The sequence below is a fragment of the Ylistrum balloti genome, unplaced genomic scaffold (assembly GCF_031769215.1).
Source record: "Ylistrum balloti isolate Yb309-2 unplaced genomic scaffold, AGI_CSIRO_Ybal_v1 Utg370800, whole genome shotgun sequence".
In the NCBI taxonomy this organism is placed as follows: domain Eukaryota; kingdom Metazoa; phylum Mollusca; class Bivalvia; order Pectinida; family Pectinidae; genus Ylistrum; species Ylistrum balloti.
In genome coordinates this window covers 1-59,991 of record NW_026782466.1, presented here as the reverse complement: position 1 = coordinate 59,991, position 59,991 = coordinate 1, and the positions used below count along the sequence as shown (strand labels likewise).

The following is a 59,991-nucleotide window of genomic DNA, read 5'->3' as shown; positions in this document are numbered from 1 at the left end:
AGTAGAAAATGTTAAAAATCAGTTTAGCTGTTTATTGTACAATCTGATGAAAATACTTAATGAACGGATAATATTGGAGTGGTTCATTAAGATCTGTATTTTAATCAGGTTGTTTATTGTAAATGATGTATTAGAATTAACAAGTTGTAATTACCAAATAACACTAATTAGATATGTTACACACTAATCACTTTTCTTGGTAGCAGAGATCTTCCATTTTGGTAATTAATTATCATAAACACGCACAAGTATACATATAAGCCAACTTAGGTGCGTATAAGGTATAACAGTATTTAACACCTCTTTGGCCCATTGTACCTTAAACATAACAACGATGAAGAAAATTTATAAAGAGAATGGTAAGCAGGTTTAACATACGGGTCACATGTACATAAATAGATAACTTTCTGTTAATGTTAGAGTAAAATGACAAATTGTAATCACATTTTCTTTTTAGTCCACCAGACATCTGATCGCCCTACATCCGTTGTCCGTCCGTCCGTAAACATTTTTTATTATCGCTGTTAACGGAGAAGATGAATCTTTCTCAAATTTCATATGTAGGTTTCCCTTGGTCCCTAATTGTGCCCGTATGATTTTGAGACTGATCAAAAAACAAAATGGCTGACAGGCGGCCATATTGGATTTTTCAATGAAGTTTGTTATAACTATTTCTTGAGAAATACTGCATAGATCTTTCTCAAATTGCATGCATATGTTCCTCTTGGAGCCCAATTGTGTCCGTTGGATTTTGGGACTGATCAGAAGAAATAAAATGGCTTGAGACGACCATTTTTTGGATTTGGCAGGTAAAGAACATCATCGCTATTTCATCGGCTGCAAAGGAATGTTCAAATTTCTTATCATTGAGAGCAAAAATAGAGAAGAGAAAAAATGGAAAAGATCCAACTTTCAATAAGCATGTAAAGATCAAACAATGGTGGACGCCATTTATATAGTAAAGACTGAACTATCGCAGCAAAATAAAGGTTTTCAGATACCATTGAATATTGCTTATAGCAGCCGGAGGCTATGTTTTACACTGATATTAGATTGTAATATAAATATCTTCGTCAAACAAACCAGGACAACATTTTGTTCAACTCAGGGATGCATTATAATGATATAGAATTGCATTCCCCTGTTCAAGCTGACTTCAAATATACGTCTCTGATTCTCAATGTGATATAATCTGTCATGTAAGTAATAAGCTATTGTTCAATTTCTTATTGTGATTGTCTGCCTTAAATTAACTTGGCTTCAACGAATATAGTGCTGTCTAACTACTAACTCGGTTCAAAGACCGTAATATTCACTATAGCCTGTGACGATTTATGAAAACCACATGTTTTCGGAGGTGTGTCCTTATCAACCAATCAAAAAGCGTTTCACAAAATGTCATGGAATACAACTTCGTAAAGTGACCTTGAACTCCACAGAAACCTGGGAACGTGGGTTGGGGAAAGATATTGACCACACAGGCTTATTATCTCTGCAAACTGCCCCAGATTCACAATGTTTGCAAGTCGTCAGCTCGTCCGATATTTTTCGACCTCCAAGGTAAGGCTGATAAAATTATCTGCTTTACGTGATACTCTTATCTCATAGATAGTCTACGCAGAAGTGACGTAGAAAATTTCCATTCATGCAGAGATCGAGAGTAACTTTCCCGGTCCACGCAGCATACCGGCAAGGTCTATGAACAAAGTTTTACGATGTAATTGTTCATGTAATTCTTTCCCTCTAGTCGTGCATAGAACACATTATTTAATTAGTTTCAAGTGTTCACGAACCATATATGATATAATATGAAATTAAAGAAAAAGCTAGAGAAACCGTTAGATTCACCGGTAGACTTGCTAACCGGTTAAAATCAGCTGTATGGGCGAGGGAGGTAAATTCTACAATATTTTCTTTTGGGTTCTTAGTAAACCCGTATCAGAGTGTGTTTTGAAGTCGACATAAGTCTAAAATGTCTTTTTGTAGAGATGTTTTGATCTCCAATATGTGGGGGAATCCCAAAAATTTGGGTTCAATAGGCAAACTGACCTGTAAGGTTTGTAGTCCCACTTCTAGAATAAAAAATATTTAGTGGAATGGAGTTATTAGGATGGGTTAGGTTTCTTATTTTCTATACAGTTGCTCTGGATTGATTCATGTACAGGCAAATGAATAAAATACACACAACCTAAATTCCATAACAGAAAAATACATTTTCCCATTATTTTATTAACATTCAGTGTCAAGCATTCCTATTTATCTTTAAAGAATGACATATTTCTACAATGTCGTCACCTGTCTCCGACAAATGACCAGTGTGGAGAGTACTAGCATCAATACCATCATCTAGGTTCACTAAGGACGAAAATAGTGTGATGAGTTGGTAAACAGACAATAGAGAAAATGTTCACAAGATGGTAACAACGTACTGAAGTTGATTCAGCTTTATGTTTTAAGGATGTTGTCATCACCAACCCGAAGAAAATGTTTTGAAATACATTTCCTCGTTTACTTGTAATTAAACCATGTTTTTTTTTTTTTTTTTTTTGAAAGTAGGCAAAATGAAGTGATATTAAACATTGCCCACTTGAAAATAAGTGACGTTATCAGATGTTGGATTACATAGAAAATATAGGGGAAAAAATCAGTGTTTCAAGAAAACGTGACATTAACCGTAAAGTGACATTAACAGACATGACATTAAGTGGGTTCCAATGTATATCATTTACACATGATAAACAAAGAAATACGCTAGTATGCTTAAATCAATAGAATGTTATGTGACACTTCGCATGTTAAATGTTTAATTGGATATGCATGGTACAGCATGATCATAACTTTTCAGAATGAGGTATCTGCCATGTTAAAGAGTGATTATTCTGTAATTACTCATCATAATCAGGTATATGATAATATTTGTACATACATTATCATCAGATCTATTTTTAAACATTCAGTTGATAAACAAAAGGAGAGCTGGACTTTTCTGTTACAAGTAGGTTATCAGTGATGGCAATGTTTGCTTACATTAATGTAAAGTCACTACTTGAGAATGATTATTTGTAAAAAGATACACCAGAATACATATATTATCACAACAATGGTTGTCAGCAAGAAGTATTTGGTATTACTGATGTATGACTGTCACGTTTTACAGAAAGTAGGACATATTCAATAGTAAAAAACCTGTAATGTAATATCTCGGACTACAATGTTTTTTATACCACTTTGTTGTCTGTAGTTGAATTTAAAAGCTGAAATAGGACGTTTTATAGAAATTGCACTTGTGGACTACACGGTTTTAGGACATCATTGAAAGCATTTGATTCAGTTAAGAGAGACAAAGATTTCAGTGTTTGTTACTTCACTTAACTTCATAGAATTCAACTAATTTTTGCAAGAAATATAACAAGACACAGACTCCAAACTCGTGAGTATTGATTTGATAGACTACTTTTTTTTTTTAAGGATTTGGAAACAAATATCTTAGGTGATAGTTTCTTCATCTTAGTAAAAAATTATATTTGAGTGAAAATTGCAAAAAAAAAAAAAAAAAAAAAACAGAAATGCACTGAAGTGACCCCTTTTTTTTCACCAGACAAAATATCCTCCAATTCATATCAAGGCATAGTCATGAAAAATAGAACATAGGCAATTTAAGTCATGCTTCAAAATTACATTTTTTGCATTATTATGCAGTTTTAAGTTTGTTAAATCTATATGAAAATAGCATTTACACAATTTTTTTGCATTATCCAAGTACCACTTTTTAAAAACTTGAAAATCTAGATTTATTTTTGAAAAATGTTATCTTGAAAACATCATAGAATGCTTGTAATTCAGTAAAAAATTAAGAATGAGAAAAAATGGATTGGATGTCTGTATCAGAAAAAGAAATGCAGCAACTTGTTGATTTTTTACTTTTAAATCACTTGTACTATTTAAATATTATCCCATCAAATATTATTTCATGATCAAAAGTTAGATTTTAGAAATCTTGGCCACCAGACCTTAACATCCTTAAGATAGACCTACATTGGAGCTTGAAGCTACTATAAGACACCAGTGAACTGCTATCATTGTTTGCCTTCAAACATTCAATGTATGCTATTGTTTATGTAAAAGAATCCTTTAAGAGCAGGTTATCATTACAATATCTGGTTACTGTTACCAATGATAAACCATTTCAATATCTGGTCACTGTTACCAATGATAAACCTTTTCAATATCTGGTTACTGTTACCAATGATAAACCTTTTCAATATCTGGTTACTGTTACCATTGATAAAGCATTTCAATATCTGGTCACTGTTACCAATGATAAACCTTTTCAATATCTGGTCACTGTTACCAATGATAAACCATTTCAATATCTGGTCACTGTTACCAATGATAAACCTTTTCAATATCTGTTCACTGTTACCAATGATAAACCTTTTCAATATCTGGTCACTGTTACCAATGATAAACCATTTCAATATCTGGTCACTGGTCACTGTTACCAATGATAAACCATTTCAATATCTGGTCACTGTTACCAATGATAAACCTTTTCAATATCTGGTCACTGTTACCAATGAGAAACCTTTTCAATATCTGGTCACTGTTACCAATGATAAACCTTTTCAATATCTGGTCACTGTTACCATTGATAAAGCATTTCAATATCTGTTCACTGTTACCAATGATAAACCATTTCAATATCTGTTCACTGTTACCAATGATAAACCATTTCAATATCTGTTCACTGTTACCAATGATAAACCTTTTCAATATCTGGTCACTGTTACCTATTTTAAACCATTTCATTATCTTGTTGCTGTTACCAATGAGAAACTTTTTCAATATCTGGTCACTGTTACCAATGATAAACCTTTTCAATATCTGGTCACTGTTACATTACTTCTGTATCTTCAATAGGTCTAAACAGCTGCTGTTGGTGGTTGATGGTGATAGCTTAATTAGTAACTATATAAATAAGTAGTTAGCCACATATTTCCATCTCTGTGACCAAGCCTATCACTAGGCGTTTCTATAGTCAACAATGATCATTAATATTCTGTGAAGGTGACCTGCACACCCCCTTGTGGTGTGAGACTGTCTGTACTAAGTCTGGATTTTTAATAGTTGTAGAAGACTGTTCCCCGTCCTAATGTTGACTTAACCTAATGATTTCTGGAAGTCATCGGTCACCACATATCCTATGGGGGTTCCTTGAATAAAGGGCCTGGGAGTCATAAGTTACCACATCCTGTGGGGGGCTCCTGAAAGAAAGGGGCTGGTAGTTCATAAGTTCCCACATGTCCTGCGGTGGGTGGATCGGGGGTGGGGGGCTCCTGAAAGAAAGGGGATGGCAGTTTGTAAGTTACTACATATCCTCTGGGGGGGGGGCTCCTAAAAGAAAGGGCCTGGGAGTCGTCAACTACCAACTGTCCTTGTGGGGAGGGGAGGGGGAGGCTCCTGAAAGAAAGAAAGGGGCCAAAGGATTGGCACTTGGTTAACACAGTGATCAATTTGGTGGATCTGTTAGGAATTTTGAAGGTATCTGATTTCCTTATGCTGTTTCCATCATTATTGCATAATATTGAAAATGATTATTGTATGATTGATATAGATGTGGAAGATTTAAATTTATGAGTAAATACTTACTTGTTAATAAATATGTAGTAGCACAAAAAATGAAGATAATGCAAAAAGAAAGCGATATTGTACTAATGTAGGGTCCTGTTTTCTTGTATATGTCTTGACACGGCAAAATTAATTTCACGAAAAATGACATTAGGTCCTGCAATCTGTATTTGTCTTTACCATAGATGTCCATATGAGACAACATATTTTTACTTTGCATTGGTGTGTATTAAAATTTCATGTAGACCACTTTCACCAATAGTTATGCATGCAGATGTGAAGTTTACCTAATTTTAATCTTACCTTACCTTGATCTAGTTGTATAATGATAAGTCCATCAAATCTGATGCTGATTTGCAAATAAAGGTAAAATGTGGTTTTTTTTATGCCTGTGTACTTTTTGGAGCATAGATATTGGTTTTCAATTCATTTTGTTGGTTTAAATGCTGGGTTTATCTTCCTATGTAAAGCTAGGGTCATTTCGACGCATGGGCTTACTGCAGGTTAAATACAAGTTATGAAAATTGTAGTTGGTTTTGGTCCCATGCCTGTGTGCTTACTGCAGTTAAATACAAGTTATAAAAATTGTAGTTGGTTTTGGTCCCATGCCTGTGTGCTTACTGCAGTTAAATATGGGTTATGAAAATTGTAGTTGGTTTTGGTCCCATGCCTGTGTGCTTACTGCAGTTAAATATGGGTTATGAAAATTGTAGTTGGTTTTGGTCCCATGCCTGTGTGCTTACTGCAGTTAAATACAAGTTATGGAAATTGTAGTTGGTTTGGTCCCATGCCTGTATGCTTACTGCAGTTAAATACGGGTTATGAAATTTGTAGTTGGTTTGGTCCTATGCTCATGGGCTTACTGCAGGTTAAATACGGGTTATGAAAATTGTAGTTGGTTTGGCCTAATAAGATTATCTGTATAGTATGATAGTAAATACTTGTGTGATAAAATTGGCCTTGACCTCTAAACTGAGGCACACATGAATTCATTGCATGAAACTGTTGACATTCTGAGGTGTTCCCAGTATCAGTATCATTGAGTGGGGTGTCGCCAGTGTCTAGCTTTGCTTACACCTGTTCAGTGATTTGTGTATGTGTGTTTACCAGTTTTCTGAAGTCCAGCAAGGTAGGTACATGTACATGCATATATGCTAGATAGAAAATCACCAATTTTCTCTATAGCCTGTTGACAGCTAGAAATTACCCTTCAAAGTTTAATTGGTAATAGTTGTAAATCTCTTTGTTGAGATAAATAGTGTTTACTTACAAGCCAAAATTAAATACTTAAGGTTTTGAATGGTGATATTTATGTTTAAATGTTTGAAATTTTAAAATCGATAATAAGTGGTATTCATTAGATTTGGAGATAGCTCTGTAAACATGTTGGACTTTCAAATATTTGTTGATATGCAGGAATTTAACAGTCAAAAATAGCAATCTGTTACCAGATGTACTTTAGAACATCTGTTGACAAAAACCTTGGTCAAAAATGTGAATTATTCAAAAGATTTGTTTATATCAGAGGAATTTTATGTATCAGTACAATATTATACATGAAAGTCTGTCCATTTACGATACATATTTGTATACTCTTAAATGTAGAGAACTTTAACAAAAAAAAGTTATGCATTAAGTATAGATTTATTTGTAAAAGTTCTGTGCTTGAATATAATCAAGGAATCTATGATATAAACCTAGAGATTTCTAAAAAAAATCAAAGGCAAAAATAAATTCATCAGTTAGTTCGCTTTAGGTGAAAATTATATATGTATGTCAAGAATGGGTCTGTTTCAATGCATTTTATCTTTCTGTGTCTGTGATAGTAGCAAAGGTATGTTGTATTCTCTGTAGGTCATAGGTCAGAATGTATGTCGAAGAGGTCAGGTTTTCACGTTCTCAATCAGATCAAGATACCAGGTCGTGCTTATATATAGATACTATGTATGACCTGATTTATTCTGAAATAAGCTCTTGTCTGGTAATAAGCCCACCTATATACAATGCATACTGCATATTGCAGTTCAATGAAAATGTTTACCAGTGCTAATTGATAGTCCTGTAATAAGCCCACCGCCTCATTTAAGAATAAAAGTGATGTGCTTGTCCTCTAGTGGGTACTTAAAACATAAACGTAATATAACCTGCATGATATATTGAATTGTATTGTTGTGGAGTAATTGTTTTTATGGCAGGAATTTTTTCTTTGAAGTTGTATGTAGAATGTTCCAGTCTTTGACAGAGGAACTGAGCCCAATATATGATTTGGGAGTAAATATTTAAAACTCTTCCCCTTGAATAGATGTAGGGACAAATAATCTTCTGTAATTTTGGTTTAAGAGTGTTATTGATAAAGACAACTTGATTCGTAAATGTCTCATAGACAACACCAAAGGCGTACGTGAGATTCCTTTATAGTCTAAAAATCCTGGTTTCTAACCTGGTCCTCTATCTGTAAGGATTGATAATATATTAGGAAAATAAAAATAATCTGCCATTATTTATACGTTAAATGTATAGTACATAGGCACTGCAGATTGACAAAAGCTTTTTACCTTGACATCCAACCTACAGTACATAAAGTAGTCGCATTGATAACCGATTTCCTGGTACATGCCACGTATCGGTGTTTAATGGAAGATTGTCTGAGGCTTACATCAACAGTCTCCAGTTTTTTCAAACCATAATTTACCTTTTATGTGGCGTTCTTAAACCGACATATGTGGATTTTGTTAGTCTGATAGAATTTACACGATCATGCTTGAAATTGTGCCAGAATGCTCCATGCATTTACATAATCAACAGGAACTCGAATTTAATCTATAGAAAATAAAAATAGAACATGATTCATGAATATTCAGTGAAGTCTTCAGGTGTTCTTATTAAATTACTTTGTTGAAATTTACATTATAATCTTCATCTTGAAAATACAAATTGTGTGCAAACTTTGACCTTGGATGACCTTGACCATTAATAGAATGATCAAAAAGACGTTTCTTGAACTTTTATCAGTTTTCAATCTGGATGGAGTTAGAAATGAAGCAGAGAACTTATAACAGTTTAAGATGCATTCAAAATACAACCACACACAAATAACTTCTAGACCGCTAGTTTTGTACACAAATTTAGATATTTCATTGAAATTCAGATACAGGTACACAGTATACTAGGTAATGACTGAAACTGTATCACACAGATGCTACATCCCTCTGGAACTTATGTTATTAATTAATTAAGACACATCTTGACAAACATTGCGAAGACACTGGACAATAAATGTAAAAGACACATCTTCCAAAGAACTGCTGTAGACACATGTATACAATAAGAAACCGTAACACATGGTTAAAGACATATTAGGACCGCTGAAAGACATTTAATTAAGATCTGCTTCTTTTAGGTTTATTGGTAAACATAGTTTTCATGGCACCATCAATTCAGTTAACAAACGCTAGCTATCAAAATGAATACTAATTGAAATACTGGTAACATAAGTTACCAATATCTTTTTGTCAGAATAACTGATAAAAAATTGTTTATGTTGTAGAATTGGTACAGTAACATGAAGATTGCTGTGATTGGTCAAAGTTTGTTTGGGGCGGACGTCTATCGCCTTCTACAAAAAGATGGACACAACATAGTGGGCGTGTTTACAGTACCAGATGTTAATGGCAAGCCCGACCCTCTAGGTAAGACTTCACAGTTACACTAATACTGTAAAACATGCATGGGACTATAGTAAATACATAGCGATGAGAAAGTACAGAATCTATGTGTAAATAATGACATATTGACACTTTATCAGTGATAGCATCTTATGAAATGTACCATGTATGATGTTGGATTGAAAACAAACAATATTAACATTAATGTACCGTAAGGTTTGTAGTTTTCCATTTGAGGGTTCTAACTAATATGGCATCTTTAAAACTAATGTTCTTAAATGCTAGCTAATGAAAAAAAATGAATAAAAAGTGTGTCACTCTGAAACTTTTTTCAAATTTGAAATATAACAAAAAAACGATTTTTGGGATTTGGAGTCCTGGTCTCATGCTCTTCCCGTGGGACTCGTTTAAATGTTTAGAATCCACTATATCTCTATACCTATTAGTATTTTGACTCACCGGAATTTTGAAACAGGTGTTGTGGGCTTCTGTGAAAAAATCCTACAAAAATTACTGCAATAAGGTTGACAATAGATCAGACAAGGTATCTTGTTGGTTAGTTGAGGTGAAAGACTCTCAATCTTGCTCTGAGATACCAAATCGTTTTATAGTTTGGATTGTTAGTTCTGATAACAGGTCATCACCTACTCACATTTTTTTCATGAATAGATAATTTCATTTTTTCTCAATGGAAGAGATGAATTTAATTAAGTAATTTAATTAAGTAATATACATCTAAGATCAGGGAGGATTTTAAAAATCTTTAGTATCCTGTCTTCATACATGATATAATTTTATACTTCAGAACATTTTTGGGAACAAAGTGTATCAAGTAAGGATAGTAAATTCAAATGTTTGAAGTTTTAGTTCTTTTGTTTTAACAGCGGCAGCTGCGGCCAGTGATGGCATCCCTGTATTTAAGTACAAACGGTGGCAGGTGAAAAAACAAGTGATTCCAGAAATTCTAGAAGAGTACAAATCTGTGGGGGCCGAACTCAATGTTCTGCCATTCTGCTCACAATTTATCCCAATGGATGTTATCAACTTCCCTCGGAAACAGAGCATCATTTACCATCCTTCATTGCTTCCTCGTCACAGAGGGGCGTCCGCCATTAACTGGTAGGCAGACCAAGCTATTATGTTTGTATCTTCAATTGAGTCCCTACTTTGTTTATCTTGCTGAACTTTTAATTATTATCTAGTCCTTAAATAGCAGTCTACCTGTATTATTTGCAGTTCTGATATATAGCAGTTTGCAGGTGTTTATGAATCATACAAGCAAATTTAATCATCTTAAATAGCTTATCTGATCTTCATTTTCTAAGTTTTACAATGGCAATACCATTGATCTTTCCAATATTTTTTTTGCTAGATATATATTTATGCTACATTCCAAGGAAAAATAAGATTAAAGCTTTATGAAGAATTTTTATGAATGAGATTCAAGCACCTGTTTGCTATAGACGTTGTACTTTTATTCTTGACAACAGGACTCTGATGCAGGGTGATGCTTCTGCAGGTTTCTCTGTGTTTTGGGCCGATGATGGACTAGACACAGGCCCAATACTGCTTCAGAGGAAAACCTTTGTGGACCCCAACGACACTGTTGATACCATCTACAACCGGTTCCTCTTCCCTGAGGGAGTCAGAGCCATGGTAAGGTTATCATGGCCTTTAAATCTCTTACTTTTCAATGGCATTAGGGGCAGGGACCATTTTTGTCCGCGGACTTTTGCAAAACTCAATGAAGCAATTTATGTTGTATTTATCTTTGTTTTGAATTCTGTACAGAAACATATACATTTTTGGCATTGTCATAGATCTATATTGGAAAGACAATAAATTAACACCATTATGAGGAACCATTATCATCCACTATTATGATCCACCATTGTGTTCCAGCAGTGTTCCCAACCATTGGGATCTGCCATTGTGTTACATTAGTGTTACCCACTGAGATCCACCATTGTGTCACCCACCATTGTGATCCACCATTGTGTCACCCACCATTATGATCCACCATTGTGTCACCCACCAATGTGATCCACCATTGTGATCCACAATGTGATCCACCATTGTGATCCACCATCGTGATCCACCATTGTGATCCACAATCTGATCCACCATTGTGTCACCCACCATTGTGATCCACCACGGAGATCCACAATTGTGTCACCCACCATTGTGATTCACCATTGTGATCCACCATTGTGATCCACCATTGTGATCCACCATTGTGTCACCCACCATTGTGATCCACCATTGTGTCACCCACCATTGTGATCCACCACTGTGATCTGCAATGTGATCCACCATTGTGATCCACCATTGTGATTCACCATTGTGATCCACCATTGTGTGATCCACCATTGTGATCCACCATTGTGATCCACCACTGGAATCAATATTGCAACCCAGCAACCCATCACTGGGACAGCACAATTTAAACAGATTGAACTCAATACACCTTTTTCTCCAGAAATTTGATTAAGTGTTAATTTACATTGACAGATTTCAAGAATGGTAGAATAACAGATCTTTAACTTTCATGCAATATAGACTTCAAAAGTTAGAGAGATGACAAGATGATAGACTAAACAATTCATGTATACCTACAGCCAAACTCTCAGGCAAAACCTCAACTACTTTATATCATATTTTGCATCACATATTGCTTAAATTAAGACTAATAAGTTTTATGTAGGTACAAAATAATGGAGGCAGGGATAATGTTGATTGAGTCACATTATACTCAAGTTTAAGTTTTGAAGTGTCAATGAAGTTATCATTGAAAGCACATGTATATCAAGAGGGGGTGTCAATTTATGTTTTACATTTTCACTATTAAAACTCTCTTTGTAGATAAAGACTTTGTAATATTAAATCTGTATTAAGGTATGTTCAGAATAAAATAGTTGTATAAAGTAGCAATGATATAAACAGATTTGTTTGTGTTTTAGGGTGACGCTGTGAGAATGATTACTCAAGGCACTGCCCCCAGTATTGTACAGAGTGAGGAGGGAGCCACATATGATGCCATGCTGAACAAGAAGGCTTTAGTGGAGGTACAGAATCTCAAACCAGCATGTGATTACTCCATATAACAATCGAATACTAAACTGAGTACACCATTTTAAAGGAAATTATGTGCATTTCAAAGATTTATCATAAAGTACTGTACTGTTTTCTCCATAATTGTGATTTAATTAATTAAATATAGATTTGTGATTAAATTGTCCATGAAGTGAGTTAAGTTTCTTTTGATATTTTTAAGATAAACATGGACCAATCGGCGTTGGCTATCCACAACTTTATCCGAGGGTGTGACAAGGTACCAGGTGCCTGGACAACTATTGATGGACAGGTGTGTAGTATTTATAATGTTACAACCCCTATATCACCTCATAGATTTTTCATTTTTGAGATAATTGATAGAACTCCTTTCCTGTTAGTGAAAGACAGAAAAATCTTCACCTAGGGGTTGAGCTTTTTAACTGTCTGCCCTGAAGCATCTCATTTCATTAAAACGATCTGGCTTTATTCTCACAATCTCTAAATTAGCTAGTGTCATTAATAAAGGAAACCTATTTAAAAGGCAAGCTCAATAGTCAGACTGTTCCATCTCATATGGTTACATATGCACATTACTGACAATGCAATTTTCTCAAACTTTGCATTAAATATGATAGAAATAAAGTAAATGAAGATTGAGGAGAGAATGAAATGGCTATAGGAGATATTTCATCATAGAATGGAAGTTTGTATAACACAACCGGTAGGAGATTAGAGTGTGATGTTTTGATGGCTACACAGTCACCTTCTCCTTGGATGAACTTCTATTCTATTGACATTACCAACCCCAAAAAAATTTAAACATAAATTCTAACATTAGTTTATACAGAACTTCAATCCTGATGATGATTGCAGTGACTTTCCAGACTCTAGAGATAATTTCATGAAAACATCCTTAAAAGTTGTTCTTAGATGATGACTGATCAAAATGCATGATTCAGTTCTACCTCTGTTAGAGATACAATTGTAGGCATTCCATCATACTGACCAAACTATTTCTTTTCTGTAGAAAGTGACCTTGTTTGGTTCACGCCTTTGGGACAGGATGGAGCCACTTGGGACCAAAGTGGATGTGAAAGGTGCCGCACAGAAAGGAGTTGTCCACAAGTACGGGTTGGCTCTGTATGGAAATGATGGGAAAATGGTAAGTCACTGATGCTACATGTTAGTAAGTGGTCCAAAAATATTACCTGGTTCTCTATAATAATGATAGGGAAATGGATTGGCTCTCTGTCTGTGATTAGGAAATGTCAGGTGACTTTGTGTAGTTAGTTAAGATCAGTTTACCCAGCCTTGTCTGTTTGTTATTTTGCTTAGACTGCGGTATTGATAATGTTTGTGTACTGGGGTTATCTATATATAAGTGTGTTGATTATGTTGTGTGTATCTCTTTTCTTGTAAATAAACATGAAATTTGGAATTTCCGCTCAATACTGAGCTTTATAGAAATAGAACACAACAAAACTCAACAAATTGAAGTGATTCGCCTTGTATACATGGCTCACTGGCCTACAAATATCCCTAAAATGGAAATATGTAAATACTTAGATATTCAAATAATTTCAGGTTACGATAAGAAGATTGAAATCTTTAATGCCAAAACCTTGGTCAAAAATGTAGTTTAAACCAATCAGAATCAAAGCACATTTAATTTCCTGTTGACCTAATTTCCAGTTTGAGGAGCAGTGCATACTCAAACATGAAAGAAATGTATTAACACAGGTCAATAATTCATTGTTTATTTAGAGCTGTTATTGCTAACCACTGTAAACTTTAGCTAATAACCGATTTTTGTTTTTAAATCTGACCTCTTTTTGTGATCTTTTTTTGATGTAGGTGAATGTGACCCAGTTACAATATGAAAATGGGAAGATGATACAGGCCTGCAAGTTTGGCAAGGAGGACTTGTCACAGTCAAAACTGGAGCTCTCAGAAGAGGAAGAGAAAATGATAGCATCACTGAAGGTTTGTGCTTTAAAAGTGTGAAACCACCGGGCATTCAGGTTTTAAGTTCATTAAAATCATTTAAATACAATGAAACACTTTTAGTGTGGAGCGGTACAAAGTTTCAGGGACAGAAATATAACAACTATGCTCAGAAACATGTTTTTGGATTTGTTGAGTCATTGAAGTTTCTTAAAAACTTGAAGTTTTAATGTTGAGTATATGAAAGCCTTAATACTTTATCATGTGTATCTATTGTTTTGACACATCTAAAAACTCTCCTCATCATCTGTTAAGTGCTATGAAAGAGGGACATAACACAGATTAAGAAAACTTGATTGCTGAAAAGGGAAAGTCCACAAAAATGCTATAAAAGACTGGGAATACTATAAATTGAGAAAATTGGTTTTGTAATATGCTAAAAGCATCAATAAATGTTTGAGTTTGAATTTTATTTTGATGTAGAGAGTATCAGAGTCAGTAGCTTCATAATGTTTACTATATCTTCACTATTTATTCTCTATGCTTTTCTATAGTAAATAAAGTCTGAAATTCCAGATGGTTTGGCCCAGAAAATTGTTACCGGTCAACATTGATGTTAAATCACAGCTCACTTTCCGGATGTTACTCAATGATTTCTCCCTTTAAGCTTCCTTAAATGACCCTGGCTGCTAATTGGATATACTGCAACAATAAACAAATAAACAATAGTTCAAAGTTCAAAATATTTCACTATTACAAATTAATTCTCTTTATTACTTGTATCTGTATACTACACAATGGTATATATGATGTGTTGTAATCATGCTTATTGGTTTATATTTTCAGTCTGTATGGAACGGTATTTTAAATGTTGACATTGAGGATGGTACTGACTTCTTCAAGTCTGGAGCTGGCTCCATGGATGTTGTCAGGTAAGTTTTTTGAAGAAAGCACAGAAAAAAGTCTGTAAATTTTAATGATCCCATAGTCATAGTACCATATGTTGCTACAGCTAACAAGTAATTTAACAGAAAGTTCAATCATACGTACAACCTTGTCACCATTCCCAGTCTGTCAGTGAGCAGTTATAACATTCTTGCCACAGATGTACGCTGGTATTGACATCAACATTACTGTCCGTTTCTGTAGTATATTCATAGTATTTCTGGCTTTAATTTCAGAAGTTACTTTTGATGAATGAGTTTTACAGGTGTGTGAGTTAGTTACATGGTTACAGGTGTGTTAGTTAGTTACATGGTTACAGGTGTGTGAGTTAGTTACCTGGTTACAGGTGTGTGAGTTAGTTACATGGTTACAGGTGTGTGAGTTAGTTACATGGTTACAGGTGTGTGAGTTAGTTACATGGTTACAGGTGTGTTAGTTAGTTACATGGTTACAGGTGTGTGAGTTAGTTACATGGTTACAAGTGTGTGAGTTAGTTACATGGTTACAGGTGTGTGAGTTAGTTACATGGTTACAGGTGTGTGAGTTAGTTACATGGTTACAGGTGTGTGAGTTAGTTACATGGTTACAGGTGTGTGAGTTAGTTAGGTGGTTACAGGTTTGTGAGTTGGTTATGTGGTTACAGGTGTGTGAGTTAGTTAGGTGGCCTGTTAATCATTGGTATCTCCGGTAAAGAAAGAGTTGTCTGTCTTTATAGGTTGGTAGAGGAAGTAAAGGAGAAATGTAACGGTACCACCCTCCAAAATGAGGACGTGTACATGAATACCACATTTGAAGATTTCTCCAGCTGCGTGATCCGACGTAGTCGAGGAATTGAGGATAAGGAACCATTTGTATTTGATGCGGTTTGTATCCTTCATTCAAAAGATCTAATCATCAAACATGTATTCAAATAAATCAGTTTAATATTGTACTTAGATTGGCACTACAGAATATCAAAATAGCTGCTTTTGAACAGTTACTTGAAACAATTTTTCTTGCTCTTTCATATAACTCATCAATATTTTTGTAGTTATTTAACAGAACTATTATGCTCTTATAATTATGTACAGGTAAAATATTCATAAGAAATGATGGCTTTTTAACAGAGATTGTTGATGAATTCTAAGAAATGAAGTGGTGGGTAATTTTTTTATCTGATTTTACAGGTGAAGATGAGGGCAAACAACATGGATATTTCCTTTGCGCACCAACTTTTCATTGACAATGAATTTATAGACTCTTCTGATGGAAACACTTTCAAGACCATAAATCCTAGTGATGAATCTGTAAGTACTAGAAAGTCATTTTAAAGCACAAATTTTACTTTTGAAAAAAAAAATTTTGTGTCGAGAATACAGATTCTTGATCGCTGAAACTAGTCTTTAAATTGCTACAGGTAACAAGTTATGTCTAATAATGAGATTTGGTAAAATTGATTTCAAAGTTTCTATTTTAGATTTGAATATTCAAAGACATTTTTTTAACGTAAAACAAGCCGTAAAGTGAAGCTTTAACCTGGGTTGGTTTTGTTTCTGTACAGGTGATATGTGAGATAGCCAAAGGAACTCCGACTGATGTTAACCGAGCAGTGGAGGCAGCTAAGGTAAGTGCTGGCTTTAGTCGATATTCTTGACAATGGTTAAGTTCAAGTTAGTGGTCAGATCAGGTAGCAGAGGCAGCTAAGAGTCCTATTGGTCAGACATTCTGGACAGTGGTCAAGTCCTGGTTAAATATGAAATACCCATCATCTTACAAGGTCAACCTGTCCTATTTAGGGCAGTGATTGGTTCAGATAGCGGAGAAGAGTAAGACTTATCTCTCGTAAACTTCTGCAGTTGTGTTAGCTGTAAAATAAAAAGTAACTGTTACTTTGTAAACTTTTTCAGCTTTATAAATACATGTATAGCTTTGTTTATGGGATATTGGTCTGAATTTGGAAATTAATTGATTTAGGCAGCATTTTATGAAGGAGAGTGGGGGAAAATGAACGCCCGAGACAGAGGAGCTCTTATGTTCAAGTAAGTACAGCTCACAGTAAACAGGAAAAAAATATCTAATCAGAATGGCAATGACTTTACAATGAAGAAAAATAAATAAACATTCATAAGAGCCTTATGTACATAGTCATCACATATCAAGCTGGAAAGTAATTTGGAGAGAAAAAAAATTGTGCTTGTACAATGTTACATTTTGCTACTGCCAAGAATGTAAGTTACTGAGTTGTCTCCCTTGTAGACTTGCTGACTTGATGGAACAACACCAGGAGGAGCTAGCAACAATTGAGAGTATTGACTCTGGGGCTGTGTACACTCTAGCACTGAAAACCCATGTGGGCATGTCTATTGCTACCTTCAGATACTTCGCTGGCTGGTGTGATAAAATTCAGGTCAGTGCTCATTTTACAATCAGATTTTGAAGTCAGACTGGCTGGTATGATAAAATTCAGCTCAGTGCTCATTTTACAATCAGATTTTAAAGTCAGACTGGCTGGTATGATAAAATAAATTCAGCTTTGTGCTCATTTCACTGTAAGATTTGGAAGTCAGACTGGCTTTCTTTGTTATTTATTTCCAAAACGATTTTGTCAAGTATCTTGATCAAGTCTGATATCAAATTTTGTGTTTCAGCATTTGATTCTATCATAGCTATCTGTCATCAAAGTTGATACCTATAAAAAGTCTTATTGCATAGAGAACTAATTGAAATATGGTATAAAGATGGTATAAATGATATTGCTTTAATGTTACAATAGGGTTTGACAATTCCTATCAACAATGCACGACCAAGCAGGAACCTGACCTACACAAAACGAGAACCAATCGGGTGAGTACTGTGCAATGACTGACATGGTAAAACAACACATTTTATTGCACAAGACAGAAATCTTCACATTTGAATTCAAATTAAATTGCTTTGTATATATTTGACTTTGTTCTCTCATAATTACAGTAAATTTCAAAATTAATGAACTCCTGGATATCCACTTTTAGAGGGTTGCAACAGAATGTTTGAATAAAAAGCCTTCTCTCTTCCTAATTTTGTGTTTTGTTTCCTACAGTGTCTGTGGTATAGTAGTGCCCTGGAACTACCCACTTATGATGTTGGCCTGGAAGATGGCTGCCTGTCTGGCCGCTGGTAACACAGTGGTACTCAAGCCAGCACAGGTAAGCTTTACAGATGTTAAGGTGTCAGGAAAAATTTTCACTATTTGTCACATTGTCACAAGTAACATTTATACTCTAGTCACGTGGGTTATCACTACTTGTCACAAGTAACATTCATACTCTTGTTCTCACTACTTGTCACAAGTAACATTTATACTCAAGTTAAGGTAGGTTCTCACTACTGGTCACAAGTAACATTCATACTCTAGTTAAGGTAGGTTCTCATTACTGGTCACAAGTAACATTCATACTCTAGTTAAAGTAGGTTCTCACTACTGGTCACAAGTAACATTCATACTCTTGTTAAGGTAGGTTCTCATTACTGGTCACAAGTAACATTCATACTCTAGTTAAGGTAGGTTCTCATTACTGGTCACAAGTAACATTCATACTCTTGTTAAGGTAGGTTCTCACTACTGGTCACAAGTAACATTCATACTCTTGTTAAGGTAGGTTCTCATTACTGGTCACAAGTAACATTCATACTCTTGTTATGTGGGTTCTTACTACTGGTTACAAGTAACATACTCTTGTTAAGGTGGGTTCTCACTACTGGTCACAAGTAACATTCAAATTCTAGTTAAAATAGCTTCTCTCTTAATCAATTATAAATGATATTTATACTCCTGCTTATTGAGTAGGTTAGGTTCTCACAGCTTGTAAGAAATAACACACTCCAGCTTAGCTGTACAGAAGAACACACTACCATTACTCTCAGCCTCTAATTTAGATATCACTTTGCACAAGAAGACTGGATCATTTCAGATGACTTTGTACTGATATTTTTATGTTTAGGTGACACCATTGACTGCACTCAAGTTCGCTGAGCTCGTTGTGGAGGCTGGCTTCCCTCCAGGTGTCATCAACATTCTTCCTGGTCCAGGTAAATACCTGTATTACTTACCTTGCCCAGGTAAAAACATGCATCATAGGTGTAAAATGTTATGTTGTATACAGAATATGTATATAATGTGTCATTAAGTATCATGAGGTATACCAATACAGATATAGTCAGTATAGATCCTCCCAGTTAATGGGGACAGGCCTGACCCAGTTGTGTCTGAGTCTGTTTGGGTAGGGAGGTACAGTAAACAGCTGTGGTCCTTGTCGCTGAGCTTTTATCTGACCAGTGAAAGACATAATGAACTGGATCACAGCACAGACTTGATCATTCCTATGTCATTGTCCTGTAATTGTCATCTAAACTTCTTTCGTATTTTCATTTTTATATAATTTTATGGAAGTTTCTATGCTAAAAACTGATGCCTGGTTTGTTATAAGTTTAATGTGTATATACTGACTGATTTACATTGCACCACATGATACGTTGTGATTGGTCAACCCCATAAAACATGAAATAAACTTGGATAAAGTGGTTTAATTATCAAGGTGAAAGAATGGTATGTATACTAATGAAGTTTCCACAAAACCTGTTACCCTTGACATAATATCCTGGGTTTAACCTATGAAAGAAAATAACCTCCAATGTCTTTCCATCCTCAATATTCAAGGAGTTATGATCACTTTTGCTCTCTGTATCCCTCGAACATCATGACAAAATTGAAGGCTCAGGCAAAGTAATTTGATTGGTTCCAGACAAAAAAAACTGACCAATCACAGGCTGATATGCTCATTTTGAAGGATGCAAAGGAGCAACCCATACTTCATTACAATATACTGTTATGTGACATCAAGATTCACTCGATGTTTGTCTAGTCCACAAGGTGTCCTACATGGAACCTTCAATTTTGCCATGGCATGGTCCAGGGGTGCATAGAGGGACAGTGATCATAACCCCTGGAGTACCGATGATGTGTTGTTACTTGTACATGGTTATTTAGAAATTGATTCCTTCATTCAGTCAATAACCAATACATTGAAAATGTTTTATGATTATGGAGTAAGATAAATTTCAGAAATTGATTCAACAATATCAACCTATCTATCCACTTACAGGTTCATCTATTGGTCAAGCCATGTCAGAACACCCAGACATCAGGAAACTTGGCTTCACTGGGTCAACTCCCATCGGCAAGACCATTATGACAAGGTAAGAGGTCAGGAGGCCATGTTCTTGAATTGGGCATAATTAGGATTCCATTATTGTTAGTTCAGTCTCTGATAACAAGAATTAGTAATCCCCAAAGTAGTGTAGCACATGTTTAGTGGGTTTAACACTTACTTTTTTCATTTTAAAGGAGGGGAAACATTTCTAGGTTGTATGAAGATTGCCTAAAATGAAAGTAGAAACATTCAGGAAAAAAAGTGACTTGGAAATATTTAGTTTATTTTACTGTTAGTGTAATAGATATTTTGTAACATTTACTGATCTCCTAAAAATTTACTCTGTATTTTAGCTGTGGTAAATCTAACCTGAAAAAAGTGTCACTGGAATTGGGCGGCAAGTCACCACTCATCATCTTTAATGATTGTGACCTTGACAAGGCTGTCAGAATGGTAAGTCAAGGTCATATTGTAGACCATGTCTGAGGTGTGAAAATTGCTTATCATTTTAAAAATGCTGTGAACTTGATAAAATTTTCATTAATAATTACATTTAATGTGTTATGTCAGTTTTTATGACCATTCAGCAAACAAGAATATCAGGTCAAAGTTACATAACAAATGGAAAGTTATTCTGATTGGCTGTCATCTATGTGTAGAGGACATTGATTGGCTGTTTTTATGGGATATATTGATTGGCTGTATGAGAGGGAGGTATTTATTGGCTGTATGAGTGGGAGATATTGATTGGCTGTATGAGAGGGAGGTATGGATTGGCAGTATGAGTGGTAGGTATGAATATTTGTAGGAGTGAGAGGCATTGATATTATCAACTTATTTGTTTCAGGGATGTGGAGCTGTGTTCTTCAACAAGGGAGAGAACTGCATAGCTGCTGGTCGGCTTTTTGTGGAAGAGTCCATCCATGATGAGTTTGTAGCAAGAGTGGTATGTAGCAACACTAGTTACACTCCAACATCTGCTGTAAACATAGTCACATTTTCAGTTAACTTTTTATAAGGGTGCCCTGAAAATATTTTCAAAATTCCAGAAAGTATCTTGAATTTCACAATACCTGCATGAATCCTGATTTTCATTGATGAATAGGATTAAAGCTAAGCTGGTGATAACTCATCTCTGATTTTTTTTAACTGCATCTTGTTATTTCAGAAGTCTCCCCAAAATTGAGTGAAAATCTTTACTATGAGCCAGTATATATATACATATATATAACATTTCTAGATTTCCTATTATCAAAGCTTTCAGTGATAAAGGCACTCTATATCATATTCACAAGCCCAGAAATCTGATATTTTAATATCCAGCTTGAAGAAATTAAGAAAATGAAGATCGGTAATCCCCTTGATCGGTCAGTTGACCACGGACCCCAAAACCACCGTGCTCACTTAGAGAAGCTGCTGGAGTACTGTGAAATAGGTGTGAAGCAAGGTGCCACACTTGTGGCTGGAGGCAAACAGTGTGACATGCCAGGTAACTGAATTTTTAGTATAATTCACAGGAAAATGACATGACAACCTCTTGCTATGTTAACTGGTATTTTCAGATTGACGGAATGTATAGGGTGATGCTGTATTTAATTCAGGACATTTAAAGATATCACCAGCTTTGTTTATAAAAACCTAAACCTGGAAAAGATTTGTAATGTAAAGACAATGGAAATCTGTAACAGGGGAAGAATCTCCACAGCTTTGAAGCATGTTCTGGAAATTTGTCTGGATAACCTCCCTTTAATTGTCAAAGAAAAGATTTGTGAAGAGAGGCATGAACATATTTGCTAAAATTTCAAATGTTTCAAAAATTGATATAAAAGGGAACTTTATTGATGAACATCTCATCATTTCACTAATTTCATGTTGAATTTTTAATGCTAGAATGTAAATTTTTAATTTAATGATATAGTTTTCGCATTATAATCCTGGTTACCATGGATTTTGACCAGCTGTAGTTGATGAGTCTGTCTACTGATTCTTCTCCTGTAGGGCTGTTTATGGAGCCAACAGTTTTCACTAATGTGGAGGACCATACATTTATTGCTGAGGAAGAATCCTTTGGACCAGTCATGATCATCTCTAAGTTCCAAGATGGGTAAGTTAGAGAGGGTATAAGGTTTCGATGGCTATGAGAACATACGGGTAAATTTAGCAGTGGCAGCCTATTGTATGTATCAATAAAACCATATAAATTATTGTGTTGAAACATTAACCTGAAAAAATAAAATTTTAGTTTTGAACATACATTGTCATACAATTTTTTTTATTACAACATATTTTGTGTAGTTTGATACACAAGTTAATGTTTCATATGTTGATTTATGTAAGTTGTTGGTCCCAATGTTAGAACTGTTGATCTCTTTAATAGAGACATCGATGGTGTGATTCGTCGTGCCAATGACACAGAGTTTGGTCTCGCTTCTGGTGTGTTCACCAAGGACATCAACAAAGCCATGCATGTAGCAGATAACATACAGGCTGGTACTGTGTTTGTCAACACCTACAATAAAACTGATGTCGCCGCACCATTTGGAGGATTCAAACAATCTGGATTTGGAAAAGATCTTGGTAAGTTTAGCAAGTCAATTTCTTACTTTTCTTCATTTCTAAAATCTTATTATTTACATCCATATTATGTTCCAATATTGGACTGTGTGTATTTTATTGTGTCCCAGAAAGATTAGAAGTATTGGGACTTTCTGTGTTTAATTATGCACACCATGGAATTTCTAGGAAATTTGATCTGTAGTTGATAAAGTATCTAAAGGAATTTCATGACTTACTAAATTATGTTACAATTCTGAAAGAAATTCATGGACTTAATCATGTTTTATTTTGTCTCTGAAACCAAAAAAAATTGTATGTCAGTTTCTGACCAATAGCATGCGTTCAGCCCAAGCTGGGTGTCGTCAATCTCCTCCTACTCAACGTGTTACCTGTTGAGAACAGTTAATTATCAAATTAGCCAAGTCTTTCATGCTTGTTAAGTCAGGCACCTGTGTGAATTTGTTTACATAAGGTAATTAAATATGTCAGGGTCACGATGATTGTGGTTTCCTAATTATCAGTGGATCAAACCACAACTTTTTCATCGCGGTAACCAGTAATCAATTAATTTTTCTGTAGAAAACCTTTTTTTTTGTTTTTTTGTTTATCTGACCCCAAAAAAGTACCTGCGCATTATACCCGCAAATTTATGGTATTTAATCGTAATGTTCATGGAATCCAGATAATAACACTTCTGGCCAAGTTTTGAGACCTTGTGACCCTCAAACAATAAGATTAACCTGATGAACTGTAAGGTCCAGCTAGGTCGAAGGAATTCCAGTTCTTATCTTCTTTTTTTAATTGGCCAATGCATTCTAATTGTTAACATTGGTTTTAAAGCCTTATTAATTGGAACTTGTCACAATGCAACCAATGTCGGAGTGAACGCCATGCCTCCAAGTTTTCCGACGTGCCATCGTAACTTCTTGAAAATAAGTCTTAAAATGCATACCAGGATCAATTTAAAAAAGATTATTTTGCAAAAGACATTTAAGAAAATAATCAACCATGAACTGTAATTAACGAAAATTTGTGTTTGTTTTTATTCTTTTTACTATGACTGAAGGGATACCAAACCACTGCTTGTCAATGTCATCATTACGAATGTCGCCATCATTAAATTTATGAGATCAAATTTCCGATACAAAGCTTAAATTATTAAAATAACTAATTTGAACTTCAGGTTTCACGAAATGAAGTCTGAATTAAGCATAATTTATCATAGAAAATTATCACACATGCCCCACATCACTGGGACACTTGTCTTTGCTGTTATAGTAATCATTTTTCACGGATGATTTGTTCAGGGTTAAAAAATGGATCATATTGAATGAGGATTGGTAACCCAATTGGTCATAACATCAGAATGTCGATGTTTCAATATATTTCAAATTATTAATTGTTTAAATTACCACGAGCACTGGTAAGGTAAAATGTTCTGAATCCTGGGTTTCCCTTTGCCGTGTTTATTAAAAAATTACCACTTATTTAACAGCCAATGAAAGATGGCATTCCAAAGGTGAACAGGTCACACGTTATTGGCTATTTGGGTCGGCAAGGATCGAGTTGCCATCTTTAGAACAAATTTATCAAAGGTGCAGATATACTGTATATATACCAACTTTGTGATGATACAACAATACGAAGCCTACACTGTAATGGATGATAAATTATACTGCAAAACATCAGCTGATGACACGGTAGTGTCACATACGAATCTGACCACGTGTAAACTGAATATGCCATGAATTGCCATGATAGTTCACGATAATTTAGATTGCAGTTTAAATATTTCAAAGAATAAACAAAGAAAAGTCAAGGAAAATAACTGTTCTTATCAGAAAAACAAATTACAAATTTATTGTCTTCAAACAATTTTTATCAGAACCAAGTCAGTTTGGCACATCTGAAAATTAATTTCCGAGTTCAGATGTCCGGAGGAATGTGTCTACTGTTAATGTCTTGTTCTGTATATCATCACTTTTTCCCCTGACAAATAGAACATGATATTAAGGGGGGGTTCACAGAATTACAATTGATGCAAACATGAAGTACATAATTTTACACGTCAGATGACCTCTATGACACCGTTAAAGCTATATCTCAAAATCACCATAAAAAATTAAATTTTGAAGGTCAAGGGTAGTTATTCAAATCTTGCAAAATTTCCCCCAAGATGTTTGGAAAGGTCTTATTGTAGTACTCATCATTTTAAACAAATTGGGCTTGAGATGAATGTGAAGACAGCCTCTGAGTTTGAGAGTGACTGTGAGGACAGACTCTGAGTTTGAGAGTGACTGTAAGAACAGACTCTGAGTTTGAGAATGACTGTGAGATCAGACTCTGAGTTTGTGAATGACTGTGAGGACAGACTCTGTGTTGGAGAATGACTGTGAGGACAGACTCTGAGTTTGAGAATGACTGAGAAAAGACTCTGAGTTTGTGAATGACTGAGAAAAGACTCTGAGCTTGTGAATGACTGAGAAAAGACTCTGAGCTTGTGAATGACTGAGAAAAGACTCTGAGTTTGAGAATGACAGTGAGGACAGACTCTGAGTTTGAGAAGGACTGTGAGGACAGACTCTGAGTTTGAGAATGACAGTGATGACAGCCTCTGTGTTTGAAAATGACTGTGAGGACAGACTCTGAGCTTGAGAATGACTGAGGACAGACTCTGAGCTTGAGAATGACTGAGGACAGACTCTGAGTTTGAGAAAGACTGAGAAAAGACTCTGAGTTTGAGAATGACTATGAGGACAGACTCTGAGTTTGAGAATGACTATGAGGACAGACTCTGAGTTTGAGAATGACTGTGAGCACAGACTCTGAGTTTGAGAATGACTATGAGGACAGACTCTGAGTTTGAGAATGACTGTGAGCACAGACTCTGAGTTTGTGAATGACTGAGAAAAGACTCTGAGCTTGTGAATGACTGAGAAAAGACTCTGAGTTTGAGAATGACAGTGAGGACAGACTCTGAGTTTGAGAATGACTTTGAGCACAGACTCTGAGTTTGAGAATGACAGTGAGGACAGACTCTGAGTTTGAGAACGACTGTGAGGACAGACTCTGAGTTTGAGAATGGCTGAGGACAGACTCTGAGTTTGAGAATGACCGAGGACAGACTCTGAGTTTGAGAATGACCGAGGACAGACTCTGAGTTTCAGAATGACTATGAGGACAGACTCTGAGTTTGAGAATGACTGAGGACAGACTCTGAGTTTGAGAATGACTGTGAGGACAGACTCTGAGTTTGAGAATGACTGAGGACCGACTCTGAGTTTGAGAATGAATGAGGACTGTACAGTGAGGCAAAGGAGACATTCAATAACCCACAACGAAATAATAAAGGAAATTCAAGATTCATAGGCACAAAACTTAGAAATGTTCATTCATACAGTTAAAAGTATGAATATTTATAGAACAAGATGGAATTCATGCTTCAATTTAATTAACAAGTTTGAAATGGGTTAGGATTATATACAGAGAGTAGTTTGTTACATGTGTTGTTGTCTTTACATATATACCTCTCAGCTTTGTTCAAATACAGAACATGACTCCAGCTGGGTCCTTGGCATTGCCACCTCTAATGTATAGAAAGGAGTGGGCTTCCTTACAGTGTTGAGATACTAATTGTGTTATATCATACATGTCCTGCAGCAACTAGCTTGCTTTCATAACAGCAAGGTTTTTTTTGGCAATGCCAAATAAAATCTTGTCAAATTTGTCACTTGGGCAGCATGGCTACATGCTTTTAACTTTACTGTATCATCAAAAATGAATGACACTCCAAAAGGCTTTCTGTGGTCCTAATGTGGAGGCTTTCTGCCATGCTGAAACTGCAAATTTTATTCAAATTATAGCTTCAAGACACTTACAGAGTGCAATACTAAAATAGTCTGTTTTATTGGTCTTATATCAGCAATAGATTCAGTTCTGTACGTAAATGGAGGTTTGAGTCACTCACCAATATCTTTTCTGTTACTAGTATTTCATGTTTGAATTGTTTCTATATCTTGGTAAAGAAATAAAGTATACAGTGATTTCGAAGCAAACCTCATACTGTAAATATAAAGCAAACCTCATACAGTAATTACAAAGCATATTTCATACTGTAATTACAAAGCATACATCATAAAGTAATTACAAAGCAAACATCATACAGTAATTACAAAGCAAACCTCATACAGTAATTACAAAGCATATTTCATACTGTAATTACAAAGCATACACCATACAGTAAATACAAAGCATATTTTACACTGTAGTTACAAAGCAAACCTCATACAGTAATTACAAAGCATATTTCATACTGTAATTACAAAGCATACACCATACAGTAATCACAAAGCATATTTCACACTGTAGTTACAAAGCAAACCTCATACAGTAATTACAAAGCATATTTCATACTGTAATTACAAAGCATACATCATAAAGTAATTACAAAGCAAACATCATACAGTAATTACAAAGCAAACCTCATACAGTAATTACAAAGCATATTTCATACTGTAATTACAAAGCATACACCATACAGTAATTACAAAGCATATTTCACACTAGTTACAAAGCAAACATCATACAGTAATTACAAAGCATATTTCACACTGTAATTACAAAGCAAACATCATACAGTAATTACAAAGCATATTTCATACTGTAATTACAAAGCAAACCTCATACAGTAATTACAAAGCATATTTCATACTGTAATTACAAAGCATACACCATACAGTAATTACAAAGCATATATCACACAGTAATTACAAAGCATACACCATACAGTAATTACAAAGCATATTTCACACTAGTTACAAAGCAAACATCATACAGTAATTACAAAGCATATTTCACACTAGTTACAAAGCAAACATCATACAGTAATTACAAAGCATATTTCATACTCTAATTACAAAGCAAACATCATACAGTAATTACAAACTAAACCTCATACAGTAATTACAAAGCAAACCTCATACAGTTATTACAAAGCATTCATCATATAGTAATTATAAAAGCAGACACCATACAGTAATTACAATGCATATATCACACAGTTATTACAAAGCATACATCATACAGTGATTACAAAACATACATCATACAGTATTTACAAAACATACATCATAAAGTAATTACAAAGCATACATCATACAGTATTTACAAAGCAAACCTTATACAGTTATTACAAAGCATATATTGTTCATGCATGAATTGTAGCTGACCGGTTCAAAACCTTGACCTTCTTTCAAGGTCACAGGAGTTCATATATCTCTATTTTTTTCCAAAATTATCTAAGTATTTGATATTGAAGTTATGGATTCTCAGTGATGAATGACTGATCTGTTAAAACTGAATTCAAATGAGTTAAAATCTTTAAATGAAACATGTTTCTCATGGTCCATTAGGTTAGTGATAAGATATTAATTGATATCTACTAAACTAAAATAACGAGCAGTATTTGTTTACACATGGTTATAAATCTTCTTGAATGCCATGACTGAGATATTGTCCATGGCTAGGAATAAATGTGAGTTTGACCTTCACTCACTTTCAATGTCATCTAGCAAGATGTGTTTGCTTAGCATATATTCAATAGGGATGATAAGGACAGACCTACTGGGCTTTGTGATATGAAAATACTGCATAGTCCAAGCATGTTGGCAATTAGATTTTGCCACCAAGATCTTATATAGTTCATCATCCAGTCCTCCTGGGTGCATCCATTAATTCACCACTAACATTCAATCAATATTTTTATGTTTGTTTGTGGTCACAGTAACCATAACTTATTCAACGACAAGACATTAAACAAGATAAACCGTTTTGTCATCAGGGTTAGAATTGTTTTTGAAAAAATGGGTTTAAGGTGCTTGGGGAAGAGGGGAGGCAATATGTTAACATAACTTCCTACTCAAAGTCCAGTGGGGGATGGGGCAGGGCTCCAAGATTTCAAAATTTATTCGACAGTCTGAGCCATCGGCCTTCAGTAAAATACTATCATATGATAGTCATATGAATTATATAATGTATATAATGATCTTGTAACAGAACTAATGTACATATGTAATATTATAATGAAAGACTTACGTATTGAAGTTTCAAAAATATGTTTCCCTAATGCACATTATTATGGATATTTTTTATGTATTTCAATCTAAGTTTTGAAATTCACTAAAAATTGATAAAAAATTCAGTCCATCTTCCACCTCAAAGGAGTTACATTGTTACCTTTACAATTCCTTGATTCTCTAGGTATATTTCTATATCTACCTGTCTCTATACATTGTTTACAATTCCTTGATTCTCTAGGTATATTTCTATATCTACCTGTCTCTATACATTGTTTACAATTCCTTGATTCTCTAGGTATATTTCTATATCTACCTGTCTCTATACATTGTTTACAATTCCTCGATTCTCTAGGTATATTTCTATATCTACCTGTCTCTATACATTGTTTACAATACCTTGATTCTCTACCTGTCTCTATACATTGTTTACAATTCCTTGATTCTCTACCTGTCTCTATACATTGTTTACAATTCCTTGATTCTCTAGCTGTCTCTATACATTGTTTACAATTCCTTGATTCTCTAGGTATATTTCTATATCTACCTGTCTCTATACATTGTTTACAATTCCTTGATTCTCTAGGTATATTTCTATATCTACCTGTCTCTATACATTGTTTACAATTCCTTGATTTCTACCTGTCTCTATATATTTCTATATCTACCTGTCTCTATACATTGTTTACAATTCCTCGATTCTCTAGGTATATTTCTATATCTACCTGTCTCTATACATTGTTTACAATTCCTTGATTCTCTAGGTATATTTCTATATCTACCTGTCTCTATACATTGTTTACAATTCCTCGATTCTCTAGGTATATTTCTATATCTACCTGTCTCTTTACATTGTTTACAATTCCTCGATTCTCTAGGTATATTTCTATATCTACCTGTCTCTATACATTGTTTACAATTCCTCGATTCTCTAGGTATATTTCTATATCTACCTGTCTCTATACATTGTTTACAATTCCTCGATTCTCTAGGTATATTTCTATATCTACCTGTCTCTATACATTGTTTACAATTCCTCGATTCTCTAGGTATATTTCTATATCTACCTGTCTCTATACATTGTTTACAATTCCTCGATTCTCTAGGTATATTTCTATATCTACCTGTCTCTATACATTGTTTACAATTCCTCGATTCTCTAGGTATATTTCTTTATCTACCTGTCACTATACATGGAGGAAGTTAGACAATACTTTGCTCCAAAACACTACTCCTTCTTGATGCCTGGGTAGATTTCAACCAAATTTGATCTGCAACATTACTATGGAGTGTCAAAATATCGAATGTGCATGAAATGATCCTGAGATTGTCCTGACAAAATCCTTTTTTCGGTTTGGTCTAAAATTCAATATAGCTCATCTTGAAAAAATAGTCAGTACTACTTCTCGGTTTCATTGACAACAATGAGGAAAATGTTTCTTTTTTGAAGGAAAATAAACAGATGTTATTTGTCATCATATGGCCATATTTCTGGATAAATACGGTAAATTAAAGCTGAATTATATGTGTGTCAGCAGGAAAATCTTACACTTGGCAAATGGTTCCATGTGTGCTGCATTTCTTTGCTCACACTTTGAACATGGGCCCTGCAACAGTCCTGGCCAGTTCTTTGTCTAACACATATGATGTTGTATATAACTTTAATTTACACTTTGAAATTGTCTGTTTAGCCTGGGGAATTAAAGTTGGACTTGCTTGTTACACAAAACCAAATTGAAGACTACAGCATGAAGGTCTGTGTTTTGTCAATCTGTCGACAGTAATTGATGTAGAATTTTCTCATCTCCCACATCCACGGACAGTTTGTTGTTGAATTTCATTGTACCCAATTCGCAAGTATAGGAGTATTTCCTGATCGAATGCCAAGACAATTCAGGTCCTCAGTGGTTCAGATGTTTAAACAGTTTATTGAATCTCTTAAACAAGAAAGCTTTTATCTTTGATATTGTCTGTTATTGTGTTTTCACATTTTGGTTTGTCATGGCATCAGACACAACACCAGTGGTCCTTTTGGTATCTCATGGGTCCTGCAGGCTTCATACAGCTCTTTTGTAAAAGATTAAAAAAAAGAATCAAACGTTTTGTTTTCATAAACAGTGATCAAGCTAAGAAATTCATCCAGTTAAAAGACCAGGCAATTCCTTCACTCACTATCCTCTAGATATTGAAAATAAAAGAAAAACTCAAAAACAATAATATGATTTGAAAAATCATAAATATCTTGAACAACAAACATGAAATGTCCCTCGAGACATTCACCCTGACCCTGACCTTGACCCCTGCCAACTTTTCTTACATAGTAGCGAGTTCTTAATATTTTTCAAATAAGCATAAATGTAAGACCATCCCCTCTCTTTTTACCCCCAGAATGATCATCTCATAATGTGAAACCATCCCCTCTTCTTCTCCCTCCAGAATGATCATCTCAAAATGTAAAACCATCCCCTCTCTTTCTACCCCCAGAATGATCATCTCAAAATGTAAAACCATCCCCTCTCTTTTAACCCCTAGAATGATCATCTCAAAATGTAAAACCATCCCCTCTCTTTTTCTCCCCAGAATGATCATCTCAAAATGTAAAACCATCCCTTCTCTTTTTCTCCCCAGAATGGTCTTCTCAAAATGTAAAACCATCCCCTCTCTTTTTACCTCCAGAATGATCATCTCAAAATGTAAAACCACCCCCTCTCTTTTTTACCCCCAGAATGATCATCTCAAAATGTAAAACCATCCCCTCTCTTTTTTACCCCCAGAATGGTCATCTCAAAATGTAAAACCATCCCCTCTCTTTTTACCCCCAGAATGGTCATCTCAAAATGTAAAACCATCCCCTCTCTTTTTACCCCCAGAATGGTCTTTTCAAAATGTAAAAACCATCCCCTCTTCTTTTCACTCCAGAATGATCATCTCAAAATGTAAAACCATCCCCTCTCTTTTTCTCCCCAGAGTGGTCATCTCAAAATGTAAAAACCATCCTCTCTTCTGTACCCCCAGAATGATCTTCTCAAAATGTAAAACCATCCCCTCTCTTTTTACCCCCAGAATGGTCATCTCAAAATGTAAAACCATCCCCTCTCTTTTTACCCCCAGAATGGTCATCTAAAAATGTAAAACCATCCCCTCTCTTTTTACCCCCAGAATGATCATTTCAAAATGTAAAACCATCCCCTCTCTTTTAACCCCTAGAATGATCATCTCAAAATGTAAAACCATCCCCTCTCTTTTTTACCCAAAGAATGATCATCTCAAAATGTAAAACCATCCCCTCTCTTTTTACCCCAAGAATGATCATCTCAAAATGTAAAACCATCCCCTCTCTTTTAACCCCTAGAATGATCATCTCAAAATGTAAAACAATCCCCTCTCTTTTTCCCTCCAGAATGGTCATCTCAAAATGTAAAACCATCCCCTCTCTTTTTACCCCCAGAATGGTCTTCTCAAAATGTAAAACCATCCCCTCTCTTTTTACCCCCAGAATGATCATCTCAAAATGTAAAACCATCCATTCTCTTTTTACCCCCAGAATGATCATCTCAAAATGTAAAACCATCCCCTCTCTTTTTACCCCAAGAATGATCATCTCAAAATGTAAAACCATCCCCTCTCTTTTTACCCCCAGAATGATCATCTCAAAATGTAAAACCATCCCCTCTCTTTTTTACCCCTAGAATGAAAACCATCCCCTCTCTTTTTACCCCCAGAATGATCATTTCAAAATGTAAAACCATCCTCTCTCTTTTTACCCCCAGAATGATCATCTCAAAATGTAAAAAGCATCCCTCTCTTTTTACCCCTCATAATGATAAATTTGAAGTGAAATAAAGTAAAAAAGAAAATTTACACACACCAAACATTTGATTTGTTTCCCATCCTACAGATAAATACACAACTGGATAGTTTGATAATATACAGCTGTGATTGAACTGTGTAGTTGGACTGAGACCAAATCAACTTTTTATCATCAAACTTGGCTTTTATAGACCAGCTAGAGTACTAGATACACATATTTACATGTTCTGAAAACATTCAGATGTAGCTATCAAAACTTTGTCTCTGTCTGAGCTGTTTTTTGCAAAGTTGGCAGCCACATACACGCTGTGGGATGGTAAGTCCCTGTCCATCCTTGTACAACTTTGTGGTTTGTGTGTATTGTCAGTGCTTCTCTGGTCTTGTGGGCTGAACAGTATAGCTGTCAGGTATATGTGTATGTTATGGGTCCCCAGGGATGCCTACAAGGAGGGTTGGGTTATTCAATAATACTTAGACGGCCGCAAAACTTCACAAAATGTCTTTTTCTTTTCGAGTGTATTCCCGGAACAGTCCTTTATGTCACTGGAATGGCCAGTTAAATCAATGAGCGGGTAATGAAATTGTATTTCCCTTGCATGTATTCAACACAATTTAAATCAATTAATGTATAAATTCTGGTGAAGCTTGATTCTTCTTCAAATATGCTGTAATGAAAAATGTGTGGGAAAGTACTGAAAAAACATTGTGATCCACACCAGTTTACTTGTTCTTGACACAAATTGCCTCTGATGTAATTTCTTAATTATTTTTGTTTACACTTTAAGTTTATTGCTTATTTCAAAATCTATGGCATACTTCTTTATTCTCATTTCTGAGTATTCAAAAACAAGTTTCCTACATCAGTTCAAGGATGAGAGTGAAATCAAATTGGCTGTAAATTTTGATTAAAGTCTTCATCAGGTGAGAATATTTAGAATTATACGTTACTGTGGCAGCCATTAGTGATGTTCCTTCTAATACTGAAACGTTGCACCTTGATTAAATTGACACCATGAGAAAAGTGTTGGATTATGAAAAATATATATATTGCCTAAGAGTTAAGTGTACAGACATAAATTAAAACAATGAAACGTACTGGCCTTCAAAAGGTTTTACCTCGAGGCATGTAGGATCAAATTTAACGAGTCCAGAATAATGTGCATTTTGTATGTTGATAATGATCTTCAGTTTCAATTCGTCGTTCAAAATAAGAACTAGACTCTTGTCAACGCTCATAATTCATTTGTCACAATATCCAGTCACCACTCATAATTCATTTGTCACAATATCCAGTCACCACTCATAATTCATTTGTCACAATATCCAGTCACCACTCATAATTCATTTGTCACAATATCCAGTCACCACTCATAATTCCTTTATCACAATATCCAGTCACCACTCATAATTCATTTGTCACAATATCCAGTCACCACTCATAATTCATTTATCACAATATCCAGTCACCACTCATAATTCATTTGTCACAATATCCAGTCACCATCATAATTAATTTGTCACAATATCCAGTCACCACTCATAATCCTTTTGTCACAATATCCAGGACAATTATCACTTAATTTTTTGTTCAGATATTCAGTCACCTCATATCTTGTTACAATATCTATCACCACTAAACATGTTCTCTCAATAATCTCTCATCACTATTTACATGTCTTGTATATTATAAAGAGATGGTCAGTATGTGAACTGATCAGGCTGGTATGAGACGGAGAGTCTATCTGTGAGGCTTGGTATGAGAGAGACAGTCTGTCTGTGAGCTGATCAGGCAGAGTATGAGAGAGAGACAGTCTATCTATGAGCAGATCAGGCTGAGTATGAGAGAGACAGTCTATCTGTGAGCTGATCAGGCAGGGTATGAGAGAGAGACAGTCTATCTGTGAGGCTGGGTATGAGAGAGAGACAGTCTGTCTGTGAGCGGATCAGGCTGGGTATGAGAGAGAGACAGTCTGTCTGTGAGCTGATCAGGCTGGGTATGAGAGAGAGACAGTCTATCTGTGAGCTGATCAGGCTGGGTATGAGAGAGAGACAGTCTATCTGTGAGCTGATCAGGCTGGGTATGAGAGAGAGACAGTCTGTCTGTGAGCTGATCAGGCTGGGTATGAGAGAGAGACAGTCTATCTGTGATCAGGCTGGGTATGAGAGAGAGACAGTCTTTCTGTGAGCTGAGAGAGAGACAGTGATCAGGCTGGGTAGAGAGAGAGACAGTCTATCTGTGATCAGGCTGGGTATGAGAGAGAGACAGTCTGTCTGTGAGCTGATCAGGCTGGGTATGAGAGAGAGACAGTCTATCTGTGAGCTGATGGGTATGAGAGAGAGACAGTCTATCTATGAGCAGATCAGAGAGAGAGAGAGAGTCTATCTGTCTATCTATGAGAGAGAGACAGTGAGGGATCAGGCTGGGTATGAGAGAGAGAGACAGTCTATCTGTGAGGCTGGGTATGAGAGAGAGACAGTCTATCTGTGAGCTGATCAGGCTGTGTATGAGAGAGAGACAGTCTCTCTATGAGCAGATCAGGCTGAGTATGAGAGAGAGACTGATCAGGCAGGGTATGAGAGAGAGACAGTCTGTCTGTGAGCTGATCAGGCTGGGTATGAGAGAGAGACAGTCTATCTGTGAGCGGATCAGGCTGGGTATGAGAGAGAGACAGTCTTTCTGTGAGCTGATCAGGCAGGGTATGAGAGAGAGACAGTCTGTCTGTGAGCTGATCAGGCTGGGTATGAGAGAGAGACAGTCTATCTGTGAGCGGATCAGGCTGGGTATGAGAGAGAGACAGTCTGTCTGTGAGCTGATCAGGCTGGGTATGAGAGAGAGACAGTCTATCTATGAGCAGATCAGGCTGGGTATGAGAGAGAGACAGTCTATCTATGAGCAGATCAGGCTGAGTATGAGAGAGAGACAGTCTATCTGTGAGGCTGGGTATGAGAGAGAGACAGTCTATCTGTGAGCTGATCAGGCTGGGTATGAGAGAGAGACAGTCTATCTGTGAGCTGATCAGGCAGGGTATGAGAGAGAGACAGTCTTTCTGTGAGCTGATCAGGCTGGGTATGAGAGAGAGACAGTCTTTCTGTGAGCTGATCAGGCAGGGTATGAGAGAGAGAGAGTCTTTCTGTGAGCTGATCAGGCTGGGTATGAGAGAGAGAGAGACAGTCTTTCTGTGAGCTGATCAGGCTGGGTATGAGAGAGAGACAGTCTTTCTGTGAGCTGATCAGGCAGGGTATGAGAGAGAGACAGTCTATCTGTGAGCTGATTAAACTAACTGTGAGCTGATCAGGTTGGAATGACAGAGTCTTTTGATGCTGTTGTTGCTAACAAGAGCTTTTGATGCCTTTATATAATGATTAGATTTTGTCCGCCTAATGTCCAACAAATTGGGTGGTAACGCTGAGAAAAATTGGCTGGCAGACCTGGTATGATATTCCTCAGTAAATACTGAGGCACATGACACAAGTGTTAGAATAAGGCTAATGAAATACTGTCTTATTTTTCTTTGGGTGTGAAATGCCTGGCAGCTTGCCATTTGGTTATTACGTTTACGAAAAATTGAATAAACTTGATGCATGTGTGAGTTTATTGTGTTGCCTGGAAGGTGTCTTAGTCATTTGGACAAAACCTGATTTCTACTGTAAACATTGCTCATGATGCACTTGTGTGTGAGCATTATGTTTTGGTGAAATAGAATATTCATCAAAGTGGAAATATGTTATGAGATATTTATGAATGGTTGGTTGGGGATATATACAAAATGGGGTTTAGGGGGAAGATATTTATAAAAATGGGGAACTTTGGTTGCACTCACAGAAAATATTCATTTTAGCCAAGTTGCTGCTCTCAAAGTATATAGAACATACGTTTTAGCTTCAGCATTAAAATTTAACCCACCTATTTTTTTAACTTTCCTGGTGGTAAAAGAGCAAAGTAGGCAAAAATGTTAAAGCACTACAACAAAAGATTTCCTAGAAGCAGATTGTTAGATTTTTGTGTGGTTTGACGTGATAGTGGTAATATGCTTTGAAAAGGATCAATGCTTTAGGTGATTTTTATGACAATCACTCTGATAAAGTTGTCGTGATGAAGACATGAATTTTCATACTTACAGGCCAAGAGGCGCTGACAGAATACCTTAAGACAAAGGCTGTGACTGTGGAATATGGCCAGTAATGAAAGGCCCAGACAGGTAAGGAGTGACGTGGGATCTCGTAATTAGTTGTACAGTATAAAGCATTGGCTTAATTAGCCAACAGCCTTTGTGGTTGATGATACAAACTATGGGAGTATTGATGAACTTCACTTATCAATTTTAAAGGAGTTGATTTATAGCATGTTAATGCCTGTTCAGACTTCCAGCTACAGCGACATCTGAACATCATATGTAGCAAGTACAGCTCACCTCTACCTACCTAAGGAAGTCTTTAGTACACTATATCACTGAAGTAAGATTACAGGTGTTGGAACAAGTTTGTTAAGGAGAAAGGGATAAAGTGTAGGAGATTTATTTGTAGCTTTTCTAATTAATGTATTATACTAATTGATAATACTAATCGATTTATGGTCAATTTATCATAAATTAATTTATTGATTTTTTTTTTTTTTTGGTTAAACTCTTTGGACTCATTAACTTTTCATTAATGTACAGATGTGGAATTTTTTGTCTGTCTCTTCTTCGGTAAAGTAAAAAGGCTTTATAGTGTTTAGGGGCAGCTTTATATAATATTTTGTAGATAACATTTTACTTCGACAGACTGTCATCCTTTGTAAGCTGATACATCTTTTAGTGTAGATGTACCATCTGTTTCCTTTACACATTTCCTTTGTGTCAGCAAGTTTTACACTTCTCTTCAAATCAGCATGTTTTGAATTATTAGTTTCTGTAAAAGGATAGCGTATTGACAAAATCAGCATATTTTACACTTTTTAGACAGGGTAGCCTTGATTACTATTCACAAAAGATTAATTGCACATTAAAATATCATCAAGGATAATGCTCATTATTGTGTTTTTTAAGATAACAATATATATCTACTCATTTTTCCATGACTAATCTAGAATTTGACTTTTTTTTTTTGCGCAACACATCTCTAAACATTAGAAGGCTGATTTTAGCATTTCATACAGAATTATTTTTTTATCCTGAATTAGAATGAAATACTGAAGTGCTTGTGACCTTTTTAGCCCAATGAACTTGTTTAGAATACAGTAATTTGTAATTATACTTTTCTTACCTTACAGAAAACATATGAAGCATTTCTGAGTCTTGAAAGACAGACCAAGATGATCTCAGTATGTACAAAGCCTCTCAAGGATTCAAGCATTTCAACGAAAATGATGTCTCTAATTGACCCAGATTCTCGAGCTTCTGTTTGACTTGACTAGACTGAAATGAAAATGTATTGGTATAAAGTCTATAAATTTATTCAAGGACACTTATATCCAAACTTACACACAATAAAGAGATGTTGAAGCTGACATTTTGGACAAGTTATGTCTCGATTGATGCTTTTTGTGGAAGATCTTGCATCTGTGAGAGCCAATTAGGAAAAGCGAGGACATTCAAGTAGAAATGTACCGACAAATCACACAAAGAATGTGTAATATGATGGACGTGGCAAGATGTTTACAATATACTTTGTTAAATCTTAGCATGTAATGGTGTCTTTTTTGCATTTTCAATCATTTTGGCTACTTATTGGGGGTGACTACCTAAAACTGACATATATATATATACTACCTTGCTATTACGTCAGCTTGAAATTTTTTTTTGCTCAGTTTTCATTAGATACATATCTCCTGATATTTTTCATTAATTCAATAACAGAATATATTTTATGATATACTACATAGTGACCTGACTAGAGCAAGCTCACAGATTTCTTGTCCTCCCTTAAAATAGAACTGCATAATACTATCGTAATTACACTGGTTTTTCCTCCTTCAATAGCTTTAAGCAGATGGGATTGTCCTTCAAGTCTGATTGCTTATAACTGCGTTTTATAATATTTCTACCTCCCAATGGTCTTTGTCTTTCATGTCCTGTTAAAAATAAAGTTTGTTTCTAGTTCCTCAATCTCCTCGACAATTTGTGGTATTGACAAAAGGTATTTTACAACAACCATGCAGTAGATCAAACAAGCTCTTGTCAGTCATGAATTCTTGGTGGCCTGGAGCAAAGAAGCCAGAATACTTGGGGAAATCTTAACACACACATGGACAGATGACCCATTTTCAAGTCTGATCTGGAAATTTGCCTGGGTCACCTAGGTGAAAGGCAGGTGTCCCTTGTATTACAACCAGACACTGCATTCTGTGGTACTAGTTGCACAGTTCCTCTGTCTGATATACTGAATTTTACACGCAAAGTATATACACGTAGTGCTAATTTTCATCTCAACATAAGACAGCTCTTGTTGTTGTGGTAAGAATTTAATATTGATTCCTGTGTGATTCTGCTGCTGTGCAATGACTTCAAAGCCACATTAAGTGCCAATCTTGTAAAGAATTTTTCCTCATTTTGTGAATACAGTTTTTTTAGACTAATTTGATTAATCTTAGCAATGATGTTATACATTAAATTAATTGTAAAAAAAAGTGTGATAATACCTTGATAAGGTGTACATTGTGTTTGGGACTACAAAGGATTTTGCCTTCAGGTTTATGCAGTAGTGATGTCAGGAACCTAGGTACAATGAAGTAGAGGAGTTTTTGTAATGATATGATAAACATATGATCCATGTATTTATGTCGTTTTACTTTTCTAATTATGACCTGTCAGTATACAATTCTAGATTCTGAAAATTGATTTGCACCTGATTTCATAAACTTTCATGATTTAGCCTTCTCTAACACTTCTTAAATTTCTGAACCCAAACTTTTAATAATTTTGGACAGTTGAACATATATTGTTTTTATCATGTTTAGAAGTTTTAAGCTCGTTTGTAAAGAAATATTGATTCTGGAAATAATATAATTTACTGATCAAAAGTGATAATTTAGTAAGTCAAAAGTGGTATTTGGTTATGTATAATAATCTATAATATAGTTTGTAATTAGACTATGTAGTATTAAACACTTTCCTGTTTTAAATTGTCACCTGTTAAAGCTTACCCTTCAGTTTTAAGCTTGATTCTACCTGGAAATAATTGTAAAATTTTGATTTTATTTGAAATCAGACTTTTTCAGTTATACTTGTTTTTGTTGTTGTTATTTTCACCAATGATTTCTTAACATTTTCATCATGACTTTATAACAGATGATATCCTGTTAGTATTACAGAGAAATTCTGATGATTTTTTTTATCAGAATGGTTACAGCTGTATCAACATCATAATTTGACACTTAGATGCTCTAAGTTTGGTGAGACTTAAATAAAATTATTATAGACACTGAGCACAGGCTTGTTATAGATTGCAATGGATAACCTCGAAATAGACGTGTACATATACACAGCCTTCTATTCAAATGTAAAATATTGTTAATTGAACTTTCAACACGTTTTAACATAAATACAACATAAACTGAGGTAATGAATTTAATGTCACTCAGCAGTATGGTGACAGTGCACAGAGGTAAACTCCAGGAATACTGGCAGCTATGACAGGTAACCATGGATACTGCTCATTACTGTATTTGTCCAACAACAAGCCCAGGAGACACACATTACCCCTTACTTGAAGATTGGGTGGACTTATTGCATGACAATTAGTAAGTCAGAGTGAGGGGGGTGGGGGGTGGGGGTAAGACATCTTACTCAAAGATTGAGTGGGCTTATGAAGGACAATAAGGGGGAGGGGCAGACATTATTTCTATCTCAAAGATTGAGTGGGCTTATTAAATGACAATCAGGGGGAGGGGCAGACATTACTTCTATCTCAAAGGTTGTGTGGTCTTATAAAGGACATAAGCAAGACCAGGGGGCAGGCATTGCTTCTTACTCAAAGATTGGATGGACTTATAAAGGACAATAAGCTCAGGGTAGACTTTGCTTCTTACTCAAAGATAGGTTGGACTTATTACAGTAAAATGAATTAGCATTATTTTTAGCTCAACTGGTCCAAAAGGCTTTGTGTTTTTCACCTCTTTGTGACCATTTACTTCATATTCTACTCACAAACCTGTTCCCTGTTAGTCTAAACCTTATGGGTGACTGGTGCACAGATGTCTAAAGATCTTCACTAAATTATTTAGATTGTCAAATTTGGGGAAAAAATGGAAAAAATGTACACTGAAGACAAAAAAAATGTGGCATAAAATATCACTGTACTAGGAGGTGCTTCCATAAGGTTATAGAACCTTGTCTTATAGTCAGAAATGTCATTCAAATTACCTATTTGAACTTCCAACTATTGTATCACACAATTTTTTCTCCATTGTCTAGTTTTTGTACTTTTCCATACCTTAAATGGCAAATATTGGACTGGCAAATGCTGAACTGGCAAATATTGAACGGCAAATTTTAATGGAGAAATAAATGTATGATGCTACTGTTAATAAACAGTGGAAATATTAACCTCCAGTTTGATACCAAATGATGTAATTTTCTGTGACAAAATAAATGTTCTTAATCATGCTTTAGATTTTAAAAATTTTTTAGGATACTGTATATCAATAACCCTGAAGGGATTCTCTCTGATTTCAGAAGAAAATGTTTTAAATATTTTGCCAGCAGGTACCTTGGATGGGGTGCTATGCTATGAAAGTGACCTTGACCTTCTTTGCCTTCTATCAAGGTAACAGGGGTATGAATCTTCTCTGTTTCTAGACCTTGATATTTGGCCAGCAGGTAACTGGTGTGGAGTGTTATGAAGTTTCCTAAGATCAATGATTTCCTTCTAAAGTGACTGGATTCAGTTATGGTGGTTTTTAATCATCCCCTATTTTGAAAGATAAATACAAAATTAAGGTACCGTGTGTGGAGTGCTGTATTGTTTACCTTAACAAGGATCACTTGATTAATATAATATAGGTCATTTTTTTAAGAATACTCAAAAGTTTACCAAAACAGAAAGTAATGGTACTTGATCAGCATTTCCTGGTTTGGGTTGATGTACAATTCATAGTACTTCACATAAATGACCTTGATCTTCATGATCAGAAGGATGAAATATCTTAAAACCTTGAAACTGTTTTATCTTGAATACACTTTCCTATTGTACTTGGTTACTTTGAACACTCATTACGTAACCTTTTATGGGCCTAACTTGATTAATGTCGACTAAATAACACACTGAGCACTGATTACATCACACGCTTTGAGCACTTATTGCATTACACACTTTGAGCACTGAATACATTACACACTTTGAGCACTGATTACTTTACACACTTTGAGCACTGATTACATTACACACTTTGAGCACTGAATACATTACACACTTTGAGCACTGATTACATTACACACTTTGAGCACTGAATACATTACACACTTTGAGCACTAAATACATTACACACTTTGAGCACTGATTACATTACACACTTTGAGCACTGATTACATTACACACTTTGAGCACTGATTACATAACACGCTTTGAGCACTGAATACATTACACGCTTTGAGCACTGATTACATTACACGCTTTGAGCACTGATTACATTACACACTTTGAGCACTGATTACATTACACACTTTGAGCACTGATTACATTACACACTTTGAGCACTGATTACATTACACACTTTGAGCACTGATTATACTACACACTTTGAGCACTGCTAACATAGCATACTTTAAGCACTGATTACATTACACACTTTGAGCACTGATTACATTACACACTTTGAGCTCTGATTACATTACACACTTTGAGCACTGATTACATTACACACTTTGAGCACTGATTATACTACACACTTTGAGCACTGATAACATAGCATACTTTAAGCACTGATTACATTACACACTTTGAGCACTGATTACATTACACACTTTGAGCACTGATTACATTACACACTTTGAGCACTGATTACATTACACACTTTGAGCACTGATTACATTACACACTTTGAGCACTGATTACATTACACACTTTGAGCACTGATTACATTACACACTTTGAGCACTGATTACATTACACACTTTGAGCACTGATTACATTACACACTTTGAGCACTGATTACATTACACACTTTGATTAGCACTGATTACATTACACACTTTGAGCACTGATTACATTACACACTTTGAGCACTGATTACATTACACACTTTGAGCTCTGATTACATTACACACTTTGAGCACTGATTACATTACACACTTTGAGCACTGATTACATTACACACTTTGAGCACTGATTACATTACACAATTTGAGCACTGATTACATTACACACTTTGAGCACTGATTACATTACACACTTTGAGCACTGATTACATTACACACTTTGAGCACTGATTACATTACACACTTTGAGCACTGATTACATTACACACTTTGAGCACTGATTACATTACACGCTTTGAGCACTGATTACATTACACACTTTGAGCACTGATTACATTACACGCTTTGAGCACTGATTACATTACACACTTTGAGCACTGATTACATTACACACTTTGAGCACTGATTACACTACTCACTTTGAGCACTGATTACATTACACACTTTGAGCACTTTGAGCACTGATACATTACACACTTTGAGCACTGATTACATTACACACTTTGAGCACTGATTACATTACACACTTTGAGCACTGATTACATTACACACTTTGAGCACTGATTACATTACACACTTTGAGCACTGATTACATTACACACTTTGAGCACTGATTACATTACACACTTTGAGCACTGATTACATTACACACTTTGAGCACTGATTACATAACACGCTTTGAGCACTGATTACGTTACACGCTTTGAGCACTGATTACGTTACACGCTTTGAGCACTGATTACATTACACACTTTGAGCACTGATTACATTACACACTTTGAGCACTGATTATACTACACACTTTGAGCACTGCTAACATAGCATACTTTAAGCACTGATTACATTACACACTTTGAGCACTGATTACATTACACACTTTGAGCACTGATTACATTACACACTTTGAGCACTGATTACATTACACACTTTGAGCACTGATTATACTACACACTTTGAGCACTGATTACATTACACACTTTGAGCACTGATTACATTACACACTTTGAGCACTGATTACATTACACACTTTGAGCACTGATTACATTACACACTTTGAGCTCTGATTACATTACACACTTTGAGCACTGATTACATTACACACTTTGAGCACTGATTACATTACACACTTTGAGCACTGATTACATTACACACTTTGAGCACTGATTACATTACACACTTTGAGCACTGATTACATTACACTCTTTGAGCACTGATTACTTTACACTCTTTGAGCACTGATTACATTACACACTTTGAGCACTGATTACATTACACACTTTGAGCACTGATTACATTACACACTTTGAGCACTGATTACATTACACACTTTGAGCACTTTGAGCACTGATTACATTACACACTTACACACTTTGAGCACTGATTACATTACACACTTTGAGCACTGATTACATTACACTGATTACGTTACACGCTTTGAGCACTGATTACGTTACACGCTTTGAGCACTGATTACATTACACACTTTGAGCACTGATTACATTACACACTTTGAGCACTGATTATACTACTCACTTTGAGCACTGATTACATTACACACTTTGAGCTCTGATTACATTACACACTTTGAGCACTGATTACATTACACACTTTGAGCACTGATTACATTACACACTTTGAGCACTGATTACATTACACACTTTGAGCACTGATTACATTACACACTTTGAGCTCTGATTACATTACACACTTTGAGCACTGATTATTACACACTTTGAGCACTGATTACATTACACACTTTGAGCACTGATTACATTACACACTTTGAGCACTGATTACATTACACACTTTGAGCACTGATTACGTTACACACTTTGAGCTTTGAGCACTGATTACATTACACACTTTGAGCACTGATTACATTACACACTTTGAGCACTGATTACGTTACACACTTTGAGCACTGATTACATTACACACTTTGAGCACTGATTACATTACACACTTTGAGCACTGATTACATTACACACTTTGAGCACTGATTACATTACACACTTTGAGCACTGATTACATTACACAATTTGAGCACTGATTATTACACACTTTGATCACTGCTAACATTACACACTTTGAGCACTGATTACATTACACACTTTGAGCACTGATTACATTACACACTTTGAGCACTGATTACATTACACACTTTGAGCACTGATTACATTACACACTTTGAGCACTGATTACATTACACACTTTGAGCACTGAATACATTACACGCTTTGAGCACTGATTACATTACACACTTTGAGCACTGATTACATTACACACTTTGAGCACTGATTACGTTACACGCTTTGAGCACTGAATACATTACACACTTTGAGCACTGATTACATTACACACTTTGAGCACTGATTACATTACACACCCTGAACACCGAATACATAACACACCTTGAATACAGACTATTTACTAAGATTTAGTAAGATTATTTTGTCATAATGTATAAATCCACGTGAACGATACATGTCCTTTGGATCTTTTGTACTAATTGTGTTATGGATGGAACATCATATATCGAGGCTTCCTAGAAACACCCACTCCACTCATACACTCACCTCCCACACACTTACTATGGATTTAAATTCATAATGAAAAACTTTAAACGACGTAAAGCCAAACTGTCCTCGATACAACGGTCAACAAAATTTACTAAGAGCTTCAAATTTACATTAAAAACAATGACCTATTTTCCTGGCTTGTTTTTTTAATTGTAAGCAGCCATATTATTGTAAACTATTAGCAATATCCACTATGGATAAGATGGGATACAGGCTTTGTGTACCTTTCGTTTGGATACATTATCACCAAGCGTGATTTTGAATTTCCTTTTAGGATAAACACGCGAGACACAATTACGGAAATTGAGGGAAATCCGGAGATTACCTCAACTCCGAAGTGCCATTATATAAACCTCTTCACGTGCCCTGTGTTATCGGTCGCTTGCTGTTGCCTGTCCGTTGTCTATAGGATTAACCTCCGGTTACATTCTCTGTCCGTCGAGATTGACGTAGACGTGGTAATTCCGATGAAGCTGGTGGAATGGGACAAACTATCAAATTATATTGACAATATATCAAACTATATTGTGATAAGTCCCAAATCATATTGGTCACAGTGTTGCTATCTAATGAAGCATTTGCGAATTCGAATTTCAGCCAAAATGGATGGTATTTTTTTTTTTTTAGATTTTTAACCGATCTTTATTTGTAAGAGTGAATCACTTTCTTTATAAAGTCGAGAAATCTATATAATTTCCTCTGATTATATCTATAGTCTATATTGTACTGTCATGTAATAATGACATCTTGTAACACACATAACTGTGGCCGGAGAGCAATGCAAATCGGAAGCGGAATCCAAGGCAAATCGATATCCATTCAAAGATACTGTAGTCAGACCACGAAGACATGTCAAATGAAATATAATTCCCTAGTAATTTGAATTTCAAATACATGGCGATTTTTTTTATTTAATTAACATCGTTGTAACAGTCATAACGATTGGTATAAGGACAAAATTCATGGAACGAGTAGTACGGAAAGAAAGAGAAGATCGGAAAGAAAGAAAAGATCGGAACGAACGAATAGATCGGAAAGAAAGAATAGATCGGAAAGAATGAATAGATCGGAAAGAATTAATAGAACAGAAAGAATGAATAGATCGGAAAGGATGAATAGATCGGAACGAATGAATAGATCGGAAAGAATGAATAGATCGGAAAGAAAGAATAGATCGGAAAGGATGAATAGATCGGAACGAATGAATAGATAGGAAAGGAAGAATAGACAGGAAAGAAAGAATGAATAGAACGGAAAGAATGAATAGATCGGAAAGAATGAATAGAAAGGAAAGAAAGAATAGATTGGAAAGGATGAATAGACTGGAAAGAAAGAATAGACAAGAGAAAAAGTAGGAAAGAAAGAAAGAATAGACTGGAAAGAAAAGGTAGAACACAAAGAAATGAAAGGGAAAATGGTGTTATATATATATCATCCCTTATTTATTTCTTTAGAGGGAAGACATGGAACATAACGGCCGGTTCTGCCTCATCAATTCCTCAACAGACACACAACAGGTTTTATTTGTAATTTTTCCAACATCCCTTAAACGAAGACCTCCGAGAAATTACCCCCATTCCGTAGAGGAGGGCATGATCAGTCGACTGTCGCGATACGATATACATCAGCGGGTATATTCTTTCCTCGATCCTACACGGGTTCAAATGTAATTACTGGGTTGACAACGTTAAGTAATGAACGATAATTGATCACGGACCTCATAAACGCTCATCATGGACTCGTGTTAAACTTTTTTAACACCACGATGCTATCGGTAACCGCCAACACCAAAGACACGCTGTATACTTATTGTACACGGCAATATAAGACGGCTTTGTTTGGTAAGGGTATAATTGAATGAAGTCTTTTGTAAATGTTTAGTTGTGAGCCATCACACAGTTTTTCTTAAATAACAAACGATTTTTTTTAATTTAATATTTATATTTTGACATCTACAAGTAACGTCACAAATAAACCACGTGATTTTCTATGAACTGCCAGTATCTAAGGCAACAAATAAATATTGACATCAATAAATAAATTTCCTATGAATATAAATTAAATGGGTCCCATTGGTAGTAGCAAATGGTGGTAGAATACAATATTTCAGTAGATCAAGAAAACTTAATGCGAACATCCTGAAATCGTACCGTGTTTAGGAGAGTGTAACAATCTCAGAAAAAATTACTTTTAATCATTAATAAACATATCCCCGATTTCATTTCGGTTGTTTGATGTCTATGTTAATAATTTGAAACATCCTTCTTATAAACAGTTTAATTTTGGTCTTTACTTCAGACAGGCAAAAAAACCAAATGCATGAATCCTGATCAGATATCAAAACAAAATAAGAAATCACACGGAATATTCTGGAAAGGCGTCATCATACAGGATAAATTCATCATCATCATCATCATCATCATCATCATCATCATCGTCGTCGTCGTCGTCGTCGTCATCATTGAGGACTAATGTTCATCATCATCATCGTCGTCGTCGTCGTCGTAGTAATAGTCGTCGTCATCATCATCATTGAGGATTAATGTTCATCATCATCATCACCATCATTATCATCATCATCATCGTCATCATCATCATCATCATCATTGAGGATTAATGTTCATCATCATCATCATCATTGAGGATTAATGTTCATCATCATCATCACCATCATCATCATCATCATCATCATCATCATTATCATCATCATCGTCATCATCATCATCATCGAGGTAAATGTACACTAGAGGTAATGACGGCGCTCGGACGTCATTAAAGTCCTGTTTCTCCATTGTTTTTCATACCATGTATTGGGAAACACAGTGTATTTACCAACCAACCAGTACTTTAGCAAAATAATACTGCATTGGTCTATATCGTCGTTATGTCATCAGACACATGTCGAAAGCTTATCTCGATTTTACAACTTGAAGCCTGATTTGATTTTTTTTTTTTTTTAATTTCTTTTTCTTTTTTTCATTTTTTTTTTTTTTTCTTTTTGGTGTCCCTTTGTAAAATTTACTCTTGTTTCTGTTTCACTCTATCTTCATTGGCCTTGAGTTGGAGCAGAGATTTTCATTTGAAATCTAAAGTGTTCCCTTGGTCGTTTGAGATTAAAATACTGATGGTCTATGTAGGTACTATATAGACAGAACTACAGACCGACTCAACCTCCCCAGTATAACATGGACTGCCTTTGTAAACCGTTACAAAATTCGTCATTGGATAGGCGAATACCCGGCGGATTACTCTCTCCGACATTAGATATACCATCTTCCGCGAAAGCTTTGAAAATGGACTATTTTTTTGTTGAAACACACACTCATTTCTTCATGTAAAATCCTGTGAAATTGATCCGATCGATTTTACTCGCGCTGGAGTTTAAAAGCATTTCAAAATGCGAAAAAAATCTGAAGTGCACTTATTTTTGATAGATTCAACAATATCTTCCTATGAACAACATTCTGTTGATAAAAAAGATTGTTTCCCCTATTTACAGAAATCCTTTATTTTTTTGTAGTGAGGATGTCCTTTTTGGCGAACAAAAGGATATTTTAGACAATGAATGATTCTTATGCGGCAGTGAACAATGCCCATTATATATACTTATCTATACTTGAAATCTCCAGTATCATTATTAAATCAAAAAGAGTAAATATTTTCAGGATATTGACCGACTTATCTATAATCCATCACTTATTTCTCTATACAAACACACGATATTACCAGTACATATTTTATAGATTCTGAGGGAAATGATTTTGGTCTCCTCACTAAAGGGGTGTACCTTACAAACATTAGTGTGTTACAGCATACCAAATCTAATTGTTATTATGAAGAGGATCACCAATCTCGGTAAACACTGCTGTGTGTTTACTATTACTCAGTCTCGGTAACCACTGAGGTGTGTTTACTATTACTCAGTCTCGGTAACCACTGACGTGTGTTTACTATTACTCAGTCTCGGTAACCAGTGACGTGTGTTTACTATTACTCAGTCTCGGTAACCACCAAGGTGTGTTTACTATTACTCAGTCTCGGTAACCACTGACGTGTGTTTACTATTACTCTGTCTCGGTAACCACTGACGTGTGTTTACTATTACTCAGTCTCGGTAACCACTGACGTGTGTTTACTATTACTCTGTCTCGGTAACCACTGACGTGTGTTTACTATTACTCAGTCTCGGTAACCACTGACGTGTGTTTACTATTACTCAGTCTCGGTAACCACTGACGTGTGTTTACTATTACTCAGTCTCGGTAACCACTGACGTGTGTTTACTATTACTCAGTCTCGGTAACCACTGACGTGTGTTTACTATTACTCAGTCTCGGTAACCACTGACGTGTGTTTACTATTACTCACTCTAGGTAAACACTGCTGTGTGTTTACTATTACTCAGTCTCGGTAACCACTGACGTGTGTTTACTATTACTCAGTCTCGGTAACCAGTGAGGTGTGTTTACTATTACTCAGTCTCGGTAACCACTGACATGTGTTTACTATTACTCAGTCTCGGTAACCACTGACGTGTGTTTTTACTATTACTCAGTCTCGGTAACCACTGATGTGCGTTTACTTTTACTCAGTCTCGGTAACCAAGGTAACCACTGATGTGTGTTTACTATTACTCAGTCTCGGTAACCACTGATGTGTGTTTACTATTACTCAGTCTCGGTAACCAAGGTAACCACTGACGTGTGTTTACTATTACTCAGTCTCGGTAACCACTGACGTGTGTTTACTATTACTCAGTCTCGGTAACCACTGATGTGTGTTTACTATTACTCAGTCTCGGTAACCAAGGTAACCACTGACGTGTGTTTACTATTACTCAGTCTCGGTAACCACTGACGTGTGTTTACTATTACTCAGTCTCGGTAACCACTGATGTGTGTTTACTATTACTTAGTCTCGGTAACCAGTAATGTGTGTTTGCTATTACTCAGTCTCGGTAACCACTGGCGTGTGTTTACGATTACTCACTCTAGGTAACCACTGACGTGTGTTTACTATTACTCAGTCTCGGTAACCACTGACGTGTGTTTACTATTACTCAGTCTCGGTAACCACTGACGTGTGTTTACTATTACTCAGTCTCGGTAACCACTGACATGTGTTTACTATTACTCAGTCTCGGTAACCACTGACGTGTGTTTTTACTATTACTCAGTCTCGGTAACCACTGATGTGCGTTTACTTTTACTCAGTCTCGGTAACCAAGGTAACCACTGATGTGTGTTTACTATTACTCAGTCTCGGTAACCACTGATGTGTGTTTACTATTACTCAGTCTCGGTAACCACTGATGTGTGTTTACTATTACTTAGTCTCGGTAACCAGTAATGTGTGTTTACTATTACTCAGTCTCGGTAACCACTGACGTGTGTTTACTATTACTCACTCTTAGGTAACCACTGACGTGTGTTTACTATTACTCAGTCTCGGTAACCACTGACGTGTGTTTACTATTACTCAGTCTCGGTAACCAGTGACGTGTGTTTACTATTACTCACTCTAGGTAACCACTGACGTGTGTTTACTATTACTCAGTCTCGGTAAACACTGACGTGTGTTTACTATTACTCAGTCTCGGTAACCACCAAGGTGTGTTTACTATTACTCAGTCTCGGTAACCACTGACGTGTGTTTACTATTACTCAGTCTCGGTAACCACTGACGTGTGTTTACTATTACTCAGTCTCGGTAACCACTGAAGTGTTTACTATTACTCAGTCTCGGTAACCACTGATGTGTGTTTACTATTACTCAGTCTCGGTAACCACTGATGTGTGTTTACTATTACTCAGTCTCGGTAACCAGTGATGTGTGTTTACTATTACTCAGTCTCGGTAACCACTGATGTGTGTTTATGGTTCACCATCAGTATAAAGAATATACAGTTAAATTTGAGTTTTTTTAATTCACAGAATTTATCAACGAAAATATACACCAAAACTATTAAACCCGCATTTGACGATTAAATATCTCGTGTGAGATAATTCAATTTGATTGAAACAATACATGGTTACGATTATATTGATGACGTAACTGGTAATGATTGATACGTGGGCTGTAGCAAAACCTGTAATGTTTCGAAGCTCTGTTGATTAGATGTTACAAGCGACGTAAAAAATTCTAACGAAAATAACAGTATTGGGATTTCTGGGCGTGAATTCTGGTGGTTGTCTCGAGTCTCCGAGGTTTTCCGTAACCTGCATGTCACGTTTTTAGAATGTACTCCTCTGTAAAGTAATTTTTTGTTCTGATGATGACTTTTTGAAAGGTTTGATGTAAAAAAAAAAATAAGATTGAATGCAAAAAATCAATACGTTTCCGCTACTTTTTCCGGTACAGGCGTCAGAATATGTGTGAAAAGGAAATGATTCATTTTCATGTATCATTCAAATTTTTTTCCGGAATAGTTAGTTTCATGGCAACATTTTGCGAAATAAATTTTGTTCGTTCATCACGAGGTAAAACTGATAATGTTCCAATTTGACCATCCTCTGATAATTTTTTAAAGATTTTATGTTTGGATAGAGAAATTTTCGAAGCTACTTTTCATGATTAATGATGCATAATTTTTTGCAATTTTCACACATATAGTTTATGTAAAATTTTGGTGAAATCTACCCAAAATATCCAGAGTTATATTCAATAGAAATACCTTAGGGACCCGAAAACGTTGAAATTGTTGTCGCTGTTAACCGAATCACACCGTCAACTACATCGTCAAAAAAGTACTCCACACAAAAAAATTTCTTCAAAACGTCATAAAAATCGGCCTTTTTGCGTTTATAAGTACAATTACAGATAAGAAAATATACAAAAAGCGCAAAAGTCCAAGATATAATGTTGGAATTCATTTTATATTGAATTATGTTTTAGTGGCGGGGAAATGTCAAAGGATTACACTCTTAATTCATTTAAATATTTCCATATTTTAGATATTGTCGTTTTACGATCACTAATAGCATCACTATTTATTGTCATTTTAGATAAAACTTTAAGCATAAGGTTTTATTAAAAACCGACCGAGTTGGTGAGATTTAATCAACTTGATCCTACACATAATTTGATTATACTTGTGATTCTTCTTATACAAAAATTAGGCATTTTTTCTAATAATATATCTTTCCGCGAATTTGCCCATGAACGTTTCTGTCAAAAGAAGACTGTACAAGACCTCACTATAAATCATGTATGACTTTTGAAACAAGAAAATAGTTATAGGTTACATAAAAATAGCAAGGCCATCCGAACTCCAAATTTCTACATTGTAAATACAAATATTAAGATAATATGAATAATGGCAGAGCCATTTGGAGCGAGCCTTGTATCGTTATTTATGTACGTCACTTGGCAACAATATTTTTTAAAATAAAGTTTAAAGAAGACTTCCTTCCTTGAATATTGTATTTATTGTGCCCGTTACGAGTTCAAGGTGTTCTTTTTTCGTAGTTTATCCTTTCGGACAATCTCTGTATGTTTGCTTAGTCAGATACTACTCGCTTAGTCTCGTCAGTCAAACTCTTGTTGTCTGCTCACGTGATGGAGTGTCTAGGTGATCGGGACTATATCTCGATATATCCGCGATGTTGCTACCCGCCATTGGCGCAAAGAATCACTGGGAAATTCCACTTCCGTGTCACAACTTCATGACTGATAGTATTATGATTTTTTTGTTTTTTACTTTTCCCTTCATGGTGCTATCTTTTGGGTTGCCTTTCTACGCTGGCCATTAACAGACATGCTTGTGTAACAGGTATATATACACTTTCGTGAACACTACACTTTCGTGAAAGTATTGACAATGTAAATAATAGTCACTCCTCTCGTCAAAAGGTTAATTATTCAAGAGCTTTATGATATACCTACTGATCATGTTACTAATTATCTCGCATGTATGACTACCAAACAGGTAGATGATAGTAACATTGCTATAAGGCGAACTGATATCAACAAGACAGGGGGCTTTACCCTAGTAGAGGGAAATAATGAAATACATTCAGAAATATTTCGATAAAGAGGATATTTACAACCCTGTCAACTCAAAAATGGATTTGGAGAACGCCAGTTATGTACACAAAACTCAGACGCTAGTGTAGCTTTCTCACTTTTGCAAACCATATCAGCAGTGCAGCTGGTATCCATGTGAAAATGTCTTCGACTATTTTTAGAATGTCGCTTGTTATCAAATGTATGGAATTCCATTCGGTTCCATAGCGTCTTGGACGTGTCTTAGAAAAAAGAAACATTTTGTTTATTACATTTTGTGATTGAAGAAGCTGTTAACTATTTAAATTGTGTCTTTTGTACAATGCTTAATGTCGATTACATATTCCTTACTGAATGCCGCTTAGTGTCTACTTCTCACCACTAACTACTTACTGATTGTTGTTGTCTAGCCCCTATAGCTAACAACTCATTGTTTGTTGCTAACTGTCTAGCCCTTACTGCTAATTACTCATTGTTTGCTGCTAACTGTCCAGTCCTTACTTTTGTTAACTACTAAATGTTCGTTCCTAGCTGTCTAGCCCTTACTGCTAACTCCTCATTATTTGTTGCTGTCTTCTTCTCCTAGCTAACCACTTACTGGTTGTTGTTGTCTAGGCCCTATTGCTAACTACTAACAGTGTGTTGCTAACTGTGTAACCCTTATTGCTAACAACTTACTGTTTGTTGCTAACTATGTAGTCCTTATTGCTAACAACTTTAATATATGTTCCTGTCTTCTCCTCACCGCTAACTACTTACTGTTTGTTGCTATTCGTCTACTTCTCACCACTAACTACTTACTGTTTGTTGCTGCCTACTTCTCACCGCTAACTACTTACTGTTTGTTGCTGCCTACTTCCTACCACTAACTACTTACTGTTGTTGCTGCCTACTTCTCACCACTAACTACTTACTGTTTGTTGCTAACTGTCTACTTCTCACCACTAACTACTTACTGCTTGTTGCTAACTGTCTACTTCTCACCGCTAACTACTTACTGTTTGTTGCTGTCTACTTCTCACCACTAACTACTTACTGTTTGTTGCTGTCTACTTCTCACCACTAACTACTTACCGTTTGTTGCTGTCTACTTCTCACCGCTAACTACTTACTGTTTGTTGCTAACTGTCTACTTCTCACCACTAACTACTTACTGTTTGTTGCATACTGTCTACTTCTCACCGCTAACTACTTACTGTTTGTTGCTGTCTACTTCTCACCACTAACTACTTACTGTTTGTTGCTAACTGTCTACTTCTCACCGCTAACTACTTACTGTTTGTTGCTGTCTACTTCTCACCACTAACTACTTACTGTTTGTTGCTGTCTACTCCTCACCACTAACTACTTACCGTTTGTTGCTGTCTACTTCTCACCGCTAACTACTTACTGTTTGTTGCATACTGTCTACTTCTCACCACTAACTACTTACTGTTTGTTGCATACTGTCTACTTCTCACCACTAACTACTTACTGTTTGTTGCTGTCTACTTCTCACCACTAACTACTTACTGTTTGTTGCTAACTGTCTACTTCTCACCGCTAACTACTTACTGTTTGTTGCTGTCTACTTCTCACCACTAACTACTTACTGTTTGTTGCTGTCTACTCCTCACCACTAACTACTTACCGTTTGTTGCTGTCTACTTCTCACCGCTAACTACTTACTGTTTGTTGCTGTCTACTTCTCACCACTAACTACTTACTGTTTGTTGCTAACTGTCTACTTCTCACCGCTAACTACTTACTGTTTGTTGCTGTCTACTTCTCACCACTAACTACTTACTGTTTGTTGCTGTCTACTCCTCACCACTAACTACTTACCGTTTGTTGCTGTCTACTTCTCACCGCTAACTACTTACTGTTTGTTGCATACTGTCTACTTCTCACCACTAACTACTTACTGTTTGTTGCATACTGTCTACTTCTCACCACTAACTACTTACTGTTTGTTGCTGTCTACTTCTCACCACTAACTACTTACTGTTTGTTGCTAACTGTCTACTTCTCACCGCTAACTACTTACTGTTTGTTGCTGTCTACTTCTCACCACTAACTACTTACTGTTTGTTGCTGTCTACTCCTCACCACTAACTACTTACCGTTTGTTGCTGTCTACTTCTCACCGCTAACTACTTACTGTTTGTTGCTGTCTACTCCTCACCACTAACTACTTACCGTTTGTTGCTGTCTACTTCTCACCGCTAACTACTTACTGTTTGTTGCATACTGTCTACTTCTCACCACTAACTACTTACTGTTTGTTGCATACTGTCTACTTCTCACCACTAACTACTTACTGTTTGTTGCTGTCTACTTCTCACCACTAACTACTTACCGTTTGTTGCTGTCTACTTCTCACCGCTAACTACTTACTCTTTGTTGCTACCTACTTCCTACCACTAACTACTTACTGTTGTTGCTAACTGTCTTCTTCTCACCACTAACTACTTACTGTGTATTGCTAACTGTCTTCTTCTCACCGCTAACTACTTACTGTGTATTGCTGTCTTCTTCTCACCGCTAACTACTTACTGTGTATTGCTAACTGTCTTCATCTCACCACTAACTACTTACTGTGTATTGCTAACTGTCTTCATCTCACCACTAACTACTTACTGTGTATTGCTGTCTTCATCTCACCGCTAACTACTTACTGTGTATTGCTGTCTTCTTCTCACCGCTAACTACTTACTGTTTGTTGCCTGCTCTTTACTTATCACTGCTAGCTACTTAAGGCTTGTTGCCTAATGTCTACTGTTTACTGCCTGAAAAAAACATGTTTATTAAACATTAACGCATATTCTTCACGAGCTTTAGAAGGCTTAACAGTAAGACCAGCAGGTTGTTCCTGATGATAAGACATACAACTCTCGTTGTTACTGATGAACATGGCGCTTGTGTCAGGAATGAACTTATATCTGTTCAATAAACAACAACTTTCGACATTTTATCTTTCTGTAGGTTTGTGATGTGAGCATCTTTATGTCTTCACAAGAAATAACTCGTAGAACAATAACTCGTGACCGGTTTTATCTGCTGGTATCCCTTGGATACCATGAATGACCGAATGGCTTTCTAATGCATGGCACAATGTACATAAATGTGCATTTGTTAAACAATAAAAAGCACAGTCATCATTGATCTGGTTCATTACTTGTGTATATCACGAGGTTAGGGAATATCAGATCAATGCAATTTTCTCCGTGCTTTGTGATTTTAAGCTCTAGACTGAAACAGGTGCTCGCCATCATTATCAACGTCATCGTCGTCATTGGTGGCTACGATGACGACGACGAGGATGAGCAGCAGCATCATCAACACATGGGAACAGCTTTACCTATCAAACGAGCGAATAAACTCAAATATAAACTTCAGATATAAAACCGGGGACATATGTGATTGTTTCATTATATAATTATGTGTGTGTATTTTATTACACAGTTTTTGATTGGCTGAAATAGTGCCACAGCAAGATATAGAAGTAAAAAAAAAGAAAATACCAACATGTTAACATTATCATAATCCAAACTCAAAATCAATGAAAATAAGGTAAAATAAAAACAAAAGAAAGATTTACGCGGAAAATCCTGAAAAAAGTACAAGAATAAGACCAGGTGTTCCGGAAGAGTAAGCGTCTTCTGCTTCATCGACGACACCCGCCATGTAAACCTTGGTCAATCCAAGTAAGTAATGTTACGTTGTAAATGAGAAAAAAATATACAACAATGGAACCAACGAACATCAAACACGTTCAGCTTCATATTGCATAAAGAAACTGAATTATTTTCAATGAGTTCACTATGCCGACAGTTAAACTTCTCCACAGTTTTTATCAACCAACATCTTCTGAAACCCTGTGTTACAAGTTTGACCGTAAGTTGACGACGTCTTGCACGAAAATCGTGATAATTGAAACAAACCCTTGAATATCGAATTAACTTCGACATGAAGACACCATGCAGGAATGTTGCTATCCAGAAATGAAAAATATCAAAATAGGGAAATAGAAATGATCACGTGTATCCCACAACTCAGTGTACATGAGTTGAATACACTAAATCTATATGTACATAGTAATTACATATTCATCACAACAGAATCACCCCAGTTATACATACAAAAACAGAGCATATGGAATGGGCAGTTAACAGTACTACAATGTACTTAGACAGGCAAAATAATCAGTAAACAGTAAAACAATGTAGTTAGGTCTTCATCGACGACACATGGAAAAGCTTTCCCAAAACTGTATGATAAGTGCGATGGTTTCAGTTTTCCTATTGTGAATTTTCCATTTCCAAGTAGCAACATTCTTGTTTCCTCAACCTATGATGTTACACATATCGTAGTTAATCTGATATTCAAGGGCCTTTTCTCATTATCCCGATTTTCGTGCAAGGTGTAGCTTGTAGCTTGAGTTCCTCCATCTTCATATCATGTTCTGGCTGAGCCTGCTATTCTGCTCTTGCTCCCGCTCTATCTTTACGCTGCAGGGTTTTGTTCACTTACAAAGCAAAGCATGACCATCTACAGTTAAACCTCGCTATTAAGACCACTTTGGGGACTGGACAAAAGTGGTCTTAATAACGAGGTGGATCAGATTGACCACAAAGAACCGTAACTCTGTTTAAAATAAAGAGTATATATGTCATTAAGTAATGTACATGTATATTATTCAACAATAATACTAACTAATAATAATAAACTAAAATGTTGAATTTTATGAAATGCATGTAAAAAAGACAAAATTGCTGAATTGACAGAAGAATAATTATGTATATATTCCTTAGTTTACATCATAATATACATGTATATCTACTATTGTAAACATTGAATAAAAGGGAACAAACAATCCATTTTAAGTTCAATTGGAATTTAACGTTAATTTTGCAACTATTTCACATAAATTTACGAACACATTTACTCAGTATTTGTAACAACTTTAATGAAGTCTCTATAAAGTCTTTCAACGTTTCATTTTTCACTTAAATTCATCACTCCATCGTGACCCATCAGCTTCTGTAATGTTGCTATTCTCTCGCCCATTTCTTGGTATAGTCCTGAAACTCTAACACATGTAACTAAATCTGAATACCAGGAAAACTAACAAAGAAAACGAGAAAATAAATATGCCCATTTAATTTTGTCACGAAGGACAGCTCCTAACCAAGCCCCAGTGCGTAAATGAAGTCCACTTCTTCCAACAGAAATAAACGTAAGGGCAGCAACTAACCCACGAACCTAACATCTGTCCCAACTCGAATTTCAGAGTAGTATGATAATATACCTGTGTGTACAAAGAAACATCAACGAAACGTCCAACCGCTGCCACAAAAAATTATAGTGTGGGAGAACGGTGACATTGCCTATACAAATAAGGGAGATAATCACGTACAATACATACAATTTATTTACATCAAATATACACTTATTTACATATATGTATACCAAATCTAATCCATACACCTTTCACAAATGATGAATATTTACAGTGCGAATAGAAAGTTAATGAGATAGAGTTCGACTCCGTCGCACGACCGAATCTGTCATACTCTGTCATGGACAGGAAGAACATTTTCAACGTTGTCCTCGTGACTTCCGGTTTACATATGTCAACAATTCAGTACGACGTAATAAGTCAAGGATATGACGTAATTACCATAGGAAATCGGGTCGTGCCCGCGGTCTCCATCACTGATAACGTTAACGACTTCATCTGGTGATGATAGACAAAGCCACGGAGGCCACACCTACGTGCGTACCTGAACATAATGACAGGCAGTCTGGCGAGAACACAGCTGTGGAGCCAACATAGCTTTTATATGTGTATGTTGGCTGTCTTATCTACATTTAGGCTGTCGAAGAGTCAAAACCCCAACGTTGAAACCAGACATCTGTAAACTAAAAATTTCCACCAATACTGACAACCTAGAACAACTTCCAACATGCAAACACCAAACACCATTTGAAACACTATGCAAAACTATCACACTCCAGGCTAATATGTATACATATGTATATACAGACTATCAACCACATCATTACATAACGTTATAAGAATATAGTTCTATAAGCTTATTAATCGCTAAGTGTGCATGCTTAGAAATCCTAGAATAAGTCTCTTATACAAGGAATAATTCCTGATTTATTTGTATATAAAGTGATTGACACAACTCTATTGCAGAATAACATAAACATACAAAATGATTTACGAGGTAACTAGTATTTCTATACATGTACTACAATATATGTAGTTATAAACAAATGAGAAAGTTATAAACTGTTATAAACTAATGGTAAGTTATACAATAATGACCATGTACAAAATACTTTAACCGGAATTGTAGTCACGCAATGCACATGTAAACATTTATGTTACGCATGAA

The 59,991-nt window shown here is 35.7% G+C and overlaps 1 protein-coding gene across 2 annotated transcripts; it reads left to right on the top strand.

The window, feature by feature from the left end:
• The first annotated feature begins 1,444 nt into the window (after positions 1-1,444).
• Positions 1,445-40,249, top strand: LOC132558578 (cytosolic 10-formyltetrahydrofolate dehydrogenase-like). Of its 2 annotated transcripts, none has more exons than XM_060223163.1 (25): positions 1,445-1,560; positions 9,176-9,317; positions 10,178-10,412; positions 10,784-10,949; positions 12,254-12,358; positions 12,568-12,657; positions 13,375-13,509; positions 14,202-14,330; positions 15,138-15,223; positions 15,952-16,099; positions 16,403-16,522; positions 16,777-16,839; positions 17,190-17,254; positions 17,472-17,622; positions 17,989-18,059; positions 18,295-18,400; positions 19,196-19,283; positions 20,357-20,450; positions 20,758-20,857; positions 21,252-21,350; positions 21,728-21,893; positions 22,403-22,508; positions 22,782-22,981; positions 36,966-37,043; positions 38,096-40,249. In XM_060223163.1, exons 1-24 carry the CDS (start codon positions 1,516-1,518, stop codon positions 37,025-37,027), a joined length of 2,772 nt encoding a protein of 923 aa, XP_060079146.1. In that variant the 5' UTR covers positions 1,445-1,515; the 3' UTR covers positions 37,028-37,043; positions 38,096-40,249. The 2 variants fall into 2 exon arrangements, with proteins under 2 accessions (XP_060079146.1, XP_060079147.1); XM_060223164.1 differs by having other exon boundaries at positions 18,295-18,405; positions 19,201-19,283.
• Positions 40,250-59,991: the final 19,742 nt, after the last annotated feature.

Excerpts from the sequence above, each read along its gene's own strand:
- LOC132558578 (XM_060223163.1), top strand. The coding sequence starts at position 1,516 with ATGTTTGCAAGTCGTCAGCTCGTCCGATATTTTTCGACCTCCAAG. Across the intron at positions 17,623-17,988 it reads GCTGGTGTGATAAAATTCAG|GGTTTGACAATTCCTATCAA; the intron begins GTCAGTGCTCAT and ends ATGTTACAATAG. Across the intron at positions 21,894-22,402 it reads CAAACAGTGTGACATGCCAG|GGCTGTTTATGGAGCCAACA; the intron begins GTAACTGAATTT and ends CTTCTCCTGTAG.